Here is a 72,089-nt window from a genome sequence, read left to right on the forward strand (position 1 = left end):
CTTGTTCGAACCTTCAAAAATAAGTGCGGACTCGTGACTTAATTCATCTTCGAACTCGTCGTCTTGTTCTGACTCGCTTTCTGATTCCGATCCGATTGTTATCAGTGTGAGGTAGTAGTGATGCTTCTGATCTTCGACGTCTGATTCTTCTGAAGACAATTCGTCTCACGTCGCCTTGAGTGCCTTCTTCCTTCTGGTTATTTTGGGTTTGTCGTCTTTTATTTTTGGACACTCATGCTTGTAGTGTCCTTTCTTGTTGCACCCATAGCATGTAATCTTCGCCTTCACACCATTTGATTTGATTACCTTTTGTAGGTCCTTTTTTAGAGAAATTGTTCTTTCTTCTCTTGAACATTTTTCTGACCATGTTCACGAGTTGTTCTTCTTCGTCTTCTGTGTCAGATTCAGATTCTGAATCTGGTTTGCTCTTATGTTTGGCTTCTTTTGAGAGACTTGCAAAAAGTGCAATACTTTTCTTATCCTACTTTGAGTTAGTCTGTTCGTGGAGTTCAAGTTCACAAAATAACTCATCTAGTTTTAATTTGTTCATGTTCCTTGAAACTTTATAGGCATCCACTATAGATGCACATAGTACATTTTGAGGAAAATAGTTCAAGACATACCTAATTACATCTCTATTCTCCAGTTGGTGACCGATCAGGTGGAGCCCATTGAGAATGTCCTTAATTCTTGCGTGCAATTGAGTAGTTGTTTCTCTATCCTGCATTTTAATGTTAAAAGATTATTTAACAACAAGTCAAGCTTCGTTACCTTTGCATCACTTGTGCCTTTGTGTAGTTCGATCAGTTTGTCCCAAAGTTCCTTAGCGTTCTTGAATGGATTGACGCGGTTCAGTTCTTCCTTAGTAAGTCCGTACTGGATGGTATCCGTTGCCTTAAAGTCGATCTGGGCTTTTTTCTTGTTTTCTGGATTCCACCTTTTTAGTTCAATCAATACTTTTATTGCTTCATCCACCGGTGCCCAGTATCCTCGTCGAATTGTGAACCATTAATCGATGTGAGTCTTCAGGTACACCTCCATCTGCTTTTTTCAGTACAGGAAATCATCCCCGTTGAAGAGGAGAGGATGAACAGTGTTGTATCCCTCGTTTTGGGTCATTTAAGGAACCTTGCACATAAAGAGGAAAAGCAAAAAAGTCCCAAGACTAGGTCTTGGATTAATAATATGGGAGAAAATAGAGATATTAAAACTCGATTGGTGTTGCACCAATTCAGGGTAGTTTGTAATGGAAAAATTTATCCAAAAATCACGTCTAAAAACAAGTTACGCAACGGAAATAAGAAGGAAAGGAAACACAGAAATCAAGCGCTAACACAAGTCGATTTTTACTTGGTTCGAAGCCTTCGATGACTCCTACTCCAAGGTCCGCACTTGTCGAGTGCTTTCATTGGGCAATCACTATCAGTTCATAAAAGTATTACAAAAGTTGAGTACAAGAACTGAAAATAACAAAGTTACCAACAAACAAAAAGGAAAATGAAACCTCTCTTCCTCGAACTTCGGAGCAGTCTTTCAGTATTGTCGGAGTCTTTTCGGAGTAGCACTTGAATATGAAAGTCATAATAGTTGATATTCTGAAGCTACTGATCGAATGACTCTTTATATAGGCCCATTCTAAGCGCTTGGAATCCCTCCAGGCGCCTAGACCTTTGTTAACATGACGAGCTCTCGTCGAAACTTCATCCACGAAGTTTATCAACTTCCAAGCACTTGGATCCCTTTCAAGTGTCTGGACCGTTAACGTGGGTCCGACCAATCATCGCACTCCAACTCAGCTTGGGATAACTTTTCGGGTCTGGACGCCTGGACTGACTCCGGGCGCTCGAATCGCCCAAGTGCCCCACCCGCCCAGGCGAGTTGGTCCGGGGGCCTAGATTCCTTCCGGGCGCCCGGACTCCTCTTTTTCCAACCTTCTTCTCTATAAAAAAGAGTTAGTCTTGGGCAGCAAAAATAAGTATATCATGTAAAATAAAGTTAGCCCAATTCAATAAAATAGCAGTAATTAGATCATGCCTCCCTGAGACCAAGATCTAATCAAGGACTCTGCTTAGATTTCCCAAATTGACCTAAGTTGGACCGACGCCTATAGTTCCCTCACACGGGGAACGAGTCCTCACTGGATCTCTCCTCCAGTTGCTTACCTCCACTTATTAACTGTAATTGATTGACTTGCCTTTGACCCACCAGGTATTCCCGTCAATTATCAGGTTTGCAGACCCAATTGGACTTCGGTTGGCTATTAGGTCCCCCAGACCCAACCAAACTTCCCGCCAGATATCGGGCCCCCCTGACCTATCTGGATTTCCCACTAGCTATTGCGTCCCGCGGACCTAGTTGGATTTTAGCTTGATGTTAGGTCCTTCAAACCAGTTAACTCTTGCACACTTGGTAAAGCAATTAGACCACAAAATACTCTAACTTTAAACCCACTGTTATTCATCAAAATATGAGTTAGATCATTAATGCAAATTACACCACATGTAGTAGATGCGTGTATGAGCGAGCGTGTGCACGTGAGAGCGTACCTGGCCAATAAAGATGACCTCCCTTATTATATTGCCTTTGTAACCTCCATAATCATCAGATATCAAAGAATGTCGGGTGTTAGGATATGTCGGGTGATAGAAGATATACGGCGAATTTCCATTGGATGGAAGAAGGTTCTACTTTATGCACATGGCAGAGCCTCCAAAAATTCCTTGATGAACAGTCGTTATTCTGACAGGTGGTTGTGATTCCTTGACAACATTGTCTCATATCAATAGTCTGCCTAGTATTTGGGCCGGCCGGGAGTAAACGGGGAGTTGTACCCGAGCGAAGTGAGGGGACTAAGCCCTGGGAGTTCAATCGGCCTAGGGTCTGCTAGGAGTAGATGGGCAATTGGGCCCGAGAGGAGCGAGGGGACTGAGCTTTGGGGGTCTGGCCGGCCTAGGGCCGGCTGGGAGTAGATAGAGAGCTGGGTTTAATAATATTCTTATTAAAATTTATAATTTTATTCTAATAAATAAATTTAATATATTTGTTTATATTTTTCATAAGTAGATTGTGTTGGTGCGGTTTGCACTAACGATTTAACCCAGATTTTGATGAATGACAAATCAGGTTAAGTTAGCTTGTTGTTGTCTAACACTCTGATCGAGTGTGCAGGAGAAGCCCAGATAGGTCAACGGGCTGACCGGATGTCTGGCACGAAGCCCAGATAGGTCAACGGGCTGACCGGATAGCTGGCGAGAAGTCCAGATGGGTCGAAGGGCTGACCGGACGTCTGGCAGGTGAGTAAAGGTAAGTCACTGGAAGGGAGTGACTGTGAGGACGCGTTCCCGGGAAGGGAACATTAGGCGTCGATCCGGCTTAGATCCATTTCGGATATCTAAGTCGAGATCGTGACTAGATTCCGGTCTCGGAAAGACGGAATCTAAGTCATACTTTTCATGTCATACTTGCCTCGGACTAACCTTGTCTTGCAGGAGAAGGACCTGTTCTGGAGAAAGGTGGTCCGGACGCTCGGAGGGGATCCGGGCGCCCGGAGGGGATCCGGGCGCCCGGGAGGCAAGTTTTATCCCGATTGCGCGTCGCCACGTGGAGCTCACTGGTTGGACCTGTCACGTCTCACCAAGGCGCCTGGAAGGGATCCGGGGCGCCTTGAGCTTCAAATAAAAGAAGGGGCAAGGGTAGAGCTTTGATATGAACTAAGAATCCAAGATCTGCTGCTCTGTGCTCTTGTGACGCCACGAAAAGCTCTCCGACTCAGTGCTGGTTTTGTTTTAATTCTATTGTCGGTATTTTCTTTATCTGTCAATTCTTGTACTTAACTCTGTAATATTCGAATTGATAGTGATTGCCCAACGAAAGTACTCACGGAGTACGGGCCTTCGAGTAGGAGTCGTCACAGGCTCCGAACGAAGTAAAATTCATTGTGTCCAATTTTTATTCCGCTGCGTTTATACTCGTTATTTTTCGAATCGATATTCACCCCCCCCCTCTATCGACGTTTCACGATCCAACAAGTGGTATCAGAGCAGGTACCGCTCTGATTTGGTGCAACCACCAATCAGGCAAAGGGGGGACTTTTTGAAAGAAAAATTAGATATCGTTTGTCTTTAAAATGTACGCCTTTCGTACAGAATAATTACATCGTTGGTGCAACCACCAATCAGAGCAGGTACACCTTTCGTTTTTTCCCTCCAAAACTATTTTTGAAAATTACATCGCCATCTCTTCACCATTTCTTAGCATTGACAAGATATTACATTTTCAAAAATTTGAAATAATATTTTTTTTATTAATATTTTAATAATAATTTATTAGTTTTTTCATAGTGAAATATTATTTTTTTCAGCACTACTAATCCAAGACCAAGTCTTGGGATCTTTTGTTTGTTTCTCTGTGTGCAAGAAATTATGACTCTTCTAGAAGGACGGAACCCCTGCGAACCACCACCCTACGATCATGAAGACTTCAACTACTGGAAGCGATTAATGGAATGCTTCTTAGGAAGCGTAGACATCGATTATATGCTAATTTTGAGGAAACCTTCTCAAAACTCGGAACTGAACAAAAAGGTAAGTAACATTATTTGTAATGTTTTACCTAACAATATTTTATGCAGATTAGAAAAGTACAAGAATGCATATGAGCTGTGGACCCAGTTGATCAAGCTTCACGAGACGCCGATGGAGCTAGAAGATCAAGTTAAAGTCAAATATGGACTCGAGTCAAATCCAATGGAGAAGCCTACTGAATTAGGGGTTGCGCTCAAGGTTAGTAATATTTACCAAAATACCCCTGCTAATAATAGGTTAAATAATCAGCATGATGATAAGTATGAAATTAGTCCAAGTATGGTGCATGATAATCTAGATTTAATTGATTTAAATTCAAAATCACAAAATAATCTAGACTCTGATCAATTTGGCATCAACATTGTCTTGGTCAAACAGAACAATGACCAAATCAATTCAAATAATTTAATTAATTCAGAAAATTTGAAATTAGGTGAGCATTTAGACATAAATAAGTCAAACATTAAAATAAATTTGAATTTAAATGCTAAGAATGAGAAAATGGATAAAATCAATAAATACCTTGATAAAATATTTAATAATCAAGATAAAATCAGTTTAGAAAATGCTATCCAAAACTAAGATAATTTAATTAATAAAAAATTAAACTTTAAAGATAAAACTAATCTAATAAATTCAATTAACCATATCAATTTAAAAGGCAAAGAAAATATAAGGATAAAATCAAAACGGAATTTAACAAACTTAAAATTAAATGTTAAAGATAACATATTAAACAAAAATAATCTAGAAATTTCAAAATTAACAATTAATAAAAAGCTAAAAGATAAACCGTTAAGAAAATATAATTCAAACAGTTTAGTTAATTCAAATTTAAAAATAAATAAAAACTTAAACTTTAAAAATAAGCTATTAAAGAAAGATAATTCAATTAACCCAATAAAATTGAAATTGAAAGAAAATTCAAATATTAAATACACTCTCTTAAAGAAAGACAATTTGACCAATTTAATTAATTCAAAATTAAAAACTTAAATTTAAAATTAAACATTAAAACTTAACTAAAACCAACTCTAATTATACAAAAATCTTAAATTAAAGGCCAATAATTCAGGGGAGGCTACAGAATAGCTGGCACCTCCAAAATTAATCTACCCGACAAGGGTAAAATAAGAGTAGACTACCTGGCAAGGTAGTTAGGAATAGAATAAATAGAGACAAAAGTTTAACTTAACAAGTAGTACTGGTGAAGTTTTGGATGATAGTATGTTGGGGAAGCTTGGACATCGCATGTCTAGAAAGATATGGCTTCGATCTGGTGCATTTGGCCAAGTGGAACTGACTGAAGCTACCCCTTACGGATCCTAACTAGGTAGACCATGGTTTAGTACTAAGCTCCGTGGATAGGACTATTCGAAAAACCTCGAAGGGTTGGTTACTTCTAATGATGTCCAGGTGACTCACCAAGCTTAGAAATTTATTCGAAGAATGCCTATTTGTTGAGACCAAAGCAAAACCTGAATCTAACTCAAGTTAAATCAAACTCTGTAATTAAATCTAATTCATCTCACAAAATTATAGGATTCCCTAATTGATAATCTAGATTGGGTGAGATGAATAAGGATTAAATTAATTAATTTTCAAATTAAAATTAAATTTTGAATTTCAAATTAAATTTCGAATTTCAAATTAAAATTAAATTTCAAATTTCAAATTTCAAATTAAAATTAAATTTTGAATTTCAAATTAAAATTAAATCTTGAATTTCAACTTAAAATTAAATTTCAAATTTCAAATTAAAATTAAATTTCGAATTAAAACAAAATTATTTTAAAATTAAATTAACATTAAAAATTATTTTAAAAATTAAATTAACTTTAAAAAAAATTATTTTAAAAATTAAATTAACATTAAAAAAAATTATTTTAAAAATAAATTAAATTTAAAAATTATTTTAAAATTAAAAATTTTATATTTAACTTAAAATTTTTAACTTTTCATATTTAACTTTATAAATTTTATTCTAAACTTAAAAATTATTTTAAAATTATTTTAAAATTCTTCAAAAACTATTTTAAAATTCTTTAAAAACTACTTTAAAAATTCTTTAAAAACTATTTTAAAAATTCTTTAAAAACTACTTTAAAAATTATTTAAAAACTATTTTAAAAATTCTTTAAAAAACTATTTTAAACATTCTTTAAAAACATTTTTAAAAATTATTTAAAAACTATTTTAAAAATTATTTAAAAACTATTTTAAAAATTATTTAAAAAACGATTTTAAAAATTCTTTAAAAACTGTTTTAAAAATTATTTTAAAAATTCTTTAAAACTATTTAAAAATTCATTAAAAACTATTTTAAAAATTCTTTAAAAACTATTTTAAAAATTATTTAAAAACTATTTTAAAAATACTTTAAAAACTATTTTAAAAATTCTTTAAAAAACCATTTTAAAAATTCTTTAAAAATTATTTAAAAAACTATTTTAAAAATTCTTTAAAAACTTTTTTAAAAATTATTTAAAAATTATTTTAAAAATTATTTAAAAACTATTTTAAAAATTATTTAAAAACTATTTTAAAAATTATTTTAAAAACTATTTTAAAAATTCTTTAAAAACTAATTTAAAAATTATTTAAAAACTAATTTAAAAATTCTTTAAAAATCTATTTTTAAAATTTTTTAAAAACTGTTTTAAAAATTATTTAAAAACTATTTTAAAAATTCTTTAAAAAATTATTTTAAAAATTCTTTAAAAAACTATTTTAAAATTCTCCTAAAACTATTTTAAAAATTCTTTAAAAAACTATTTTAATTTTCTCTAAAAACTATTTTAAAAATTCTTTAAAAAAAGTATTTTAAAAATTCTTTAAAAACTATTTTAAAAATTCTTTAAATTTTTTTTAAAAACTACATTAAAAATTATTTAAAAACTATTTTAAAATTTTTTTAAAAAACTATTTTAAAAACTCTTTAAAAACTGTTTTAAAAATTATTTAAAAACTATTTTAAAAATTATTTAAAAACTATTTTAAAAATTATTTAAAAAACTATTTTAAAATTTCTTTAAAAACTATTTTAAAAATTCTTCAAAAAACTATTTTAAAAATTCTTTAAAAACTATTTTAAAAATTCTTTAAAAAATTATTTTAAAAATTATTTAAAAACTATTTTAAAAATTCTTTAAAAAAACTGTTTTAAAAATTCTTTAAAAACTATTTTAAAAATTATTTAAAAACTATTTTAAATTTTTTTAAAAAACTATTTTAATAATTCTTTAAAAAACTATTTTAAAAATTCTTTAAGAACTATTTTAAAAATTCTTTAAAAAAGTATTTTAAAAATTCTTTAAAAACTATTTTAAAAATTATTTAAAAGCTATTTTAAAAATTATTTAAAAACTATTTTAAAAAATTCTTTAAAAAACTATTTTAAAAATTCTTTAAAAACTATTTGAAAAATTCTTTAAAAAACTATTTTAAAAATTCTTTAAAAACTGTTTTAAAAATTATTTTAAAAATTATTTAAAAACTATTTTAAAAATTCTTTAAAAAACTATTTTCAAATTCTCTAAAAACTATTTTAAAAATTCATTAAAAAATATTTTAAAAATTATTTAAAAACTATTTTAAAAATTCTTTAAAAAATGTTTTTAAAATTCTTTAAAAACTATTTTAAAATTTTTTTAAAAACTATTTAGAAAATTCTTTAAAAACTGTTTTAAAAATTCTTTAAAAACTATTTTAAAAAATTCTTTACAAACTATTTTAAAAATTCTTTAAAAACTATTTTAAAATTATTTAAAAACTATTTTAAAAAATTATTTAAAAACTATTTAAAAAATTATTTAAAAACTATTTTAAAAAATTCTTTAAAAACTATTTTAAAAATTCTTTAAAAACTATTTTAAAAATTATTTAAAAACTATTTTAAAAATTCTTTAAAAAATATTTTAAAAATTCTTTAAAAACTATTTTAAAAATATTTTAAAAATTCTTTAAAAATTCATTAAAAATTCTTTAAGAACTACTTTAAAATTTATTTAAAAACTATTTTAAAAATTCTTTAAAAATCATTGTAAAAATTCTTTTAAAAACTTAAAAAATCATTTTAAAAAAATTATTTTTCTTTTAAAAATTATTTTAAAAACTTTAAAAAAAAATCATTTTAAAAATTCTTTTAGAAATTATTTTAAAAACTTTAAAAAAAACTTTAAAAAATAATTTTAGAAATTCTTTTAAAAATTTTTTTAAAAACTTTAAAAAATCATTTAAAAAATTCTTTTAAAAACTTAAAAAATCATTTTAAAAAATTCGAGGTTGTAAAAATTCTTTTAAAAATTATGTAATTTCTTTTAAAAATTCTTTTAAAAACTTTAAAAAAAAATCATTTAAAAATTCTTGTAAAAATTATTTTAAAAACTTTAAAAAAATATTTTTTAAAAATTCATTTAAAAACTCTTTTTAAAATTATTTTAAAAATAATTTAACATAAAATTATTTTAACTTTAAAATTATTTTTTTAACTGAAAAAATATTTTTAAAATCATTTTAACTTAGAAATTATTTTTTAAAAAAATTATTTTAAAAAGTTTTAAAAATCATTAAAAAAAACTATTTTAAAAATCATTTTAAAACTATTTTAAAAATTATGTTTCATTTTGAAAAATTCTTCTTATTTTTTCACTATAATAAAATTCTGTTATCTTAAAAAAAATGGTAATAATAATAAATTATTTCTATATATTATTTTCACTTTAAAAATTATTATTTTGACTTTAAACTCATTTTTAATCTTAAACATCATTTTAACCTCAAAATTATTTTTAATTTAACTTAACTAAAAATTAAATCTTAAATTAAAACTTAATATTGAAATTACAATTAAAATTAAAAATTTTAACTTAAACTTAAATTAATCACTAATAATAATTTAAATCTAATATCAAAACTGAATCAAAGTGTTACCAAATCCCCTAGAACACTTAGGTAGACAAGTGTGTTGGGGCTTGAAATTTAACACACCCAAACCTTAGCATTATATTAAGGGGGAGTAATAAATAACGAGGATTAATAAATCAAAGAAGTATCAAATTAAGGGGGAGGTTTATTTTTTAATTATCTCCTTAAGTGTTATTTTTTAATCTTCTCTTTAAAATCTCTCTAGAAAATTCTACCTCAATTTAAAAAAAAAAAATCTACTTTGATTATTTTTAGCAAATATTTTTAAAATTTAATGTCAGGTTCAGGGAGAGAAATAAAACTACTTCAGTTTTTCAAATTGAACCTTAAACTTATTTTTGAAAGTCTAAACTCAACTTGGTTAAAAATGTGCATATTTTTTTGTGAAAAGTTGATTCTGAAAAAGAACTTTACAAAATTATTTTGAAAACTCCTTTTTCTACTTTGAATATTTTTAGCAAATACTTTCAACATTTTATTTGAAAAATGTTTTCTTGACAAAATTCCTTAAAACTATATTTGCAAACTAACTCTTATACAACCAAGTTGTTTTGGGTTTTACTTTTTATTGAAAATTGATTTTGAAAATTAGATTTAACTTAGTTTTGAAAATTAAATTTAAAAATCTAGTTCTCAAAATTTGATTTTACTTAATTTGAAAGTTAAATTTTGCAAAATCTAGTTTTAAAAAAAAAATTGCTTTGTTATTGAAAATTGTGGAAATTAGATTTTTCAAACTCAATTTTGGATTTGTAATTTTGAAAACGTATTTGAAAAGCATTTCAAAATTGAAACTTGTTTAAACTCCCCCAAATTATCTTGACATTTTTTTAAAAAAAAGTCTATGCTTAGTTAATCCATGCTTTTTTGATGAATGTCAAAGGGGGAGGATTAGGTGGTTAAGTTAGCTGAACCAAACAACCAAACTGAAAATACAAACTAACTTAAAAACCACATTAAATGCATGTTGTTTTATGCATATATTTACACTAACTTAACCAGGTTGTCATTCCATCAAAAAGGGGGAAATTGTTGGTGCGGTTTGCACTAACGATTTAACCCAGGTTTTGATGAATGACAAATCAGGTTAAGTTAGCTTGTTGTTGTCTAACACTCTGATCGAGTGTGCAGGAGAAGCCCAGACAGGTCGACGGGTTGACCGGATGTCTGGCACGAAGCCCAGCTAGGTCGACGGGCTGACCGGATAGCTGGCGAGAAGTCCAAGCGGGTCGACGGGCTGACCGGACGCTTGGCGAGAAGTCCAGCTAGGTCGATGGGCTGACCGGATAGCTGGCGAGAAGTCCAGACGGGTCGAAGGGCTGACCGGACGTCTGGCAGGTGAGTAAAGGTAAGTCACTGGAAGGGAGTGACTGTGAGGACGCGTTCCCGGGAAGGGAACATTAGGCGTCGATCCGGCTTAGATCCATTTCGGATATCTAAGTCGAGATCGTGACTAGATTCCGGTCTCGGAAAGACGGAATCTAAGTCATACTTTTTCATGTCAAACTCATGAACTGTGCTAACACTTTGTTTTGCAGGAAATTTATTATACTTGCCTCGGACTAACCTTGTCTTGCAGGAGAATGACCTGTTCTGGAGAAAGGTGGTCCGGGCGCCCGGAGGGGATCCGGGCGCCCGGAGGGAATCCGGGCGCCCGGAGGGTATCCGGGCGCCCGGAAGGGATCCGGGCACCCGGGAGGCAAGTTTTATCCCGATTGCGCGTCGCCACGTGGAGCTCACTGGTTGGACCTGCCACGTCTCACCAGGGCGCCTGGAAGGGATCCGGGGCGCCTTGAGCTTCATATAAAAGAAGGGGCAAGGGTAGAGCTTTGATATGAACTAAGAATTCAAGATCTGCTGCTCTGTGCTCTTGCGACGCCACGAAAAGCTCTCCGACTCAGTGCTGGTTTTGTTTTAATTCTATTGTCGGTATTTTCTTTATCTGTCAATTCTTGTACTTAACTCTGTAATATTCGAATTGATAGTGATTGCCCAACGAAAGTACTCACGGAGTACGGGCCTTCGAGTAGGAGTCGTCACAGGCTCCGAACGAAGTAAAATTCATTGTGTCCAATTTTTATTCCGCTGCGTTTATACTCGTTATTTTTCGAATCGATATTCACCCCCCCTCTATCGACGTTTCACGATCCAACAGATTGTAAAATATATAAATTAATATCAAAACTATTATTTTTTTCATTTAAAAGTTAATTCATGAGCTTATTAACGAACATGTTCACGAGCTAACGAGCCGAGTATTGTGAAATTTGAGCTTGGTTGGTTTATCTTAATGAACCTCATTAAACGAGAGCTCAAAGAAGTTTTTATCGAATCGAGTTTCGAATAGCTCATAAACGGCTTGATTCATTTATAAGCCTAGGCCAAACTTAGCCCATAGGTCATGTAAATATATTCCATGTAGACCGAATATGGCTTAATTTGGACCTAGACTCGCTCAAGCCCTTGTACTACAACCCTATAGCCCAAGCCCATGAGCTACAACCCTATGGCCCAAGCCCATGGGCTACAACCCTATTGTCCAGATCGAATTAGTTGTGTTAGGCACACGACACAATGTAAGTTAAACCTAGGTAATGCCAACTGAGTCATGAGCAATCTAACCCGTTTTACAGCTCTACGATGACATGATTCAAAAGCGTAGAGCTTCAACAATGGGATTCAACCTTCTCGAGACATGATTTAATGGCCTTTCACACGCCATGAGATGTGATCCGGATGTAGTTGGGTCACCTAAGGGAAGTAGGAAGAAAGGAGAGGACATTCTGGTCATTCTATTGGGGGGCTTTGATGAGGAACAGGGGCTGGATTTTAAGGGTGTCAATTCGGGGGAATTGGGTCGGGTTAGGTCAAGTTGAGTTTTTTTTTAACCCGACCCGAATCTGAGTTTAACCCAAAACTCCTAAACTCGAATCCAAATTTGACCAACCCGACCAACTTGAACCCGACCAGAATAACCTAAAAATCTGATTCAAAACAAACTTTTTTTTACTATTTTCCCTATAATTCTTCACTTTTATCGCAATCCTCCATCATTATCATACAAACATGATATTAATATACATCAAAACATCTTAATTTTTAAAATAAAATTCGACTTAATAAAAAAAACCCATTAAACCCTATATTTAGGTCAACCCGAACCCGACCCGATCCAACCCGAAAATTTTTAACCCTCCAACCCGAACCCAATCCGAACCCGAAAATGCCCAACCCAAACCTGATTTTTTCGGGTTGACTTGAGTTGGGTTGTCGAATTGGGTTCATTTTTGACACCCCTACTAGGTTTTTTCTTTCACTGCAGAAGGCAGATTTTCCTTCATGTTTTCTGTTGCAACCACCGCACGCTAGTAGCCGCCCGCGCTACCTTCGACGTCACCCCTTGCAGTCACCACCTCTCACACAGGCCTACTCCCCTCACACCGGCAAACCTCTGACGCCTCATTTCTCTCGTTGCCACGCTCTCACGCCGACACTGACGCCTCTTCTTCCCTGATGTGGCCTCTCCCAAATGAGCTTCTCCCCACCTTCCTCATAGTGCCATCGCCTCTAGGAAAAAGGGAGCCATAGTCTCCTCCTTCAACGCATGCAGCCAAATCGCCAGCATCGTCGGCAACCTCCACAACCTAGGCACCGGCTCCGCCCCCTTCCGGCTGCCTCCTCCAGCAGCAGCCACTGGTCGACCCACGGCCTCCACCGACCTCACAGTGCCACCACCGCTGCCGACACCCTTGCCGCCATATTTGACCATCCAACGCCATTGCCATACATTTTCGGCGCCTATTCGGCCACCGATATGTGTTACCACACATTTTCAGCACCTGTCCGGCCACCGATCCGTGCTGCTATACGATTTCGGCATCGATCCAACCCCTGATCCATATTGGCATGTGCTTTTGATGCGATCCAAATTCCTCTGAGTCACCGCAACCGTGCACCTCTATTGTGTTCTAGCCTTCGAGCTAAGGCTATATTCCGATCTTTGTATCATCTGACTTGTGTGCCATGTTCCGACTTGTGTGTCATTGTCATATCCCGGCATGCGTACCGTTATCATATTTCGGTCTGTGTGTCACCTTCCAGATTTGTGCCGCATCAGGCTCTGTGTCGTCGTCACACCCAGATCCAGCTCCTCATCCGGCTCACACTTATCTACTCTTCTAGGTCACGATGACTTGATCAGCGTTACAACCAGCTCATCGATCAACCAAAGGACGCCCTCCTGGGCCAGGGTATATTCCCCATGCTTATTCTTCACGTATTTCATTACTCTACTATTTATCGAGATCCTTACATATTTTTGGGACCTGCCTCGAGCATCGAGGTACCAGGGATCGGGACAACCTTATCACTATTTGCAGGTAGCATTGACCAGAAGCTTTATGATGACTTAGTCAACATAGAAGACAATTCATCATACCCTTCCCCTCCGGGTCATGACAATTCGGTCAACATTTCAACCATATGACCCGACGGTTCACCCTTCTCAGCTTTCAAAAGAGATCATATTTAGCACCGTCTATGAGAACTTCGCCTGATCTGGAATGTGAAGATGGACAACATTGAAAATTTCTCTATCGTCACCATGATCCTAGAGGATTTCAACAAACACATTGCTGCCACATTACAAAATGAAAAATGAAATTTCTTGGGCATCCTTCTCGGTCAACCGGGGCACTCGAAGCTTACTAGTCTTCATCCTAACGATACCTTTATTCTCCAGATCCTTAGGCGTCATAAGCATTGGATTCTTATTATATTATATTTCCTCTTACTCTATGGGTATTCGGGAGTTGAGGGGCCTGTAAGATCTTAGCGCACGTGAGAGGGGTGGTTTTAAAACTCTATTTTTGAGGTTTTGAAAACAAGCACGCAGCGGAAAAACTAAGTATGAAGGCGAAATAGAAAACTTAGTCAGTTACTGGGTTCGAAGCTTTCGACAATTCTTATTTCAAGATCCACGATTTCTCGGACTGTAAGATGAAATTAGCCTTTTGCCTTATTCGACTGAAGGTGCCTTCAAACCTCTCCAAGGTGCTTTCCATCACCCAGCTCAAGACGCCTTCCTTCACATGGAAAGCACCTCGGGTACTGTTCACCGGAGGTATTTTGTGCTCCTTTCGTCCGACAAAATATGTTAGTCCAACAAAATAAAGTATAACATGCAAGTCAAAGTTAGTACAGTAAAATTAAGCCGTATTAATTAGATTCTGTCTATCTGAAATCAGGATCTAGTCAGGGTCTCAATTTAGATTTCTAAAATGGACATAAATTGGGCTTGCGCCTAATGCCCCCAAATAGGACTCGTCCTCACTAGAATACTCTCATCCAATAACTTACCTTACTTATCATGCAAAATTGATTAACTCCCTCATGGTCCACCAGGTCTTCTCGTCAGTTGTCAGGTCCGCAGACACAATTGGACTTCGGCCAGCTGTCAGGTCCCGCCGACCCAGCTGGACTTCTCGCCAGATATTGGGTCACTCCTTGATCTATTTGGACTTCTACACTAGCTATCAGATCCTCCATACCTAGCTGGATTTTAGTCTGGTGTTAGACCAATCAAGTCCGACAAACTTGGTAGAAAATGTTAGTTCACACAACTCATCTAACTTGAATACATTTGTCATTCATCAAAATCATCAACAGGACTAACTCAAATCCTCAGCCGATCAACAGGTTATTTTTCTATAATATTCCCCCTCACTCCACGGGTTTTCGAGAGTTGAGGGACCGAGTCAAATCCTCAGTCGATCAGCAGGTTATTTTTCTATTATATTCCCCCCTCAATTCATGGGTATTCGAGAGTCAAGGGACTGACTCAGATCCTCAGCCGATCAGTACGTTAGTTTTTCTATTATATTTCCTCTTCCGATCAGGATCTGTTATAGCTCCCCGATTAGAGACTAGGGACCTTTCTATTCAATCAAGCATTAGGGACTTAGCTCCCCGATCAGATGTGCTACGGGATTTGCTCCCTCACATTGCTACGGGCACCATTCCCATTGACATCAGGGATTCACCTCCCCCGTTCGGGGTTGAGCTATATATTCTAGACTCCCGAGTCGTTCGACCGGGTTATAAGAGAGCTTGCCCTCGCACTTATATTCCAGACCCTCGAGTCGTTCAGCCGGATTATAAGCGAGCTTGCCCTCGCGCTTATATTCCCGACTCCCGAGCCGTTCTGTCGGGTTATAAGTGATCTTGCTCTCGTGCTTATATTCACGACTCCCAAGCCGTTCGACCGATTTATAAGAGAGCTTACCCTCGCGCTTATATTCTAGACTACCGAGTCGTTCGACCGGGTTATAAACGAGCTTACCCTCGCACTTAAATTCCAGACTCCCAGCAGTCAACTAGGCTATAAGCGACCATTCTCTCGCGCTAAGTCTCAGACTCTCGAGCAGTCAACCAGATTATAAGTGAGTATGCTCTCGCGTCATGTCCTAGACTCTCGAGCAATCAACCGGGTTATAAGCGAGTATGCTCTCGCGCCATATCCCAGACTCTTGAGTAGACAACCAGGTTATAAGCAAGCATGCTTTCACGCCATGTCCAAGACTCCCGAATAGTTAACGGGGTTATAAACGAGCATGCTCTCGTGCCATGTCCCAGACTCCCGAACAACCAACTGGGTTATAAGTGAGCATGCTCTCACGTCATGTCCCAAATTCTCGAGCAGCCAACAGTGTTATAAGTGAGCATGCTCTTGCGCCATATCCCAAACTCCTGAGCAGCCAACCGGACTATAAGAAAGCATGCTCTCGCACCATGTCCCAGACTCCCGAGCCATTTAGTCGAGTTATAAGCGATTCTGCCCTTGCGTTTATATTTCAGACTCCCGAGGTTCGGTCGGGTTATAAGCGAGCTTACTCTCACGTCATTTCCCAGATTTTCGAGACGTTCAGCCGGATTATAAGTAAGTCCACTCTCGAACAAGTGTATCTCTACCTATTTTGGACCAGAGTTTCGCCACCGATCTTGGACTGGAGCATTATCCCTACTCTCATACAGAGTATCCCATGGGATCCGCACCCTTCGATTTCATGGGCTATGCTCTCGCTTAGCTCTCGAGTTACACACCCGCTCAGCTCATGGATTTCACTCTCGTTCGCCTTCGATTTCACGGGCTATGCTCTCACTCAGTTCTCGGGCTCTATGCCCACTTGGCTCAGGGGTTTTGCTCTCATTCACCTTTGATTTCACAAGTTATGCTCCCGCTCAGTTCTCGAGCTCCACATCTGCTTATCTAATGGATTTCACTCCCGTTGGCCTTCGATTTCACAGGTTATGCTCCCGCTCAATTCTTGGGTTCCATGCCTACTCGGCTCATAGGTTTTGCTCCCGTTCACGTTCGATTTCATGGGCTATGCTCCCACTCAGTTCTCGGGCTCCACGTCTGCTCAGCTCAAGGGTTTCGCTCCCGTCAACCTTCGATTTTACGGGCTATCCTCCCCACTCAGTTCTCGGGCTCCACGCCTGCTCAACTCATGGGTTTTGCTCTTGTTCGCCTTTGATTTCATGGGTTATGCTCCCACTTAGTTCTCGAGCTCTATGCCCACTTGGCTAACGGGTTTCGCTCCAGTTTGCCTTCGATTTCACGAGCTATGCTCCTGCTCAATTCTCGGGCTCCATGTCTACTCAGCTCACGGGTTTCACTCCCGTCTGCCATCAATTTCACAGGTTATGGTCTTGCTCATTTCTCAGGCTCCACGCCTGCTCAGCTCATGTGTTTCACTCCCATTCGCCTTCAAGTTCATGGATTATACTCCCGCTCAGTTCTCGGGCTCCACGTATGCTTAGCTCATGGGTTTCACTCTCGTCCACCTTTAATTTCAGGGGCTATGCTTTCGCTCAGTTCTCGGGTTACACACCCGCTCGGATCAAAGGTTTCACTCCTGTTCGCCTTCGATTTCATGGGTTATGCTCCCGCTCAATTCTCAAGCTCCACGTCTGCTCAGCTTACGAGTTTTGTTCTCGTCGGCCTTCGATTTCATGGGCTATGCTCTCACTCAATTCTCAGGTTACACACTCGCTCAACTCACGGGTTTTGCTCCCAGTCACATTCGATTTCATGAGCTATGCTTCCACTCAATTCTCGGGCTCCACACCTGTTCAGCTCATGGGTTTCGCTCCAATTCACCTTCAATTTCACATATTATGCTCTCACTCAGTTCTCGAGCTCCATGTCTGCTCAGCTCACGGGCTTCGCTCCCATTTGCCTTCGATTACAAAGCCTCCATGCCCTTCAATCTCTCGGGATCCACTCACATTCGACATTTGCCCGCTTGGCATCACTCAGCATTCGCTCGATCACTTTCTCGGCATCCGCTCGGCACTGCTTTCGCTACTCACTCGACATCACTACCACCGTTCGATCGACACAACTTCCATCGCTCACTCGACATTATTTTTTGTCTTTTTCTAGATACCATTTTTCGACACTTGTGTGACACCCTTACTATCGCGATCACGCACTTGACATTATACAATGGGCCCAATGATTTGACTTTGTGGCCAAGAGCGATTCAACCTTCACGATAGGTTGTCTAGTCAGTCGGACTCATGCCTCCTTCGACTAGAGTTGAAGAAGAGCTTTATGATATAGATGTATTTGGGGGCCTAAGGGAATTAGGGAGAAAGGAGAGGGTATTTTGGTCATTCTATTGTAGTAGGGCTTTGTAAAAGAGGGGGAGGCTTCGATGAGGACAGGAGAGCTAGGTTTTTTCTTCCGCCACATAAGGTGGTTTTTCCTACGTGTTTTCCCCCTTGTAGCCGCCGCCTCTCACTGACAAACCTCTGACGCCTCATTCCTCTTGTCGCCATGCTCTCACGTCGACGTCGACGCCTCTTTTCCCTTCATGTGGCCTCTCCCAAATGAGCTTCTCCCCTGCTTCCTCACAGCGCCGCCACCTCTGGGAAAAAGGGAGCCACAACCTCCTCCTTCAATGCGTGCAGCCAAATTGCCGACGTCATTGGCATCCTCCGATACCACAGCCCAAGCACTGCCTCCACCCCCTTCCTGTCGCCCCCTCCAGTGGCAGCCACCGGCTGACCCACGGCCTCCGCCGACCTCATAGCACCACCGCCGTTGTCGACACCCCCGCCGTTGTTGGCACCCCCGTCGCCAAATCCAACCATCCAACATCGTTGCCACACGTTTTTGGAGCCTATCTGGCCATCGATCCGTGTTGCCACACATTTCCAGCACCTGTCCAGCCACCAATCCATGTTGCCATACAATTTCGATGTCGATCCAACCCCCGATCTACATTGGCATGCGCTTTTGATGTGATCCAACCTCCTCCGCGTCATCGCAACCATGCACCTTGCTATTGTGTTCTGGCCTTCGAGCCGAGGCTATGTTCCAGTCTTTGCGTTGTTCGACCTATGTGCCATGTTCCGACCTGTGTGTTGTGTGTTGTTGTTATATCCTGACCTGCGTGCTGCTATCATATTTCAGCCTGCGTGCCGCCTTCCTGATTCATGTTGTGTCAGGCTTTGTGTCATCACACTCAGATCCAGCTTCTCATCCGGCTCACGCTTATCTACTCTTCCAAGTCACGATGACTTGATCAGCGTTACAACTAGCTCACCAGTCTACCAGAAGGCGCTCTCCTGGGCCAAGGTACATTCTCAATGCTTATTCTTCACACATTTCATTACTCTACTATTTATCTAGTTCTTTACATATTTTTTGGGCATGCCTCGAACATTGGGGTATCGGGGATCAGGCTAATCCGATCGCTATCTGCAGATAGCGTTGATCAAAGATCTTATGATGACTTGATCAACTTAGAAGAGAACTCATTATACTCCTTCCCCTCTGATCATGATAATTCGATCAATATTCTAACCACATCACCTGATAATCTATCCTTCTCAATTTTCAAATAGGATCAAGATGTAAGTGCTAAACTTGCACGTCGAGATGATTCATCACGAGGCAAATGATATGGTTTACGAATGCCCAAAAGAGTATCTGAAATCTCCGAATGCTCAAAAAGCTCAACAAGATTTCACTCTTTCTAAAATGTTCACCTCATTCTCATTTTATCCTTCTTTGACTCTTTCTGTTTTTCCTCTCTTCTTCTCTTGCACCTAAACATCTTTCTTCTTTTTCTTTTAGTTTTTTCTTTCCTATTATCTCTCTTCTTTTTGTCACTTATTTTTTTATGATGCTGATTTTTAACAGCAACATCACTATAATACTAAGTTTTAAAAATTAATACCATTAAACACAACACCATCCGTACCTTTTTAAAAACCAACACCACCACATTTTTGAAAGTTTTAAAACCTTTTAATTGTGAAAGCCTTGAAATAATTAAAAAAAAAAAAAAAGGATACATTTGGACTGGGATGCATCTAATAAGCTCGATTGAGTTCAATTTAAACTTAATAAGTTATCAATAAATTTTAAATTTTGATTAAAATCTATTGATAAATCTAGAAATTTTTTATCATATTATAAGTTTCTAAAGTGCCACGAAACCTATATGTGTCTAGATATATCAGCTTGAAATCATTAATAGTAACAATAAAATTTTTTTCAAAGTTTATGATTTAAGATAATAAACACATACAAATATTTATCGTATGGATGTCAAAATCGTATATGGACACCATAAGTATTCAATATACTACTCTCTTCTATTATATGTTAACTTTTTAGAAATATAAATCCTCTAATTTTATCAATAAATTTCGATCAAAATCTATTAATAAATCAAGAGATCAAATTTAACTCATTTGAGAAGTTATAAATATTTTTATTACTATTTTTAATATTTTTTATCAATTTCTCTATGTTTATGGATGTCTTATATTTTTCTCATAAACTACTTTTATCAATTTCTCTTATTATATCCGGAGTTATAACCATGTTAAGAGTGGTTGATGTGTTAAATTGTGTGGTTGATTTTTAAAGATTAATATCTTAAAAGGATAAAAAGGGAAGATAAGAAAACATAAGAGATGAGATGGAAAATATTTATGCACTATTTGGACGGAGGCGAGGGAAGGGAAGAGAAAGAGAAACTTAAAATCTTGTTTAAAAGGAAGTAAGTTATGGAGAGAAAAGATCAGTTTTAATCTTCATAAAACAAAAAAAGTTTCTTACACCCTGATTTGGGGTGTAAGGAAAGGTAAAGGGAACTAAAAAAATTATATTCTAATTTTATCTCTATTTTATTATATTAATTCTAAAAATTATTATTTTAAGTATTCTTTGTGTCATGATGAAAAACACTTGCACCGTCCGACGCTCGCACTCCGTCCAAGCTGATGCCAACTTTGACGCTAACTTCAATGCCGACTTTGACACCGACATCGACTTCGACGCCAACTTCGACGTCGATGTCAACTTTAACAAATGAGCTACAATTACTTGAATGTATAAGTCTTAACCAATAAATATATAGAAGATGCACTAGGTTCTTGAACGTGTAAGATTTTAATAAAAGTGATGATAATTTTATAACTTTATATATATATTTAACTTTCATCATCTTCACTTTTCTCCCAAACACAATAATACATGTTATGTTAATGAATCTTTCCTTCATCCCAATAAACCTCAAATTTTCTCCATTAACTTTTCGTTAATGAATCTTTGTTCATCCGTCCAAACAGAAGGTTATATGCAAAAGATGAGAAAAAAAAAGAAAAAGTGATCGAGAGATAAAATGAGAATGAAGTGTATTTTTTTTTTTTTTTTGGAAGAATGAAATTTAGATGTGCTTTGGACACTCAGAAACTTCAAATACGCCCTTTGAGAATTTGCCGTGTAATTTATTTTGACAATGTCAGTGTTCGACGAGATAAACCATCTCAGTTCCTCCTCTCCTCTTAGTATTATCCTCTGTTACATATTGTATATGTTACAGTCAAAATCTGTCGGCGTACTAGATCTGGTTGACGAAATTTTCCTCCATGGATAAACACATGTCAGATTGCTTGTCAACGATCATCCAACGAGACTCTTTTGATATCTAAGTCATCGCGGAATCAAAAAGAATAAAATAGAATAGAGAAGAGAATTTATATGCATATCTCTTTTATCATTATCTATATTTACTCAGATATAAATATAGAATATAAATAGAAAATATATATAAAAATATGATTTTACCTTTCTCAATCTTTTCACTGTAGTATCAATTTAATATTTAATATAAAAAATAAAATTAATTTGTTTATAAAAGAGAGTCCATTATATGTAATGCGTGTGCACAGTAACAGTATGAATTAATTATAGGGATAAATTTTATTGGAAAATGGCATAAATTTTATTAGGAAAAAACAGGATGAAGTACATAATAATAATAATAATAATAATAATAATAATAATAATAATAATAATAGTTATTATTGTCCCAAAAAACCGGTCTAAGTTTTCTGAAACGGCCGGCCTAACCGTTCTTGGGCCAAACCAACACTTCTCAACTTGGCTATATTCGTCGCCATGACGTCCGGTTCGACCGGCGGAACGACGCGAACCGGGTTGGGCCCGACGCTGACGGCTTTCTCGCACCGGCAACTCAAGAGTCCGTTGGCCTTCCGCCGCTCTCCGGCCATCGCCGTCGCGAACCGGTCGTGCTCCTCCTCTATAAACCGGAACTCGTCGTAATTGGAGGCGGCGCTTGAGAAGTTCGTGGCGAAGCCTTCTGCGGTAGCGACGCTCCAAACGACACTGGCCTCGCTTGGTGCGTAGCCCTCGCTCGGGGCGACGGACTGCGCGGTCACCGCCTCGAGGCTCCTCCGATGCTGCAGGATTTCCGCAGCGGCGCTGCTCCCGACGAAGCGCCGTCCCTCGAGCTCGTCAAGGGAGTCGCGGCGGCGGTTTGTCGTCGGGGCCGTCGACAGGGTGGTCTCGATCTCGAAAAGGTCGGAGCTTGTGTCGCTCGCCGCGTCCTCCTCCGGCCGCGCCTTGGGGCTCGCCGGGTATAAGAACCTCGAGCGGTCCCTCTCGCAGAGATGAGGAAGCGCCACCTCCGGCGGTTTCATCATAGTCCTCGCGGCCTCCTCGGATGGACGGAAGACCTCGAGAGACTCGCGTGGAGGACTCAATACGGGGAAGGAGAAACCAGCAGTCTCGGTGAAGAGTTTACCGGAGCTCACTATCCGGTGGCCGAATTCCGCCGGAAAGGTCTTTTCCGGCGAGAAACGAGTTGCGACATTGAAAAAGCTCCGATCTTTACCCCAATTTCCTGGAGATATCTTCGTCACTTCCCCGGCGTCCAATTCGCCGGGAGCCAACTCCGGGATGCTACTGAGCCCCACCTCCCCTGTTCGAAAACTCAGCCTTTTCGCACTAAGCGGAGCGTTCAACTCCATCGGGCGGCGCGCCTCCACGTCGACGGACTTCTTCCCGGAGCAAGGGCAGCTCCGGCGGAAGAACCTGCGGACACCAGACGACCGGGGGCTCCTTCCGGCTAGGAAAGGCCCCGGCCTGGGGACCAGCAAGCCGGACTTGCTATTCCAACTAGCCTCCGAGGACGCGGTCGGAGTCTCCGAGCTCCGAATCCTCCGCAACCCGTCGAGGGAGGAGACGGAGGACGCCCGGGTATCGGAGGAAAGATCGCACCTTTCGAGCACCTCATCGTCGGCGAGGGTGCCCTTGGCGGCGCCGGCGCTGCCTTCGCTGAAGTAGCGCTCCGCGTCGAAGATGTTGAGCTCGGTGTCGTTGCCGCCACGGCCGGCGAATGTGCAGCGAGAGGTGTGGAAGGTGGTCGAGGTTTGGTAGAGGCCGCCATTGAAGCTTGCTTTTACAGTGAGCTTTTCCATCTGAATTTCTCCCTCCCTGTCTTCGTAAGATCGAGTCGAGCTCAGCCTCAGCGCAGCAGAACTGGAGCAGCTGTCCCGTGGGTTTTAACGAAGACTTGTTTAAACCCGCCGTGAGAGAAAACAGACCTGGGCCCACTGAAATTATCTTGTCCCCAAATTCATCAAAGGTAAAAATCAGTATCATAACACCTCTAGAATTTCTATTTTGTTTTAAAATACTTTCTCTATACGATCTTCCCGATCTTTAAAATATTCATTTATACTATCTTTAATTAAGAAAAAAGGTAATATAAATGCTTGTTCATGATTCATGAATCTATATAAGAACCATGTATTTAGAAGAGTTTATCACTAATATAAATTTAATTTAGGGTTAAGTCAATCATAGAAGATACAAATTCAATCTCAATACTAAATACTATAGAATCTAGTTATAGGCAAAATAAAGTAGTTAAAATGGGTTTGTCTAGACTTGAGCTTATCATGACTTGGTGCTTTAATGCCAAAGAAGGTATTGTTTAATACAAAGGTGTTTATTTTTATTTATTTATTTATTTATTTATTTTGTGAGGGAGAAGGATACCGCGCAACAAGATTTTAATGAAAACGAAAGCATAAGCCTAATTCCAATAATGGAGCCTCTCGTGTAGCGATATGATCGCGAGAGGAGGAGAGAGAACAACTCTTCACTAGTGACCAAACCTTGAGGAAATACAAGGCCATTGTTGCCCATAATTTCCAAAGAATGAGTCACATGGGTGGCGAGGGTAAACAGGGGAGAGAAAAGGAATTATAAAGAGAAAATAATTGGTTAAAAAATAAACGAGGCCCTAATTATTAGAAATCATTAAAAGGATGTCGTTTGAAAAGAAATAAATAAATCAATCAAATGAACACTATCGTAATTTCGTACCCAAAGTATCCTTATTTCAACACTATTATAACAGGCAATAAGTTAAAAACATTTTTTTAAAAAAAAAAAACTTGATAAAAATTCTATGCCAGAATTTTTATAACAAGTTCAAAATTACTTTAAAATTATTATAACAATTATTAAATAACCACTACAATTGTTTGTGAACTTGTTATAACATTATTATACAACTACTAAATAATGTGCTCTATTTATAATATCTGTGATAAGTTGAATCTGTATTTATTTTAACAAATAGTATGTTTTATGTATAGTAAATTTGATGAATCGGTTTATTTTAACACGATATAATATCTACTAATTAACTAATACATAATTACTAAAATAAGGATATCTTTGGTGCCCTTTTGACAATTCAACAGGTTTAGAGATGGAAAGATTGAGTTTAGTGTTTAACAGGAATAACACAACAAAGTTTTCAATTCGAATGGAGTAAAGAAAATTTTAAAAAAAAAAAAGAAATAGTAACACAAATGATTTTCTTTAGAATAATCAACCTAAAGCTGCGTCTTTTCATAACCCATAAGATTGAATGTGGACCTCTAATCCCATTGCCACTCTGTCACCTACAACTCGGTCCTGGTCCTGCTCCTAAAGCCTAATCGAAGATCTCCCATACTTGTCAATTCCCTAGAGTAAACTTTGTTTTTAACAAAGGGATGAATCCACAACACTTGTGAAAATATAATGGCCAGGTATTTATAGAGGATGGTTATTAAAGAGGCATTTTATTATGTTTTTTATATCTAAAATACTCTTATTCATACATATATAGAGTGTTTTTATTTTAAATGTGTTAAAGTAAAGCATTTTTATTTTGTATTTGACCTGTTAAAAATACTATATATAGAGTGTTTTTATATAAAAAAAATCTTTATCAACATGTTTTAAATTGATTAAACTTAATCACAATCAATTCCTAATGGTCAAAATCACTGTAAAACTATTATAGCATCTATTGAATGGTTACTACATTGTATAGTGATTTGATCCTATTGAAGCAATTTTAATAAAGTTGTTAAAGAATTTTTTTTATATATATAAAAATATTTTCGGTAAACCGTTGTGGCAACTACTCCATAAATGTTGTAGTAGTGCTAAAATAAAGGTATTTTCGGTAGGAGAAATATGATATATAAGACCCCTTTTCATGATTCTAAGAATTAGGGAGTGAGACATGGAGGAGGTAAAATAGCAATATTGAAACTATAATGTGCATTTTTCAGATATAAAAGTCCAGGGCTAAAATGAATGAAATCTTCTCCTATTTGATTAGATTACCATAGTAATTATAAGAGTATGATTAACAGATTTACCTTCATTGACATGGCAATCATATTCTTTAACATTCCTCAGGAGTGTCCCCCAACACTGTACCACTCAATATTTAAGTCCCCTGCAATCCAGGAAGAACAGATCACATGCATGCATCGATACAAAGCAACAACAACCACGACGACAGCAACAGCAATAATAACAAAAGAAATACAATGTAAGCATGAACACCTCCTTAAACTATGCATCAACCTGTGGACATCAACCTTCCACATGGGAACTTGACACCCTTCGAATGCTCTGAGCCACCAAACTGATTTGCCATGCACTTCTTTATGCACAAAAATGGAGTTGCCCACGTTTCAGTAACCTTATCGGATATCTCAATCCAACCTCAATGATCTAGAAAAGAATGGCTGCTCCTTCTTGTGGCATTGGAGAGAAAGCCACAGCTTAACCTGTCAATTCTTCCAGACATCATCTAATTGCGTGATCTTTTCAAAGTTCTTAATAGTCTCTTCTTACCTTTGTAGGGCCGTGTTGTAGTTTTCAGATAGGTTCTGAGTTGATAAATACAGCAAGCCATGTGGTGGCATGAGAAGTTACAGTTACTTCTATTGGATTCTCCTGCCTGTAGGCAAAACAACTTTTGGGAAGATGCATGAACATGTATCTCTATTGCCATTAAACTTTAGAAAGTGGATCCCAAGTAAGCGATAAAAAGGAAATCAGTTTGCAACTTTTTGCGAGTGACTGTAAGGATCAAACATATGATGCTACTTTAAGTGAGTGTTCTGAGATAGAGGAACTTGACCTTTACATGATCAACTAATAACAAAGATATTTGGTATATAAAGTTAGGCTCGAACACCACCTTATGGCCATTCAATTTGAGCTGAAATCTTCCTTTCGAGATCTACTTCACTATAGACATTCAAATCCATGGATACTAAACCAGCAAAGCATCTGGAGATTTTATGGCACTTTAAGAATATCATCATCGTCAATTATATGTATCAACAAGTGCCTCATTAATCAATAGTGTTCACTCCATTTCATCCCATAGTAAAAGAAATTAGATTGTTTTGCAACCATATAAGTTTGCTATCTGTCAATATCCTCACATCCAGCTCTTATTTAACCTGCCATTTGTTCTCAAAAAACTCCTTGTGGAACTCACACCAAACCTCGAACTGCATGACTTATATGTTGAACACCAAAAACCAGGAATCCATTCTGATAAACTATTGATCATTAAAATGAGAAATATATGCATGCCAAAGTATACTCGCTTCTTTTGTGTAGTAGATACAGAAAGAAGCAAGCTATTGCTCAACATTTTGTGTTTGGAAGTTTCTCCAATTTTTAGGGAAAGATTTTAGTGTAGCAACTTAAGGCTTCTGCCAGAATAGCTGCCCTAGCAGTTATCGAAACATCTAAACTGCTAAGTTGTTCCAAAACTGAGGTTAGGATATGGAATGGCATCTATAAGTATACTATTACTTCATGCAAGCACACAATTCTAAATTAAAAAAAAAAATCCTAGCTTAAGTAATGAAAATTGTACCCCCTCACTTTCCTTGCATTTTCTTTTCTTACTGGTGTTGAGATCTGTGAACTTCGAATTCCCAAACTTCAGCCTTTAAAAAGAAAGAAGTACAATGAAATAAACACACAGAAAATTCGATGATAACAATGATGATAATTAAAATAAGTAAAATATTTTGAAGAACTTTATATTCAAACTTTGATGTTTGAGCATAGGTACTCAAAGGAGGATTCAATTTTTTCATGTGCCAATCATATAACACCAGAAAATGGCAATGGTTTAATATAGCCCTGCCATGAGCATGCATAAATCATCTCAAATATTACAGTGTTTAAATGCTAATTCATTACATTTGAATGGAAATGTGAGATGAAGGTACAGGGAGAAGGTATACTTTGTTGATTAAACTAGAGGATGATGCCAATGGGAATTCATTGCACACAAATATCAGAAAATAAATAAGTCGAAGACATGGAAATTTAATTGAAGCACAAATCAGACAGTGAATAACTGCATAATACCGACTTCACCTATTAGAAGAAAAGCACATGATATTAAAAAGAGAAAACAAAAATCAAAATTCCATCCCTGAGAGGAATATCAGCAAATCCCATAATATCAAAACTCCACCCCATAAACAAGTCAAAGATATGCAAATTGCATTGAAGCACATATCTGACAGTGAATAACTGTATCACACCAACTTCACCTATTAGAAGAAAGATGCATGACATAGAAAAGAGAAAAAGAAACAAAATCCTCTCTGAGAGGACTATCAGCAAAAAATCCCATAATATCAAGTTTTATCCCGTGGAATTAAGCACATATCAAAGTTCAAGCAACTATGTCGCTTTCAAAATTATTTTAGTAAGCAAGCCTTTAAAAAGGAAAAGACTTGCAACCAAAATAGGGACTGAGGTACTGATTAGCAAAATTGCCCCAAACAAAGGACTGGGGTTTAGGGTAAAAAACTGGTCAAAATGAGAGAAATTTCAAGGTAATTGTTAGGAGATCATTTAACAGTCATGATCTTGATCATTGATGCAACTCCAACACGGTGTAGAGCCACAATAGATTCTCCAGGTTTGCATAACCCTGTAGCTTTCGCATGATGAAGAGCAAACTCGATGGCTTCATCAGTAGACTCACTGTCCGAAGACTTTGCAGATGCACAGCTCAAAACTGGGATCAATCCTCTAAATATAAGGCTGTGCCTTGCAGGAGCTTCATCACTGCAGAACCATTCGAAGGAATCTGTCCTCAATTCTGGAACCACTACAGACAGAATAGGCATAGCAGGCCTGTATTTCGCTACTAGTTTTGCTGTGCTTCCCCCTCTGGTCAGGACCAAGATGAGCGATGCTTTAGCAGAGTTGGCAGTTCTAACAGCAGATGACGCAAGACTCTCCAGCGGGCTCATAGGCATTGGTGCTGTAGCCATAATTCCTTTAAAAATAGCACCATAATCCAAATAAGACTCTGCTTCCAAGCAAATCTTAGCCATGGTTTGAACTGCTACCTCTGGATAAGCACCTGCAGCTGTTTCACCACTCAACATCACACAGTCAGTGCCATCTAGAACAGCATTAGCAACATCAGTTGCTTCTGCTCGAGTTGGTCGTGGTGATTTGGTCATAGACTCCAACATCTGAGTTGCAGTTACAACAGGTTTTCCTTGTATATTGCACTTGAAAATCATCACCTTCTGAGCATAGAATATCTTTTCAATAGGAATTTCCATGCCCAAATCACCACGTGCAACCATGAAAGCATCTGAATTTGCAAGAATGTCATCGAAGTTGGCCACCCCTTCTTGATTCTCAACCTGCAAGTATAATCAAAGATCATGTATCTTTGTGATCCATACAGAAATAACAGGAAGTTGAGAAACATCAACAGACCTTGGACATCAGCATAATTGATTTGGCATGTTCGCCAAGAAGTTTTCTGACCTCTACAAGATCAGAACCTTTGCGTACAAAGGACAGAGCAATCATATCAATTTTGTTTGGAACACCCCATTTGAGGATATCTTCCTTATCCTTCTCAGTTAGAGTTGGAAGATCCACAATAACTCCTGGAAGATTAACATTTTTCCTCTCACCAAGGAGTGCAGAGTTCTCACAGCGGCAGCGAACGAGTCCTGTATCCTTATCACAAGAAAGAACTGTCAGAGTGATAGTTCCATCAGCACACAAAATGACACTGTCTGGCTTCACGTCCACTGCTAGCTTTTTGTAGCTCATAGATATCATTGTCTCATCTCCCTTTATGCTGTAATCTGTAGTTATAGTGATTTCTTGACCCTGTTTTAGTTGGATAGGCTTGCTATCTTTCAAAAACCCAGTCCGTATCTCTGGACCCTGCCAATTGTAATGGAAATTGTAAGGGAAACACCAACAGTGGTGTTTGCATATCAAATTAACTTCAAAACTTCCTGTTTTCTTCTATTGTTGTGTTAGTAAAATTAACATATTAAGTGCTGTTCTGTTTTCCTGCTGTCTTTTTCTTTATTTATTTAACATCGGCCAATATCAAAGCATCCAAACTTATCTGACCCAGGATTATAGACAGTCTAAATATTAGCTAATAGACATCAAAAGACAGTAAGAACGATGGTATATGAACATGTTTTCTTGCACATCAAATTAACAGAGTAGTAAACAAGTATGCCCGTGTATCATGAAAAGAAAAAAATAAATATTTTTCCAAAATTCATGTCTTCCTTCTAAATCAATCTATTTAGTAAGTATTGTTATTTTCTCCTATTGCTGCCATTTTCTATCTAAAATACAAATATATCTGACACAGGTTTATAAGTAATCTAATTTTTATACCAAAGGTATAAAACAACAGTATGGATGACAAGTAGACAAACAATGGTAGAATCTTGTGAGGTGTGCATTTAGCATTGGTTAAGATACATGTACAAAATCAATAGAACCTTTTTCATAAAATGTCCTTCCCTTCATCTAAGTGCAAAACATGAGGTAGGAAGTTCAAATCAACCTAACTAAGATAAGCTTTTATAGTTTAGAGTATTTAGACTATAATTGTAGATAAAATCAACGAAACAAATGGAGAGACTATTAGTATTGAGTATTGACCATCTTTGGACAAACTATCTAGATTCCTAAATTTATATGTATAGTGAGTAAACGTCCAACATAGACAAATAGGTTATCCCATTTACAATTGCTCTGTTGGATTCGACATTTATAGATGCACTCAAAATACATTTCTTACAAGATATTTTATTGATATACAAAGTCCAAAAGAATTGTTAGTATTTATTCAGAACCTTACTTCTTTACAACAAAAGATGAACAAATGTGAGCCCAACTATTTGGGATAAATAACACAAATCTTATCCTCCCACCATGGAACAATGTTTTCCTTCTAAAGATGACCAAATTTCTTTTGCTCCACACAATGCTAGACAGCTAAGAAATAGAAAGACCGAGATACACCACATTGAGATATCACATATTTGGGACACTCCTGCACGATTTGAGTCCTTTTTTCATACAATGCCTCGTGAATTTTCTCTATGCCATGTTTGTGTGATCTTATCCCCCCATTGAATTTATCTAGGTCTATTTTGATTTAAGCACTTGTCATGCAACAACACAAATATCCCTTTAAACACCAGATAGATCCAGATAATGCAAATACTAGTCCACCAACGCCAGTCTGATCTAATTTAATACGATATGGTTCATCAAAGAATCGTTTTTGCTAAGCTCTCAAACGTATATCTTATCATACAGTATAAATAATCACCAAGTAACAAGCAAGAGTAAATCAAGTAGACAGCCATCGAATAAACGAGAGCTCAACAAGGACGGACCATAGAAAAACAGAGTGAAAGTCACATTAAAAAAACCAAAGACAATACTTTAATCAGTAAACAACGACAAAATCTTTTAAAAACAGTAGATCCTTAGATCTATTCATCTCAGTCGTATTTTAATTACAAAACAACAAAAAAAAACAATAATCTCAGAAAAAGGCAATCTAAAGGGACGCGAAGATTCGTTCGAGAGAAGAGTAAAACCGAGGGCAAGGAGAAACCTTTGTGTCAAGCATGACGGCGCAGAGGATTCCGGTGTTCTCCATCGCGGTGTGGACGTTGTTTAGGGTTTCCTGGTGGTACTCGTGGGATCCGTGGGAGAAGTTGAACCTCGCTACATTCATTCCCGCCCTCAGGAGCTTCTCGACCATCTCAACGGACCTCGACGCCGGACCTAGGGTGCACACAATCTTGGTCTTCGGCCTCCTCTGCGTTTCCTCCATTTCCGACGCCGCACCTAGTGATCGGATCGAGAAAGGACCGAAGGGGAAGAGGTCGGCAAAGGATCCGCAAGCTAAGCGACGGCAACGGAGACGGCGACGTTGACGGCGACGGAACCTGGAGGAGACAGCATGAACGAGTGAGCTTTATAGGGATAGAAACTCTGCAGTGTGCTTCTCCGCACGAAGAATGAGATCGTGATGCTTCGCCCTCGACGGTCAAACCCAAATAGATCGGAACGCGAAACCTACCCATGTTACATTACCCACTTAATAACTTTCTATTATTGGTCTCGTAAAACCGAAGGGAAGAGCGTCACCGCGAGTATGGATGAACTTTACCTAGTGCGTGGACATATTCTTCGCGACCCTAGTTTTTAGAAATTAAATCAGAATTATTTTGGGAGCTAAATTAGATCGTGTTTACTAGAGTGGAATGTTAGGTAATGAGAATGATTCATTCCTCGAGATTTTTTTAAATTTTTTATTTGTTTATAGTTGGCATCACTAATATGGGACGTGACAGGTGACTAATGGTGTTTACATCTGTCGTCAGGATAAATAGGGTTGTAAATGAGTGGAGTATGAGTTTTAAATTTTTCAAATTTATTTGATAAAGTAATTAAGGTAAGCTAAATTCATCTTAAAATGAATCAACTCTTTAAATTAATTATTTAAATTTGACTTGATTTATATTTTCTGAATTTAATTGAGTTTGTTTGAATCTTGGTTTAAACTTAATTTGTTTAGATGTTATCAAATTCTTAATTTAAAATTGATTTGAATTTGGTTCGTTTAAATATTATCAAACTCTCAATTCAAGTCTGTTTGAATATTTCAAACTTTTAATTGTTTGATTGATTATTTAGCTTGATATTTTAAACTTATTTATTTATTTTATTTTATTTATTAATATATTGATATGAGTTTTATTAATGAACATGATTCATGAATATTGTTCACGAATATTATTTATAAATATTGTTTAAACTTATTTATTTAGTTTAACTATCTATTCAAGTTTGTTTATTTAATTATTCTTGTGTATATTAAATGAACATAAATAAATTCATACCAAGTCGAACACTAAATTTATTTATGAATATTTGATTCATTTATAAATCTATAGATAAATCGAAAAATACTGTGGACGACCTAGGTTAACCATTCATTAAAAATTTATTAGTTAATTCATTAGAACTCAATTTTTTTTTTAGATGTCTGAAAAACACAAGACACTTTGCTGCTAGTTCCGGTGTAGAATTTTTCTATTCTACTATTTTGGTAGATGATTCTGAATGGTTATTTGAGAGAATAATTAACTAAACTCTACAGTTTACTTAAATAAGTAAATTGAACTAAATATGTGAGGGTGGATTGGACAAAGCCTTCCACGGGACATTTTATTTTTTTGAATTTGTCCGTATTTTTAACGTTATTATAATAATCATAAGATGTAACGGCTATAATTGTGTATATTAATCAAAGATGAAACATCTATATTAATGAACTATAATTGCTATGATATATGTCCCAGGGTTATAATTTTATTGTAGGATATTTAGATTATCATTCAAGTCGATTCAACCCCTAGATTCTTGTGTATTTGTAGAAATTTTTCCTTTAAATGGAAGACGTAATCAAAGGATATTGGACTTTTGGACTAATCGCCATGTGTATTTTTTGATTTATCCTAATAATCGGTGGAAAAATTCAGTAGGGCCAGAGTTAATGAAGCTAATTAGATTTATAATTTTTTTACAATACATTATTATTAGTGTTGATTAGAGTTAATTGCTATTATTTTAATATTTTATTAAGAATATGCTTCATTTACTAATTAACTTTGGCAAAGTTCAAAATAAAATTATGTTAATGTTTTTTTATTCACATTGAAAATAATTCTAAGGTTTATTAGTAATTTCCACAAACACATCAATCATTGATTTAGAGTTTGAGAGTCAGCTACGACATATTATTAGAAAATTTTCTCATTAACCAATCAAGGATATAAAGTTCAAGACTCTACTATGAGGTATTATTGAGAATTTTTCTTATTAATCAATTAGAAATCTAGAATTGTCTTTGGTCTCACATCTTAAAATTGGTAATATTGTGAGTAAAAAAGTTTCTATAAATACCTTAGTACGACGATATTAGAAAGTATACTTTTCTCAGCCACGTATAATTTTGATGGGAAAGTTACTCCATCTCAATTTTTCTATAAGTACCCTAGAGGTATATAAAATAATAAAAATATTAGAATTAATAGAAAAATATGTTCTTTTAATTTTTAGCCCCAGACTCAAATGCCCTAGTGGGCTTACTAGATTGAAATTAAAAGGCATTACTTGAATATTATTATAGGTGCATGCAAAGAAATGATGAAAAATATCGTATTTGATAAATAATTAGGAGTTTCTATAGTAATCTAACTATCTAACTATTTTTATTAAGAATTTGGATATTTGACTAACTAATTTTGATGAAGTCCAAAATAAAATTATATTAATGTTCTTTCTTATATTAAAAAATATACATTATCATAATTCTCTTTAGTTCCATATCTTAAGAGTAATAACACCGCGAGTGTAAAATACCTTGGGTCAACGACGTTAGAAAGCATATTTTTCTTGACCTTTTGGTTAAGATCAAGTGTTGTATTTGTTTTTATCAATTTAATATTTGATATAAAAAATTAAATTAATTTTTATTAGGGAGAGTCTGCTACAGTAGCTTATTGCTGGGGTTCTTGAGCGTTCTCTTGTGTTGTATTACTGCATGGACCTAGCACACCCTTATACGTATTCATGTATTATATTATTCATGTACTACTGTGTTGTTCTTTTTCCTATTCACACTGAAAATAATTCTAAGGTTTATTAGTAATTTCCACAAACACATCAATCAGTGATCTAAAGTTCGAGACTCAGCTACGACATATTATTGGGAATTTTCTCATTAATCAATCAAGGATCTAAAGTTCAACACTCTGTTTCGTGGTATTATTGAGAATTTTTCTTATTAATCAATTAGAAATCTAGAGTTGTTTTTAGTTCACATCTTATAATTGACAATACTGTGAGTAGAGAAGTTTCTATAAATATCTTGAGGCAGCAATATTATAAAGCATACTTTTCTTGGCTTTTTGGCTAAGATCAAGTAGAGCCACATATAATTTTGATGGGGCAATTGTTCCGCCTCAATTTTTTTTATAAGTACCTTAGAGGTGTATAAAAATATTAGAGTTAATAGAAAGGGGTGTTCTTTTAACTTTTAGCCCTGAACCCAAATGCCCTAGTGAACTTACTAGATTGAAATTAAAGGGCATTACTTGAATACTATTATATGTGCATGCATAGAAATGACTAAAAATATCATATTTGCTAAATAATTAGGAGTTTATATAGTAATATTACTATTTTATTAAGAATTTGGATCTTTTACTAACTAATTTTGATGAAGCCCAAAATAAAATTACGTTAATGTCCTTTTTTATATTAAAAAATATACGTTGTCATAATTCTCTTTAGTTCCATATCTTAAGAGTAGTAGCACTGCGAGTGGAGAAGTTTTTCTATAAATTTCTTAAGTCGACAATATTAGAAAGTATATTTTTCTCGACTTTTTGGTTAAGATCAAGTGCTGCATTTTTTTTTATCAGTTTAATATCTTATATAAAAAATTAAATTAATTTTTTACGAGGGAGAGATCATTACAATAGCTTACTGCTAGGGTTCTTATGTTCTCTTATGTTGTATTAGTGCATAGACCTTACGCATCTTTATATGTATTTATGTATTATATTATATTATATATATATAGAGAGAGATTTGATATGCTGAGCGATACTTTGTGCGCGATCGTGAGCGAAATCCGACATGGGCAATCTGACGCGGTCAAAACCTAATTTTTTTAATCTCTCTCTCATCTGCATGCAACAACTTTTCTCTCTCATCTGCATGCAATAACTTTTCTCTCTCATCTGCATGCAACAACTTTTCTCTCTTTCTTTTTAAATTAAAATAATATTTTATCTTCTCTCTCCTATTATTACATGTAAAAAAATATTGTGGTAGTGATGATACAACATTGTAGCAGCTACTATGCAATAGCTGCTACAACTTATAGTAATTACTATGCATTAGCTGTTACAACTTGTAGCAGTTTCTATGCAATAGCTACTACAATGGTGCAGTAGCTGTTACAACGGTGCAGTAGCTGCTACAACGGTGCAGAAGCTGCTACAATTGTGCAATAGCTGCTATAATGGTGTAGAAGCTGCTACAACAGTGCAATAGCTGCTATAACGGTGCAGAAGTTGCTACAACGGTGCAGTAGCTTCAACAACGGTGCATAAATTACTACAACGGTGCAGTAGTTGCTACAACAGTGCAATAGCTGCTACAACATAGTAGTTACACAATAACACTACTACACGTTATAGCAGCTACTATACAGAAGCTGCTACAACGTGTAGCAGCTATTGTGCAGTAGCTGCTATAACGTTGTAGCAGCTACATCACTTTTAAAAATTAGCGGCATGGTGATTGTTGCATGCAATCAGATGAGAGAGAGATTAAAACATTTTATAGTTGCATGCAGATGAGAGAGAGATAAGTTGTTGCATGTAGATGAGAGAGAAATTAAAAAAAATGGATTTTGGTCGCGTCAGATAGCTCATGTCGGACTTCGCTCACGGTCGTGCACAAAGTGTCGCTTAGTATATCAAATCTATATATATATATATTATACATATGACACATGATGATTAATGTATAATTATTTAACGGGTGGATTCATTACAAATACTAATTTGGTTGATTGTTGTGACAATGGCCTACATCTTCACATTGATCGTTTTCGTTTTAGTGTACTAGTTAAAGTATTGCGAGTTTGATAGATTATAAAAGATTGAACAAATTAATAAGTTTTGAATATCCTGACAGTGCAAATGAGAAGATTGGTTGAATATCCCCTTTTTATTCTATTTAATTTTATTTTGATTGTAATTATTTTTCTAATTCAAGGAGAATTAATAATTTGAAAGTCTTGAAATTCATTTCTAAAATTCAAAGTGAAGAAAAAAAGTGATAGTATTTTTTTTAAAAATCTAGATGTTCGGGTTAGGACTTACGAAAATTTGAGTAATGATTCATAGAGAAAAAAAAAATTTAGAAAAAAGTTCATAGATACATAAATTAATGACCTATTATTTTCATTTTTATAGATTTCATCATTTTATATATGTATATCCCTGAGATTTTTTCTAAAATTTTTCCTTATGAGTATATTTTTTTAAAAAAAATATTCATAGCCATTGGTATAAAATATAAAATATAGATGAGTCTAGTTGGACGGCCCAATGTCACAAGTAAATCACTCCATATATGTAAGGTGCCCTTTATAAAATTTAAACTCTTATTATTTAAGAATTCTGTCAGACGATTTATCATTAGCACGGTAACTCGAGGTAAAATGTAAAATTTTTTGACTTTAATTGAATTTGAAAAAAAATAAAATAAAAAAAAACTATTTATATTTGGAGAAATGAAAATAATAGCATTTAATTAATAAATCTGAATAATTAAAGTCACATTTTTAGTAATTAACTTCCACAAATAAGATTAACTCATAAACATTTTAATATTTTTAATGTCATATAAAATTTATTTGAAGATTACAAGTGATTATATATATGCACATATCTTAGAAATAATTTTATACTTTTGTACAACAATATTTATTAAAAAAATACCAAAAGAAATTTTTTGGTATAATATAATTATCGTGGTTAAGTGCATTTGATATAACTAAATGAAAATGCTTTATAACTAAATAAAGGTATATATTTTGTTAAAGAAAATATACATATTATTTATTAAAACAAAAGATATGTACATAAATAACATTAAAGATCATATGTTATCTTATAAATCTTTCTAAATTATTTTTTTCTTCCTTAATCATTGATTTATTCATCAAATATGTATGATAACTAAGTGAAAATGTGTTAGAACATAGGATGAGACCACTCCTTGATATGCTAGTAGTTGAGTTTCTATGACAAATCGAATGCCAATCAGGTCAGTTTCTATTGGATTTCTATCAGGTCGAGTTATGCAAAGGCTCTAAGACATCTAATGAGAAAAGGTTTGATTCAGACGAGGATTTTCAGTGATGACGATGACTTTGGGAAAGTTAGAGACACCATAAAGAGTTAGAAGGATGTCAAAAAGGATCTCAGTGAAATCTCCTCCGAAGCACAAGTCAAATCTAGAAAAAATAAGAGAAAAGAGAAAAGAAGTGGAATAACATGAAATAATCTCGTAACCCTATTACCTTATATAAGGAGTGAAAAGTGATAAAGATTCTCAAATGACATATCTCTTTAATCTTCTTCAAAGGGCTCACCCCTCATCAATTTGCATCATTATAATCGTCGTGTCATATTTAAACTCAAGAGCGGTTTGAGCTGAGCCCTACTTAACTATGTCTGGTTGAACTCAAGCTCGACTGTGAGTCGGGCTAGCTTGAGTTGAGCTCGACCGTGAGTCGGATTGACTTTGTCCGACCTATGAAGGATCGGTCTGGTTTGACTTGAGCTCATTGTGAGTTAGGCTGATTTGACCCGAACTCAACCTTGAGTCAGGTCGAGTTGATTTTGAGTTGACTGAGTCATGAGCTTACCACACGCCCGTGTCATCTCCGCCACTTGGCTTGGGATGTTTGAACATTAGTTTTATAGATAAGCGCATAGTAGTATTGCGATTGTGCGTAAAGAATTGTCTTCGCATAAGTTTTATCTCTCGATGAATCGAATAATGAATAGCATAGGCAGTTGCGTTGAAGCAAAGGTGAAGATAAAGTGAAAGGGGATTTGAGTGATGGAAATTAAAAGCAGAAGTGTGATCATGAATATGCCCTAATCACAATCACAGCATAATTAAGCATAATAATGTCTGGTCTCTAGTGGTGTGTGTATAAAGCCAAAGTATATGCCTCAATAAAGCAGGCCAAAACCATCTTTATTTCTCCAAAAGAAAGTGCCATGATTTGAATGGAAATAGTCAAAAAAAAAAAAAAAACTTTAGTTTTGATATAAATTAGGGCAATTTCTCTTGGAGGTAATATATGTGTTTGCCCATTGGGTACGATTACCAGCTATGCACATTTTCTTTTAGTAGGATGCTAATTTGACTATCTGTTGGAGGATTTTCAGATTTATTAGGAAACTTTTGTAGGATTGAACAGTTCATCTCGAGATTTAGTCGGCTCGAGGGTTAGACATATGGTAATAATAATAATAATAATAATAATAATAATAATAAATAAATAAATAAATAAATAAATTAGAGCAATTTTGATTAACAGAAATTGAAAAATCAGGATCAATAAAATTCTTATCCAAATTATAAATAAAAAAACTCTCTAAATATATATAAAATTAAACTCACTAGCATGCTAAAGAAGTTTTAAAATATAAAAATTTCAAACAAGCAAAGAAACATAAATTGAGAGTTATACAATATCTAAACAAATCAAAATCAAGCTCCTTAAAAAAAAATATTTTAACTGTTTCGTTGAAACAAACTCAAATTCAAATTAAGAACTCAATAATATTTAAATAAACTAAACTCAAGTTCTTTAAAAAAAAAAAAAATTATTTCAACCTTAGATGATCTTCCCTAATTCGCTATCAGATAAATTCAAAACACTAACATACACACATTTAAAAGTCGATCTTTAGAATATTTATCATTTATGACCCTATTGAAATTTAAATTTTGATCTTCTTACGAATGGTCAAAGTAGTGCAAAAAAGGCATCCTCAAGCATGTTTTATGCTTTAGCATGATCTTAATGTGATGCTTGAGGAATTGAGGATGCTTAAAGTAAGATTTATTAAATTTTAAGCTTCTAATTACATCCTTATGCAATGCCATGAATCTATAAACAATCTTGTCTATAAAGTAGGAAAATATTTCTCCTTCCAATTGAACACAACATTAATTTTGTTCTTCCTTTACCTGTCTTTATCTCCAAAAAATGACAACTGGAAGAATAAACAAATTCATTACTGAAGAGCAGTTGATAAACACACAGAAATCCAACAGAAAACACTCATGATGATACAGATTTACAAACCAGTGGCCTGTTTATTGAGACCGGACTGGTGAAATTACAGGTTGAGGAACTGCATTTGTAGAACATCAATGTTCTACCTGTTCTATTTTTAAAAAATAATAATAAAATAAATAAAAAATAAAAACTGCATTAGCAGCAAGGAGAGAAGCACAAATCTAATCCAGGGTACAAGTGACAAGGTAATCTCTTGTTCTATCAAAGATCTCTCCAACTAGACAATTTCAATTTCGATTTACTTGATTCACTTCCATCAAGCAAATGAAATTGCCTTCCACGTTGCCAAGTAATATCTCGGCAAAGATCCAGTTGTAAACACAAACTCTCAAGCATTCTGTGTGATTTGTTCTACTTGATTCGCTGAGCATATGGAATATCCAAATCAGGTGGCAAATTGCATCGACTGATTCATTCAGCTATAGATTCACCTTGCATTCAACCATGAACTTGTCATCCTGTGTAAGAAATTTCTTCCAGTACTTTTTGTATTTTGGAATGCCGAGGTCAAGCCAAGGTTTCATATTGCCATTGTAATGCAAGGACAAACCACTGTTTATAGCCTCTCTAGTGATACCATGATTGTGACCAAGCCCTGCCAAAGACCAGCTCTCATTTAAGGGTTGGATCAGATTCTGGAATGCAATTAAGCTTGCGGGCAGTGCTGCAGCTCTAAGCGATGTTTCATCTTTCGTTTGAAACTGTAATGGGTCAAAGCATATTATGAGATTTCATTCAAGCAGAATGGAGACTCAATAAGAACAAGTCGAACAGAAAACTCTTCAAGGAAAAAAAACAAACAAACTTCCAATTAGGTGGGAAACTGATGGCAAAGAGATCCAAACAGAAAAAGATGGCGAATGTACATTCACTATTTAGGTGAAGAGATGTAATCAGGAAATTTGTTGGATTAATCATGTGTTAAGCACATTAAAAGTTTAGAAAACCAAGTTTATGCAACAAAAAAGTCTCCTTTTATTCCAAGTGGACATTTGGCTATAGAATACAGTTCAGTGTTGAGAACATGCTAAGTGCTATATCACTTACGCCTTGAAGAAGTTGCAAATATATCGCCGTCACATTATGCTCCCTCCATTTATCCAAATCAACAATATTCAATCCAGAAATCCAAGTGCATGAATTCGCATCATAGATGTTTCTGCCCAGAAATTTTTTCAGTTGGCTTAGTGTCATCCCACAAAGCTCAACAGCTCCAATCACCTTTCCACCCAGGTCATAGCTCCATAGGGATGATAAATCCTGCTGAACAACCACATCATCATCCAAAACCACTACTCTTTTTAGGTTCTTAAAGAGTTCGGGAAGAAGAAAGTGAGAATGGCCAAACACACTAATGTATGCAGCACTCGTTTCTGCAGCAGGTTGATCAGGTCTATGAATAGATATACGAAATTCCTCAGATAGTAACAGTGCTGATAGGCTGGTATTGTGAAGGACGTGCTTCGTCTTAAGTTCTTCAATGTTTATCACATGAACAGTTGCTTCTCTGTAAGAGTTTTTTTGAAACCATACCTTCATAGCATAAAAATTTTGTGCGTCTGTTACAACATGGAATGCCATATTTTGATTGACCTATAAAAATTAACAGAAAATTCATTAAACACCAAAAATAGCATCCATAATTTCACTCAGCTATGAGAAAAGGTATAAGTACCTCAGAGCTCATTACTGTTGAATTTATTGTAACTGAAGCTGCGAGAACATTTTTGGAGAAAATCGCATAATGCATAAGATTTCGACCGTCAAATGGGTTAGGGTGGGACTCCTGGTAGCTAGTTGACGGAGATTTAAAAAACTCCAATGTCAATCTCATTAACAAGCAATGAAGACTTTTAGGCATTGTCTGAACAGCAAGGTGATAGAGGAATGCGCTTTGCCTCATATGAAAATTAGATTCATCCTCGGTGAGATCTAGTATCTGTCTGAGTTTCTTCTGAACGTTATTGCAATCCACAGCGCACGCTTTAGCTCTTGCAATTGTCTCTTCCATCTTCTGCGTCTTCTTTTCTGCACTGAAAGAGAAAAGAAATAACCATGTTAGTTTCTATCTGCAGATCTATATATTATTATCCTCAGACCTAGAAGTGCCAGCCAGTTCCATGAGATCAACAGCAGTTTGCCAATCTATTATTCACAAATCCACATGTTCATTTCAAAGATTTCTAAACCAACAAAAAACTAGAAGCAAATACCATAGTTTCTATTAATTCAAACAGAGATACTTTATCATTTCACTGTTTCCGTCTAAAACACCAACAAGATGCAATGAACAAGCATAATTTGGGGATGCAACAAAAAGAACAGGTTTGCATGTCCAAAACACTAAAGGGAAGAAATGTTTGAAGTTTTGTTTGATATCCTTTTCTCTTTCAGAGCTCCACCTAATTGTTCAATGACAACCTTTTCTCTGCCTTTATAAGTAAACTTACAAATTCATGAATACATACTTACCTTCTAATGCTGGCTACACTACACCCGTAAATTATTGATGGTCTTACAACAGTTTAATCATCTATATGGAGTATATTTCAAGAAACCTAGGCAAGCAAAAGATAAAATACTTTAACAACACATTCAACGATATATGAACAACAATAAGTACAAAGATTCATCCATGGATATAGAACAGGATAATGTCTTTCATATATTCCTTAACACAAATGCTTCAGATGACAAAAATGATTAAGAAGAAATCCTAAAATATTGAAATTTGTAAGACGCGCGCACACACACACATAATTATTAGAAAATAAAAACAAAAAGTAGAAAGAAAAAAAAACAGCATGTAGAGTTAAGATTTACAATTTTGGAAGATCATCATCTGTAATTGCTTCACTGAGTATCCGTTCATGTTCTTGTATATTTTGTTTCAAATCACGAGATAGCTTCATTTGTCCATGAAGTTTTGCTATGCTTGGATAGTAAGCTCTAGCAACGTAAAGCTGGTCTTTGAATGTCTTAATCATGGAATCCTTCATTGCTGTTTTATGTTCTACAGACCATAAGCAATAGCTCCCAAATTCACGCTGACAATCTTTCCTTATTTCATCACCATTTTCTCCACCAGCATTTATTTTCATGCCATCACTGCTCCCATGCTGACAGAAGAGAATACATCCAAAGTTTGCATGGATGTGAAATTCAAACACGAGTAAATTTTTATTAGGGTTGTTATTGAACTTGAAGTTTTAAGTTATATAACATGAAACGGAATTCAATTATAGGAAGCATAAATAAGAGCCTTGACGAAAAGAGAGATCAGATCTCTAATCATGTCATCATCTCAAATCTATTACAGTTTCCCAGGAAGGTGCCATTCCTCAAGTAAAGACAACAATTTGTAGTGAAATATCACAGCTAACCTTACTCAAATATGGAAGTGATGTTGGAACTTTTTGTGCTACATGGGGACCTGTAGAAATAAACAAGATGGATAAGCAAAAGCCATAAAAATCTCTACAAAAGTTACAAGATAAATCAACATTGGAAAAAACAACCACCAAGAACTCTCCCACCAGCTGCTACACTGCAAAGATATGTGAAAATGTAAAGATATTTGAGATAAAAATGAACTAGGAATACCCCGATTCCATCTCAGGTATAGTAGTGTTCTCAAAATATGAATAAACAACAGCATTCAATATCAGGAGGTAAGTTATCAGAAATCAGTAGCTTTTTAACGCATGCACATTGGCATTCTTAGGGCATATCCAATGCAAGGTTTATGAGAGGTTTGTAAAATCTAAAAAACTGAATAAAAAGTTTTGAACCATTGTAGAGGTGAGGTTTGTAGTTTAAGAGTAGTAGTGAAAACTCAAACGTACTATGTTGTCTCGAAATTGATGTAATATGCATGAAACCATGCAACTCATCCTATGAATTGGATCACAAAAAATCTTATTTAAAAAAAAGTAGATCCGCTACCTTAGTAGCCCCCCTAGTGCCGGCTCCCCAAACAAAAAAGCTTATTTAAAGCTTTAACCATTGAAGATGTTTCAATAAGCTTTCATATTGTTGATGTGACAAATTGGGATCATAAAAAAAGCTCATTTAGAATTCTAACTATTGGGGATGCCCTGAAGCTATTCTAATGTGTTATGATAAAAAGGCTCACCAAATAGCTGACAAATCTCATCAAATTATACTTCTGAAAACTAAAATTCAGTGCATAAATAGAATTCAGGTTTTGTGCTGATTAAATTAGCAAATTTACAACTTACCGTGGGTGTCATGAATGACCGTTTCTGGTTTATGATAGGCACTGTTATTATTTGGATCAGAGTGTGAAGTCATAATCACAGTCAATGGTTTGGAAATTGGACCCTTCCCCTCCTCAATCAGTGGCGTGGAATTCTTGGCAGGTTTCTTATTCAGAAAGGTACCAGTTTTTTGCATGTGATTCCAGCTAAGATCCTGACAAATACACAAACACAGTAAAAAAAGGAATTTATGAACTGAACGTGAGTCATATCAGAACTCAAGAAAGAAATAAAATTTGCATAACAATCTAAAAAAAATCAGTTTTTTTTCTTCAAATTGGAAGGAAAAAAGACTTGTAGATGGTGAAAAATACAACAGCAAACCAAAGGCAACCTTTGAGAACGCAGGCTCAAATTTTTTGACGAGATTCTTGATCCTTAGACTGTCACCTTCATATGAACCGAACTAAGTGCAGAGGATATGAAAAAAAATTATTAGTAACCCACATAACCATCTGTAACTAAAATATGTTGGGAGAAAAAACCTTTGAAGAAGTACCAACGCCATACAGAGTACTTTCCTGTGCCACGACAGCATTCATGAACATTACAATTGTCAAATAAAACGTTTAAATTAATGATCTTTCGATCTATAACAATCCGGAGGTAACCTTACCCAAGGCACGAGATCATCGTCTGTGACGTATCCTGCGCCGGAAGACAAGAAACAAGAGGAATAATAAGACTAAGATGATGTCACACAATAGTTCAGTTTTGACTTAGACGAAGACCAGAAAATTAAATCCCCAAATTGGATCCAAATCCAAGTGAGAAAGAGCGCAACCGCAAACCAAATTACAGGCAATGCCACCAACTTCGAGGTGACACCAGTAGATGGCAGATCAGCAAAGAGGAATAGAGAGGAGGGGGCGAAATGTGCGACTTACCGGAGGGGAAGCGGTTGAGGAGGCCGAGAAGGAAGAAGAGGGGCACGAGCAGGGAAAATATGACGAGGACGAGTACCGCCACCGAAGAGGAGCGACAGCGCCGCTTCGACGCTGGAGGTGTCGAGATCACCACGAAACCCTTCATTGCGTCATCCACCGACACCGCCGCTTCAAATTTCTTCTTCTTCTTCTTCTTCTAGCACTAGCGCACTGCTCTTCCGCGCTGCCACTGCTACTCCATACTTCTCCGCTAAGCTTGCTGCTCTGTAATGCGCTTCGATTTGGCGAACAAAAGTGAAAGCGAAAAAGGAGGAAGAAGGAAAAGAAACCGGCGAGTGTGAGAACAGAGTGAAGAGGATTCGGTGGCAGCCTTTTGCTATATTTATCTATTTTTCCTAATTTTTTTCAGGTTAAATTTATTTAGCATTTTACTCCATGGCAGTTTCAGTATTGCACATTTTACTTCCTTAATTTTCATAATTTCAAAAACATATAATATATTTCCATTATTCCCCTCCTCTATCTTTTCATGAAATAATTATTTCATGTGGATTTACATGCGCACGTCTGCGAGTCTTTGCGCAAGTGTTTAAATTTTTTTAAAAAATTATTACTCATAATTTATACTATCAAATTAAGATGTGAGAACTAGATATATTAAAAAGGATTCTAAGAGTGTATTGATTTTAATTTAAAGTAATTTAAAATTTTTTAGTTCCATTAGTTATTTGGGCCCATTGTCTTAGGGGGCGTTTGATTCTTTCCTAGGAATAGGAATCGGAATGGGAATCATTGTATTGTGCAATGAGAATGAGAATCATTGTATTGTGGAATGGGAATGAGAATCATTGTATTGTGGAATGAGAATGGGTATGAGCATGAATATCACTCTTAAAAGCAATGTTTGGTTAGTTGTATATCTTCTATCGGAATAAATCAAAGTTTCCTTTTTTACCCTTAAAGGAAAATAAGAGAAAAAATTATATGGGAGAGAAAGATGAATGTGAGAGAAAAATATGATGAAAGAGAATGATAAGAGAGAAGATATTATGAGAGAGAAAGTGTGATAAGAAAGAATGAAGAGAGAGAAAGTGTGATGAGAGAAAATGAAAAAAGAGAGTGTGATTGGAGAGAGCATGATGAGAGAAAATATGATGTGAGAGAAAGTATGATAGGAGAGGATGAAGAGAGAGAAAATATAGTGAGAAAAAAATGAGGAGAGAGTGTGTCATGAGAGAGATTGAGGAGAGAGAAAGTATGGTGAGAGAAAAAGAGAACAGTAAATATGATGGGAGAGATTGAGGAGAGAGAAAGTATGATGAGAGAGAAAGTATAATGAGAGAGAAAGTGTGTTAAGGAAAAAAGAAGTAAGTGTGATAAGAGAGATTGAGGAGAGAGAAAGTATGATGAGAGAGACAGTGTGTTGAGGAAAAAAGGAGGAAGTGTGATAAGAGAGATTGAGGAGAGAGAAAGTATGATGAGAGAGAAAGTGTGATGAGAAAAAAAGAGTGTGATGGGAGAGATTGAGGAGAGAGAAAGCATGATGAGAGAGAAAGTGTGATGAGGAAAAAAAGAAGAAAGAGAATGCGATGGAAGAGATTGAGGAGAGAGAAAGTATGATGAGAGAGAAAGTGTGTGATAAAATGATGAGAGAGAAACAATGATGAGAGAGAAAATATAATGAGAGAGAATAAGGAGAGATATGTGATATGAAAGAAAAAATAAATAAATATATTTTGATATTTGATATTAATGGAGAAAATTTTAGTTTTAAGTCAAGGATATTTTTGGAATAAGGGAATATTTTGATTGATGAAAATAGGATAATGACTCATTGAAAGGGGGGTACATGGGAATGAGTTATTACCCAATTTCAAGGATTCATTCCCTTATTTGTATTCATATTCCTATAATCCAAACATTAACAATGGGAATCAATGATTCTCATTCCCATTCCCCACTCCTATTACCCTAAACTAAACGCCCCCTTAGATTTTATAATGAGTTTATACCAAATTTTCTCAAGTCTTTGTACGTTTAAAATTTTACTGATTTATACTATCGATTTGAATAAGGTCGAATCTTCTATGAGGCTCAGGGCTTGACTTAGGGAGGGGTCTATTTTTTTTTTAATTGTACTTGTATGGTTGGCGGTCCATGATGAAAAAGATGATTCAAAACTCACACCGGCTTAAGAATAGGTCATTAAATTTATTATTATTTAAAAATATTATCAATATAGGATATTAGAATAATTCAAAGAAATTAATTAAATTTTATATGGCTAAATGAAGAGATCATATAGCCTTAATCATTTCTTCTTCGACTTCTTGCCTCCCCGACTCATCATCGTCGGTTGCTGGAGACCATGCTTGGTTTAGAGGATCCTCCAAAAATATTTCAATTTCTCTTGAGAAGTAGGTTCTCGAACCATCGACAAAAATCTCCTCTTCTGTTCTCCTATCTCCATTCTTTCAGTCATAACTATACGTTTTTGTCATCTGGGTGCTCTCGTAATTTATTTTGTACTCGAGATTTTGAATTATTCACAATGTCAGTGCAATCGATTTCATATTTGTAGTGGTTCGGCAATATTTTTGTGTTTATATTTGGCTAATGCAGGTCATTTTTGCCCTTTTTTCATCGTTTGAAATTTCGAATTAATTTTCAAATCAGATGCTAATAAATTTTATAAACTTTGTGTAGAAGCTGGAGTTTCAAGAATTTGAGGTATAAATTCGAAAATCCTTAAATTTGGATACAAGCCCTAATTTACGGAAATTAGGAGTGAAGATGAAAATTAGGATTTGAATTAATTTCATTATGAATTATTGAGTTATATATTCATTTTTAATAACTTGTAGGTATAATAAAAATATATTTAAAATGCCTCTGTAATACATGTCAGGAGCTCAAAAGAGAAATATGGAATAAAAGGAGAAGACATTAGCCCAAGGTCAAACGGGTGATATTAACAGATATTTATTAGAAATAACAGAATAGAAAGAGAAGAATTAATGATCATTTAGTGATTGAAGAACAAAGTTACTATGAAAATGAAGAATTGGTTAAGATTGTCAATTTAGTTGAGTCGTAGGAGAACTTAGAAGAAGACTCAACATGAAAAATTAAATTTGATTCTGAATTTGAAGGATCCTGAAAATTGAAATAACATCCATAAAAAATTAAGAGATTACTTAGTAAAAATTGGTCCAAAAATAGTGAATGGTTTTTGTTTCCAAAGGATAGTAATAATAGATATTTTGATTCATTGTATTACACACGGATAATGGTAATGGCCAAACATTAGATATAAAATGACTCGTTTACTCTATTTCATTAGACAAAATATTTTGCTTTGATTGTAAGTTGTTCAAGACTGAACAAATGATGAATAGAATGGAGAATTTTTGTAATGATGGATACAAAGACTGACGTAATATGTATAGAAGTCTTAAGCATCATGAAGCTAGGAGAGACCATTGTTGGTCCCTTGGAGGCCGGCAAGAGGGAGTAAATTACCCTGCAAATAAAAATAAACCTTCCTCAAACTTTATAGCTTTTTTAACATCGACAATTGTAAAAAAATAAATAATAAGTAAACTAAAGACAGAGACACAAAAGGAATTATTTGGTTTGTAATCAGAGGATTGCTAATCCAAGGTAATTAGAGTTCACTATCAAAGTCTCTTTCAGGTGGAGAAGTCTCTTACAGTATTGACAGCTCAAATAGTAGTAGAACAGACAAAAAAATTATTTACAAGTGTTGTTTTTTAACTACTAGGATAAGAGTTGTATTTATAGACCTGATCGGGGCTCCTAGAAGGATTCCAAGCTCCTGAAAGGGGATAAAAGTTTATCTCTGTCGTACCGGATGACGACAGCACGCGTTTGGATAAACTTTCAGGTCTGGGCGCCTGGAAGGGTTCCGGGCGCCCGGATCGGGTTGACACAGCCCTCGCTAGGCGAGGTGCCGAGGGGCGCCCAGGTGATCTGGGTGCCTAGACCTGGTCCAGGCACCTGGACCAGGAGTCAACATCCTGTTGACTTTTCAGTCCGGGCTCTTGCTCCCGTTCCTTTCGCTTGGGTGATTTTGACTATTCGGAATAGGACTCACCTGAACCCATCTTCTAGCCTTCTCGAGCAACCTTCCACTCCGGCTTCTCGTCCCCCAAAAACGTTGCGTGCTTCCTTCTCGTCCGCCAATGTACTCTTCCGCAGCGCCTTGTCCCTCGGACGCACAAAGCCTTTTGATTCTCTCCCGTGTCATCCTTCTCGCTAGCTGTGTCTTTCGCTCGACTTCCTATGCTCTTAAGTTCCTACACACTTAGACACAAGGATATCAAAACATAACAGGACATAATTTGACTTAGTTTGATCACATCAAAACTATCATGGAGAACTTACAATCTTCCCCTTTTTTATGTGAGCAACCCCAAATTAAGTTAGAGTAAACCAAAAAACAAATAGTAATAAAATTGGCAAGTACATATTTTGCATACAAGAAAAATTATGCAAAAATCAAGACAACGTACCCTCCCACTAGACTTAACCTTTAATTATCTCTCTTTAATCACATTAAAAATAAGGGGGTAAAGTAAGAATATAACTTTGAAAAAATAGAGTTGAAGGGATAATAATGAAAAAACGTGGATTAATATCTAGAAAAAAAAATGAACTTTTAAATTCGGGATAAATTCAAAATTTTATAAATTATTTTTTTTTAAAAAGTAAACAGTCAGTTTAAGACTTGAAAAAATTCTAAAATTTTATAACGGTACAACAAATCTATTTAAAGCATATATAAATTTTGTCATAAAAGATTGAAATTATTTTAAGTGGAAATAAATTCTTTTCTATATAAAGATATATTTTCTAAAAAAAATAATTAAAAATAGTTATTAACTTCAAAAAATCATGAAATATTTTTTGAAAATGTATAATAGTAAGTAATTTTTTAGAAAAAATAAATTTTAAAGAATTGAATTTTAAAAAAATTTTAATGTTAAAAATTTGTATTTGGATAAATAATTCATATAAAATTCACCAATGGTAAAAATATTTCAGGAAAATTTTCTTAAATAGAGAAAAGTATAAAGTTTTACAAAAAAAATTTATAAAAAATAGCACTACAAGATATTTTTAAATCGAATAATACAAATTTGTTAAAAAATCATAGAAAAATAATACAATGGTAAAAAAATTCAAAATTTTTTCTATAGATGAGTAAATAAATTTCCTTTCTCAAAAAAAAAAAAAATAAATTTTAATTAATTTCTAACATAAATTATGCAAAACATTTATTTGATAATTCTAAGTAAGAATATGAAATCAAATTAAAAATAAAATATGCATAATGATTTTTCATTTAAGCATGATTTTGGAACCCAATATAGGTTCCCTCAACTGGGTTAATAAAAAATTTCTTAAGAATATATTTTGTTGATAATTTTTTGATTTAACCCTTATGATATCTAAAATGGCAGTTTAGTCCTTGATAATTTTTGAAGTTAGAAATATTTATATTTTAACATGCAGAATTCTTTAGATTCTCTATTTCTATTTTTAATTTTTTATTTTCAATTTTTATCTCGCTGAAATTCTCTAGTCAACAAGATGTTACTAAGATTAATTTTAACTCTTCATTTTCTTTTTCTAATTTACAAGCATTTTTTTGATAATATTTTATAAACTAAAATAACTTATCAGGAGGTAGAAACTGTGCCTGACTTACCTTGTCGATCCCGTAATCTGAAGCTCCCCATAAAGTGTTACTTCCTTCTGATGTTGCTCCCCCTTCATCGATGCTCTCGATACTCATTTTGGATGAGCTTGCTCCATCTTCATCTTCTTGATGACTTGCCACTAACGCAAGTCCGACGATTACTTCAATCTTTGACTCGGACGACGTTTCGTCCCACGTCACCTTTAGATTTCAATACTTTGTTTGGACAGATCTTTTGTCCTTGCTCTTATCCTTGTCCTTGCTTTTTAATTTAGAGCAATTATCTTTCATGTACCCTTCTTCATTGCAGTAGTAGCATCTTACCTTTCTTCTTCTTCTTTTATCCTGCACTTGATTAAATTTATTAGTTTTAAATAACTTTTTAAATTTCCTTACCATGAATGTCTTTTTGTCATTATTGAGAGAAGTTTCGAATTCTGGTTCCTCCATTTTTGCCTTTAAGGTAATGTTGTGCTTGGGCTCCTTCTTCATATATGTATATCTAGTTTCATGAACTTCAAATATAAAAAATAACTCTTCTAAAGTACTTACCTCTAAATCCTTAGAGATGTAATATACATCTACTAAGGATACCTATTCAGAAGTCCTAGGAAATGTGTTAAGCACGTACCTGAACGAATCTCGATTGGTTACCTTTTTTCCGAGATTCATGAGTCCGGTGATGAGTTCCTTGATCTTTGAGTAAAGGTGTGCGACGATTTTTCCATCTTCTAATCGGAGGTTGCCGATATGGTTCCGGAGCAGATCCCATCTCACTAGTTTTGCCTCCAAGGTCCCTTCATGTAGTTTTAGAAATTTCTCCCAGAGCTCCTTGGCTAACTCGTAGGCTCCGATCCAGTTGACTTCTTGAGGTGGTAAAATGCTAAGCAGATGAAACTCCGCTTTGTCGTTAGCCATGAAGTCGAGTTGTTCCTTTTTCGTCTATTGGTATTCTTCTTTTCCCTTTGATGCTACAAAATCAAATTTCATAATTAGTAATAAATCAAAATCTTTCTTAAAGAATACCTCCATATTTTTATTTCAGTTTGCTAACTCCCCCTCGAACTTCGATGGATAGATGCTTGATCTGACCATCTCTTGTGCTTTGATCGACCAGGTCAGATCCTCTGGACCGCTTTTGCGGTACAGAGAATGCTCCAGAGGATGCTCCCTTTACATGTATTGGTGGGGATGCATGACCCCCACTTATAAAATAGGTGGGGACCATGCATTCCCACTAATGCATGATAAAAGCGGTCCAGAGGATCTCCTGTGTCGATCGACGGTTAGTCCTCTTGAAGCGTCGTTACTCTAATATCAATTGTTAGTCCCTTGGAGGTCGACAAGAAGGGGTGAATTTCCCTGCAAATAAAAACGAACCTTCCTCGAACTTTACAACTTTATTAACACCGACACTTGCATAAAAAGAAATAGTAAGTAAACTAAAGACAGAGGCACAAAAGAAATTACTTGGTTTGCAATTAGAGGATTGCTAATCCAAAATAATTAGAGTTCACTATCAAAGTCTCTTTTAGGCGGAGAACCCTCTTACAGTATTGACAGCTTAGATAGTAGTTGAACAGATAAAGGAATTGTTTACAAGTGTTGTTTTTCAACTACTGGAATCAGGGCTATATTTATAGCCCTGATCGGGGCGCCTAGAAGGGTTCCAAGCGTTCGAACTGGATCGACACAACCCCTGCAGGGCGAGCTGCCCAGGTGATCCGGGCGCTCGGACCTGGTCCGGGCGCCTAGACCTAGTCCAGGCGCCCAAACCACGAGTCAACATCATGCTGATTTTTTGGTCCGAGCTCTTGATCTGGTTCCACTCTCTTGGGTGATTTAAGCCATCCGGAATAGGGTTCACCCGAACTCATCTTTCAACCTTCTCGAGCAACCTTCTGCACCTACGTCTCGTCCCTCGGAAATGTCACACACCTCCTTCTCGTCCGCTAGCATACTCTTCCGCAGCGCCTCATCGCTCGGACGCACCGAACCCGTCTACTTTCTCCCGTGCTATCTTTTTCATTAGCTGCGTCTTTCGTTCGACTTCCTATGCTCTTAAATTTCTGCACGCTTAGACACACGATATCAAAGATAACAGGATCTAACTTGACTTGGTTTGTTCACATCAAAACTACCATGAGGTACTTACAACCATGGATTACATGATTGCTTTGGTTGAATTAGAAAAGAGGTTGAAAAAAATCAAGCAATTGATTACAATATGTAACTTCAAATCAACAAAGAAAGACAACATTGAAGACAAGTGTTAACAAGAATAATCTCCATTGTGAAAACACTTATCAAAGATACTTTGGCCTTTTGAACAAATGATGAAAAATTTTATGTTAAGAACAATGGGCTATTTTTTGCAAATGATAGAAATGGTTACTGAGTTTGATCCAATGATGGAAGAGATGTCGTGAAATAAGGGAATCTCAGTATACATATTTTACTCCCAAAAAATTCAAAATGAATTGATAGAGACTTTAGCAAACGAAGTGAAAAGTAAAATCATTGTAAAAGTTAAACATGCAAAATATTTTTTAGTAATACTTGATTGTACTCCGAATATGAGTCATCAAGAACAAATGTCTCTAGTGTTACGATGCTTAGATAATTTGATAGACACACTAAAAGTAGAAGAATATTGGGTTGAGTTTTTTAAGGTGGATGATACATCAAGTCTTGGATCATCAGGTGAATTTATGAATGTGTTAACTAGAGTTGGGCTTAACATTAATGGCATAAGAGGACAGGGGTACGACAACGGGTCTAACTGTTGGTTACTACTCGGAAAACCTAATGGCTCCACTGTACAAAAATTTTGTACAAAGGTCTGAACCTTTTCCTAGCTACCATGTGTTCTTTTAAATTAAACTCGGATCGCCTGCGGAACTTAACACGTTTGATCCTAAGTTTAATTTATTTATTCTTTTAGGTTTAGACTTGGATCTCCTGCGGAACTTAACACGTTCGATCCAAATCACCTAGGTTATTAATTCCATTAAATATTAATTTCTAAAATTGGCTTCCAGGACTGCATGGCGAGGCACATGACCTTCTTGGATATGGGAACAACCACCACCGCCTAGACAAAGCCTTTTAAGGAAAGCTAATATTTAATTTCCTTAAATAACTTTAGGTCAACCAAAAGGAACAATCAAATCACAAGGAAAAGAAAAACAAAAGAACACAACATCGAAACCTAATTCGAAATACTAGAATCGCATGCCTCTTGTATTTGGTATTTTTACAAAGAAATAAAACTAGTATGATGCGGAAATTAAATACTAGTGTACCTTTTCTTTTGCAAGCAAAAACCTCTAGGTCTTCTACCGTATTCCTCTTCTAACCTCGGACGTTGTGTGGACAACGATCTTCCGAGATGAGAAACCACCAAAGCACCTTCTTCTCCTCCTTGCAAGGTTCGGCCACAACAAGAGCACCTCCAAGGATGAAGAGATTCAACCACCACCAATGCTCCAAGGGATGCTAGAAAAGAGACTTCTTTTCTCTTCTTCTTCTCCTTCTTAGATCCGGCCACCAAAGCTATCTCCACCAAGAGAAGGTTTCGGCCACACAAAGGAGAGGAGAGGAAAAGGAGAGGCCGGCCACACCCAAGGAGAAAAGAGAGGAAAAATAGAATAGAGTCGTTCACCATGAAGTCTCCTCTACCCCCTCTTTTATAATCCTTGGTCTTGGCAAATAAGGAAATTTTAATAAAAACTTCCTTAATTCTTTTGCCATGAAAAAGAAAATTTAATTAATTAAAAATCAATTTTATTTTCTCAATTCATATGGCCGGCCACCACAAGCTATAAACAATGAGAGTTTTAATTAATTAAAACTTTCTAATTTATCTCCAGAAATTTATAAAAATTTCTCCAATAATTTTAATCCCTTCATGGTTAGTAAAAAGGAAATTTTATAAATTAAAATCTTTCTTTTAAACATTTGGATAAAAAGAAAATTATCTCTAAAAATTAAAATCTCTTTTAATCTACAAATAAGGAAAGATATCAAATCTTTTCTTAATCTTTTGTAGAAACTTATAAAAGAAAATATTTAATTTTTAAACTCTCTTTTAAATCATGAACATGGTTAAAAGGAAAGTTTTCTTAAAATTTAAAATCCACCTTTTAATCAACAAATAAGGAAAGATTTTAAATTTTAAACTCTCTTTTAAACATGTGGATGATTTACAAATAAGGAAAGTTTTTACCAAAAATTGAAACCATCCTTTTAATCTACAAACAAGGAAAGAGATTAATCTCTTCTCTTAATCTTGTGTAGAAAGCTATAAAAGGAAATTTTTAATTTTTTAAACTCTCTTTTAAAACCATGATATCACATAAGAAATAATTTTAATAAAAAAACCTTTTTAATATTCTAGTGGCCGGCCACCTAAGCTTGGGACCCAAGCTTTGGCCGGCCATCAACTTGGCTCATCCACTTGGTCTTGGCCGGCCCTAGCTTGGGTTCCAAGCTAGCTTGGCCGGCCCCATTGGATGGATAAGAAGATGGGTATGTGGTGGGTATAAATCTCTATATACAAGAGACTACGATAGGGACCGAGAGAAGGAATTGATTTTGGTCTCCCGATGAAATTAAGCATCCCGTGTTCGCCCCGAACACATAACTTAATTTCATCAATAATAATTCATTCCACTAAAGAACTATTATTGAACTACCGCACCAATCCCAAATTACATTTTGGGCTCCTTCTTATTATGAGTGTGTTAGTCTCCTTGTGTTTAAGATGTCGAATGTCCACTAATTAAATGAGTTACTGACAACTCACTTAATTAATATCTTAGTCCAAGAGTAGTACCACTCAACCTTATCGTCATGTCGGACTAAGTTCACCTGCAGGGTTTAACATGACAATCCTTTTGAGCTCTTCTTGGGGACCTTATCAACCTAGATTACTAGGACACAGTTTCCTTCTATAATCAACAACACACACTATAAGTGATATCATTTCCTAACTTATCGGGTAATTGATTTATCAAACTAAATCTCACCCATTGATAAATTAAAGAAATAAATATCAAATATATGTGTTTGTTATTATATTAGGATTAAGAGCATACACTTCCATAATAACTAAGGTTTTTGTCCCTTTATAAAGTCAGTATAAAAGAGACGACCTCTAATGGTCCTACTCAATACACTCTAAGTGTACTAGTGTAATTATATAGTTAAGACAAACTAATACCTAATTACACTACGATCTTCCAATGATTTGTTCCTTTCCATCTTGATCGCGAGCTACTGTTTATAATTTATAAGGTACTGATAACATGATCCTCTGTGTGTGATACCACACACCATGTTATGTATAATATAAATTAATTGAACAACTACATTTATCATAAATATAGACATTTGACCAATGTGATTCTTATTTCTAGATAAATATTTATACCAAAAGCTAGGCTTTTAGTATACATCCTAACACTAACATGAGTGGAAGACACAAAGGTGTACAAAAAAAGATTACTTGAAATAAATCCTAAAGCTTTTTGCACACCATGTGGTTTTCATAGTCTTAATTTGACCGTAGTTGATATAGTGAAATGTCATCCTGAAGCCAAGTCCTTTGGTGTGGTGCAATGTATCTACATATTGTCTTCTTTCTCTACAAAGAGATGAAAATTTTTTAAAGATAAGGTGATTGATTTGACCATTAAGTCATTGTCACATATTTGTTGGCAAAGTCATGTTGAAAGTGTAAAAGTCGTAAAAGAGTAAATTGTACATATAAGAGATGTTTTACTTAGCTTGATGGAAGTTACTAAAGAGTTTAAAATAAAGAATGATGTTGAGACCTTAGCAATATATGATCTTAAGAGTTTTGAGTTTTTGCTTAGAATGATAATTTGATATAACTTGTTATGAGTAATAAATACTGAGTAAATTTATTCAATCTGAATATATAGATATTGATATTGCGATCAATCTCTTATAAAGATTTGATCAATTTCTTAATAAGTTTAGAGAAGAGGAGTTTGCTAGTACCATGAATTGAGTTATACAAAATGACAAGTGAAATGAGAATTGAACAATTTTATAAACACATCATTCAAAGAAAGAAACAATTTGATAAAAGTGACAATGGTGATGTGGGACAATGAGGTGGAGAATCTTTTAGAGTTGAATATTTTCTATTTATAATTAATCAAGTTTGATCTTCTCTTCAAGTTCGGTTTGAACAATTTAAACAATATCAAGAGACTTTGGGTTTTTATTGAATTTGGAGAAGTTAAAGAGTGAGCTTTTAACTAACTTGATAAAGTCTTGTATGAAGCTTCAATAATTTGAGCCACGATGAATGTTCAGACATTAATGGTGATGAGTTGTGTTCAGAGTTGATAGTTGTGAGATGCTATTTAACAAAAGAAAAAAGAACAATTGATATGCTACAATATTCAATAAAACTGAATGGTTTATTCCTAAATACTTACATTGCCTATAAAATTTTATTAACTATACCAGTAACAATTGCATTAACAGAAAGAAATTTTTCGAAGTTGAAGTTAATCAAGAATTATCTTCAATGAACAATGTCACAGGAAAGACTAAATGAGCTAGCAATATTATTGATTGAGAAAGAAATAATCCAACAATTGGATTATGCAAATTTGATAAATATTATACCTTTAAAATAGCTAGACAGTAGTGTTTATGTAATTATTTCAAATATTTGTTGACTTTTTATTGATGTAATATATTGTTCTTATTTATTTATGTATTTAGTGTATTTGTTATTTGAAAATTGAACTTTCAAGTTATTTACGACAATAAAAGGGTCACTTTTTATTATTCGCTTTAGACCCCATCGACACATGGACAATTCTGGATATGAGGGCATAAATACATTAAAGAGATTTTCAGGAGTATCTTGATTTTGATTTAAAGTTATTCGAGTGCTACATGTCTATTATCAAATAATTTCAAAAGAAATTGGTTGATGGATCTACATCATTCGAAAATTAAAATGTTTGATATTTTTTTGAATTAGAGGAGTCTTAGGAATATGTTTATTAATGGGTATCATTGTTCTTGGCCTTATAATGAGTTGCTCATGATAATTTTTTTTCAAATTTTTGTAAGTTTTTCATTGATGGGCGAATTAAAAAATTCATAATCACTTTAAACTAAAATCAATGTACTTCTAAAATCCTCCTTATGAATTTAATAGTATAAATTGAAAACGATCCGTTTTTAAAAATTTACAAATGATTGTGCAAAGACTTGAAGTAAGAGGAGTATAACATGAATGTGCCATGTAATTTTAAAATTAAAAAACTTAAATATGTGAAATGCATAAATACATATTTGAAGGAAAGTTTACCATTCGTTGTCCCTAGAATTAACCATTTCTCAAAAAAAAGGCCTAAAATTATTAAAATGTCCCCCCCTCTTTTATCATAATTTTTATAAAAAATTATTAATCAGATAACATTGAATTTGACACAATAAATTCGACTCTATAAAAATTTTCTATCGATCAACATGATAAATTAAAAATATACACATAGAAACACATCCTAATAGCTAATATTTTAATAACTAATATTTTTAGATCCACTGTCCATTAAAAAAAATTCCTAATAATATTCAGCAACTTAAGTCTCGAACCCATAATAATTTTTATACCAGACCAAATAGTTAATGAAACTAAATGATAATTCTAATAAACCCTACCTAATTATTTAAAGGTTATTCAAATTTATTTAATAATTTTTTTTAGCAAAAATTAAAATAATACTACATTTTTTTATTGTCGAAAGGGGCACCTTAATTTTTAAAATATTAAAACAATGTTTAATTCCATTTTTTATTTAAAAATATCTTCCTCACTATACTTCTCCTTGGATTGCTGTTACCTATTCAGCTCCGATTAAACAAAATTATTATATATATGTATTATTAAATAAAGAAATTTATTTAATCAAAAATATTTAAATTATAAAATACATTTTAAGTTAATCAAATTTATTTTAATATTATTGTAGTAGTTTTGTTTAAGATTGCTATAGATCCGGTCACAGTTTAGAATTGTCAGTATCCTTAGTTTTAATTATCTAACATGATTACGGTTCAAAGTTCAAAACCGTCAATACACGGAATACACGGTTTGATTCACAATTTAAAATTATTATATTAAAAAAATTAAAATTATGAATTTATAAAAAAAATAAAAATAAAAAAAGATTTACATCTATTTAAGTTGTCTATGTATCCTTAAGATATAGGAGAATCAAAATCCACATAATTATTTTACTTTTCTACCCTTTTACCTTAAGAAGTTGTATTACTACTTATTTCCTTTCCCAGTCTCATAGTATTCATTCCTTCAACATCAAAAATTTCAACTTTGTCATTTAAAAATTATATTCCTTGGATTTTTTTTTAGCTCTAGTTAAATCGTCGATTAATACTTTAGCTTCTAATGAGTTGGGAGATAATGTCGATTATCATTCATCCAATATGTTATCATCGATACTAAACATTTATTCCACAAGTTAAAATTTATTTGGTGATCATGGAGAGGAAGGGAAAACTTTGAGGATGTGTTTGGTTCAAGTTATCATATATAATCTTGGTTATGTGATTACCCGTTAATCACATAACCAAAGTTATGAGAAATAAAACATAATCAAATGTTGTTTAGTTCAATATAGGTAATGCAACAAAAACTTATTTGTTTGAAAGTTTTAATAATAACCTAATTTAATATTTTAATATATTATCCTCAATTACAAAACCAACTATACTTAACTTTAAGTTTTTTACTTTTTCTTTTTCACTTTTTTTCTTTATTTATATATATATTTTTTATTTTTTATTTTGTTTGTTTTTTATTTTTTAAAGTTTTTTTTTACTTTTTAAAGTTTTTTTTTATTTTTTACGTTTTTTTTTTTTTTTTAAAATTTTTATGGGTTTTACAAATTTTTTTATTTTTAAAGGTTTATTTATTTATTTTTTACGTTTCTTTTGTTTTTTTAATTTTTTTTGTTTTTTTACATTTTTTCTATTTTTTTTTATGTTTTTAACGTTTTTTTAAAATTTTTTTTACTTTTTAATTTTTTACGTTTTTAATTTTTTTAAAAGTTTTTCTCATTTTTTATTTTTTCTATTTTTTAAAATATTTTCCTATTTTTTAAGTTTGTTTACAATTTTTTATTTTTTTAATTATTTTTTATGTTTTTTTTTTATTTTTTTTTTTAAAATTTTTCTGTTTTTTCTTTATACTTTCCTTTTTTTGTCACATTCTTCTCTTATTCGAGAGTATTTTTGATAAAAAAATTCGTTAACCCCGGAATAAAAAAAATCTCAATTTTCCGAGATTTTTCGATTCCTGGTTATATGCCCCTTTTACTGACGTGTCGGGCATGAAACATTACTTGGGAATCATCAATTACCTAAACCAAATAGGATTTTTGTTGATAACCATGGATGAATAACCCAAACAAACGCACCCTGAGTCTTTTGTAACCACCAATTTAAGATATTGAAATCCTCTTTGCTCTACTTCATTAAAATCAAAAGAAGTCGTAAGATAATTCTTAAGTTTATGCGTAGAATTTGAGAATCTTTATAGATTTTTCGTCCATTCTTTTATTAAAAATTATATTCAGCAATTTACCAAAGGGTGCACGTAGAAATTTAAATTTATCAAAAGACGTAAGCTACTTTGGTATTTACCAAAGAACGCACTTTTTAAAATACATTTTCTATTTTACCCTCTTGACAATTTGACTTTTTCTACCGTTTTCTTTTCTTCACTATATTTCTCTCTCTTCTCTTTTTTTATGAACAGAACATATGAATAACATTAGTCAATTTTTTAACAATATTTAATACATTTGAAGAAACAAAAATAAACAATGAACAACATATTTGAACTCCTTGCAATTTCAGAAATCCACTAGAACTAAAATGAGTGTAATCGGAGCTCTCTAGGTCAATTAGTGGATTTCGGTTAAAACCCACTAATGGACCTATAGAGCTCCGATTGAATCCATTTCAGTTCCTATGGATTTCTGATATTGCAAGGAGTTCAAATATAGTGTTCATTATTTATTTCGACTTTTCATAGATATTAACATGCAAAATCAAAGAATCAGCAAAAACACCCACGTTGGGCCTGATATCATTCCATATCAGGCCACGTTGGGCTTGATATGAGTCCATATCAGGCCCAACGTGAGGTTTTTTTTACCGATTCTTTGATTTTGCATGTTAACATCTATGAAAAACCGAAATAAATAATGAATATCATATTTGAACTCCTTGCAACATCAGAAATCTATAGGAACTGAAATGGGTTCAATCGAAGCTCTCTAGGTCCATCAATGGGTTTTGACCGAAACACACTGATGGACCTAGGGAGCTCCGATTGCATCCATTTCAGTTCATATGGATTTCTGATGTTGCAAGGAGTTCAAATATGGTGTTCATTATTTATTTCAGTTTTTCATAGATGTTAACATATAAAAATAAATGATCTTAAATATTTAAAGCTCTCACTTCTAGGCAACTCTCCATCTCCTATCTTAATAATTGTTTCATTACGTCTAATATGTTGGTGGTAGAAATACCAGCTAAACAAACCTAATTTTAATAATGGAAAAGAGTTCAAAATTAAACTGTGTTATGATCTAACAAGCTCACTTGAGTGTACAGGCAAGACCTAGTTGAGGCTAGGCAACAAAGTCCTGGTCAAGGGATTGAGCACGAAGTCCTAGTCAAGGGATTGGGTATAAAGTCCTGGTCGAGAGGATTTGGCATGAAGTCATGGTCGGGTGAACTAGACAAAAGACTTAGTAGATCGAGAACATCAGGCAAAGTCCTAGGGTTGCGAATACTAGGTCGAAGTCTAGGCGGGTTGAGGATCGGACGTCTAGCGAAAGTTCCAGAGGTTAGGGTTGGTGCTAAGCAAAAGATGAAATAGGTGTTTGGCAAAGGTAATCTCTCTTGAGAGGAGTAGGTGAGGACGTGTTCCCTATTGAGGGGACAGTAGGTGTCGATTCGACCTAGGATTTCAGCGAAATCCAAAGTCAAACCAGATAGTCTCGAGACTGTCCTAATCATTATGATTATATTATGCTTGCCTTGCTAACCCTGTGATGTAGGAAATTGAATGCCAGAAGTTGGTCGAAAAAGTGCTTTCAAGCACCTGAAACTGTCCATGCGCTTAGAGGTCCAGGCGTCCGAAGTGGGTCCAAGTGCCTAAATGAGTCCGAACCCAACCACTTGTGCATATGAGGTGGCGTGCTCTGATTGGCTAACACACGTCAGCATCAGGCACTCGGGAGTGGTCCAGGTGCCTGGATCAGGATAAACTTTGGCGAATAGACCTTGGCTGAGGTCACACCATGTCAGCTTGATGAGGGCGCCAGGGACCAATCCAAGCACCTGAACAAGATTCAACTAGCACCTTAAACACATCATTCTATACAACTTTCGTGCTTACGCGCTACTCTGAAGCCTTCGTTACGATGCCTAAACATTGATCCGATGACCAACGCCAAAGCTACTATTCTTTTTGAGTTGTCAACAAAATTGTTTATTTACTATTAATTGCATTTCATTATTTGTAATCAAAGTTTATTATACTTGACGAATCTTTTGTGAATTTTCCAATGAAAGCTATCAATGATCGTGAACTTTGAAGGTGAAGTTGTCACATGCTTCGAACCAAGTAAAAAATAACTTGTTAGTATTGCCTTATTTGTTCTTCTCTTAATTCTTTCTTTCCGCTACGTTTCCTCAATTTATTTATGAAAAAAGTGAAAAAGTGACTCGCTCTATTCACCTCCCCTCTAGCAAACTTTTCGATTATATATAATATTATTAAACTTAAATTTCATATATTCTATTTTTATTTTACTAAGTCTAAAATCATTCCCTTCTAGCGTTTTTCGCCAAGATTTTAGTTTAGCATTTACTCCTTCACGTGTTTCATCTATCAAAATAATATTATTTCCAAATAACATTTACCATGGTATTGTTTCTTGAATATATACAGTGAGTTTGTTCATAATTAGTGTAAAAAGATAGCGACTTTGAGTTGATTTTTGATGTAACCTTATCTTTATTAGAAATACTTCAGTTACTCCACCTGAATTTTTTACTCTGGTTGTTACATCTTCATATATATTCTTAATTAGTTTAATATATGTTACGCTAACACCTCTCTTTTCTAGAATTCTCTATATAATTTTTCTTGAGACTCTACCATAAGCTTTTCTAAGTCAATAAATATCATATGTAGATCTTGGTTTTGCTCTCGATATTTTTTTAATTAATTGTCTAAGAAGATGTATGACTTCTATTATCGACCTTCCAGACATGAAATCAAATTGATTTTTGGTCACCAAGGTCTCCTTCCTTAATATTTTTTCTATTACATTTCTCAAAGTTTCATGGTAGGACTCATTAGTTTAATACTCTTATAGTTTGCACAATTTTATACGTTTCCCTTGTTCTTATATAAAAGAACTAGAGTACTTACCCTCCATTGATCAAATATTTTTTTTCATTTTAAATATCATGTTAAATAATTTTGTAAGTTATTTCATACTTTGTTTCCCTAAGCACTTCCACACCTTTCTCAGAATATTTTTCAAAACTTATGTTTTTTCAAAACTTAACTTATGTTTATCAAAGCCTATTTTTGTTAAGTCATGTTTTCAAAGTTAAAGTTTTTTATGGACTTAGCCAAGGTTTTCCCTTAGAAAGTATGAACCTATAACTCTAGGCAGTCAACATCTTGCAAGTACATTAGTATTACCTTGCTTGTGTATTGAAAATACTTAGAATGGTGTGAGATGCTTAGGGTTGTGTCTGAACTTTAGATGATTATATTAGTGCATTAATATAAGTTTAGGTGAAAAGTACCACATCATATTGATCAAGTTAAGTAATCCTTGATAGTAAATAACTAGTTGGATAATTTTACTTAACTTGACTAATCAAGTAAAAACTATTATATTTTGATGGCTAGGCTAAGCATGAGCACATTCTAAAAAAAACTCACCCGAGTTCGATGCCTCAACCACTAATCCATTGCTGGAGAAAACCACTACCGAAATTGATGGTCGGAACTACAATGATCGGTCAATAGCTAATCACATATCCCAAAATTGAAAAGGAAATCAGACCTCTACAAATCTAAAACCAAGCATGCCTTACCCCTAAACTAGGTCCATAGATTCCTCTTGGCTGGAATTTGAATGTCACTGTGGTGGCGAGCTAAGGCAGAGAAAAGGACGGCGATAATGTGGTGTCGGCACAATCAAGCGGTGACCCCAAGCAGGGATCTAGTGGATCGTGCAGCAGCACCGAGTAGGGATCCGACGCAATCGAGCGATGATGGGCAGTGGAGGAGGAAGAGGTTGGCCGAAGTAGTGCAACTCAAATATCAAAGATACGATGCGTAGAGATGCAGCGAGGGAAGATTGACACTAGGGCTCGGCCTTTCCCTCTCTTAGCCGATGATTTGCTCATGCGGATGGCAACTCGGGGAGAAGGACAACCGTTGGAATGAGTTAGGTGATCTGTGGAGGAGATGGAAAGCTCAGCCAGCGGTGGGCAGATAAATGTCAATGCGATTGGTATTGTGGCATCAGAGAGATGGGCGACGTCGGGGAAGAGAAAGGGGGGTTCAGATGAAGATGAAGAGAGGAGGAGAGCTTTTATACTAGGTATACTTAGGTCTAATTTAATTAAACCTTAAGTTGATTTCTCAATCAACTCCCAACTTAATGAGGATATCCAAACAGATTTTCTCTAAGCCTAATCGACTTATCCACTTAAACGTGTCATACTGACTCCGTTTAAATCCTAATTTTTAAAAAAAAATTCTAAAAAATCCAATGAGATTATTTCTCCAATAACACTTATTATTTAATTTATCATATCATACATTCGTCCTCATTAATAAAAATTTGGTCCCTAAATTTACTACTTAAACTCAGAGATTCTCATCTAAAGGTAACAACTAAACAACATACACATATACTATCCTATCCCAATATCATAAACCAATCTCCAACCATGAGGGATTAAGGTTCCCTTATAAAATTACAAGATGATCTACTTCCAAGTAGATAGTAATGACTCTATGGGTTACGAGCCCACCCAACTTCCGCTACTTTGATATTTCTATTTGCTGTAGTAAGCAAATTCCACCAGAAGCAGATGATCATCCCAACAACCTCCAAAATTCATAGCACACGATTTTAGTAGATCCTCTAACATCTATATAGTTCGCTCAGACTATCCATCTGTATGAGGATGAAAAGTTGTACTAAAATGGAGCTCTATACTCATGGTTTGCTATAAATTCTGCCCAAACCATGATGTGATTACGGATCTCTATCCGATATGATACTCATAGGTATACCATGAACTCTAGTGGTCCCTCTTCAAAATAACTCTACTAATTGATCCAAAGAATTCATCCTACGAACCAATACAAAGTGATCAGATTTAGTTAACTGATCAACGATTACCCAAATCGTATCATATTCTCTTCGTGTCCTAGGTAGCCTGACAATAAAATTTATAGTGACATGCTCCCATTTTCATTCCGGTATACGTATCTACTAAAACAATCTTGTTGGTCTATGATGTTTAGCATCCACTTGCTGGCATACTAGACTACAAATTATAAAATCCACGATGTCTTTCTTCAAGCTATTCCACTAATAGGAACGCTTCAAATCCCTATACATTTAGGTACCACCCAAATATATCGTAAGTATGACATACACGTGACGGTATTAGAAATGGAACATTTATAACATCAAAAAAGGATAAAATGATAGCAAGGCACTCCATCCCGAGATCTTTTCTTGTATTTATGGCGCCTGCAGTATGCCTTGTGCAACCAACTTCAGTCTATCAATATTCCACAAGGGCAACCTTCCCCGTCTAAATCCACTCTATTATAGTTGAGTGGATCTTCATAAGGGCAGAATGCCTTATCTTAGCCACCCGATTATAGCTGATTAGATATCACTAGTGGCCCAACACCCTGTTCGAACGAGTCTTCTAACATGCAATCTCGATCAAGTTCGTAGCAAGATAGTTCACTTTGCCCTGCAACCTTACCACTTCCCTGGGAAGACCACTCAATAACAAGACTGGTGAGTACTCATTAGCTGATCAACTATACACCAACTGACTCTTAGTGCAATCTGATTAATACGTTGATATTTTGTGTGACTTACTTCTCGATCGACAGTAATAGTCTAGGGTCCTACATTCGAACTACCAATCACTGATCCTTTAGAGAAATAGCTACCTAGGCAGCGCCTAACATCATTCATGAAGATAAGCCGAGTCTTACTACCTGACTAGCATCTAGAAGGACAAGGCATTAACCCTACCCTTGCGGACAGGGCAATTTTCACAAACACGTGAGAATAAAAAGCACAAACACAAGTATAAAGGATAAGCGAACAGAAGCAATGATTAATTACAAGTCATGAAAAGTTGTACGCCCGATTAGGGGCCTAGAATGTTGGACAGTTGAAAAATTACTTAAAGGTCGGGAAGGCTTTGTCAAGAAGCTTGCCCAGCAGCCTCTCGCGGTCTAAGAAGTTCTTGGGAGGCTCGGATACTAGAAGACCAGCTTCCTGTAGTTGTACAACGGCTCCTTCAGTGCCATAAATAAACAACTAGTTGATAGTGGTGCCGACCTACAAGTTAAAATCGTGGGAGTTGAAGTAGGCAGTCTTTCTAATTTCAAAGCATTCATCTTCCCCTATTTGATAGGTCACCAGCTCATCTTGGGACTTTGTCAGTTGAAATTTTACCCCAGCTAGCTTTGACTTGGAAGTTGCCAACTCAAACTTTGCAGCCTCCAACTTGGCGCACAAGGACTCCAAGGTGATCTGTTGAGCATCCATTTTCCCCTGCTGGTCGGATACTAGTAGAGCATTGGCAGCCAGCACGGTATCCTTTGCCACCAATGTTGAAGTGTGGGCGGTTTCCAACCCCTTCAGTTTATTGGAAAGGTTTTGAGCTTCAAGGGTTTTCTCGTCCAGGTCAGCCACCGCTTGAACTTTCCTTGCGCTTTTCGATCGGAGCCTGTTGTCACTTGTCCGTAGAGTGACCTCTAGTTTTTATGACTTTTTTGCCTCAATACAGGCTAGCTCCCAAGCTTCTTGGGCTTTCTTTTCCAGTGCGCTTAGCAAGTTGGCTTGTGTCTGAGCCTCAACCAACGCGGTCAATTTAAAAATCCGGCCTATAGCTATAGAAGGCTCTAGCTCCATTGTTTGCTTGCAGGACTTCATTCTCATGCTACAACCCCGCAACGGCTTGGGACACACTCATCCCAGTCACCCAAAGCTGAGGGAGGAAGAGCATTATTAGCAGCATTCTATATATAAGGATGGAACAACTAAAGCTCACCGTAATTAGCTCTTAGGAGAACCTATCCGCCAACTCCATAAGTGGGCAGTCCACCACTTTGACTGCCGCTCCTTTCTAGGCCTCCGCTAGCAAGCCTCTCAATCGTACCTATCTGCAAGCAAGAGAGGGATCTGAAGATGAGGCTGGGGCCAACACCTGGAGGGACAGGACGCTGAAGGCGGACATGAATTGGAAGAGGCCTTTGGGTTGGCTAGATGGCTGGAAGGGGGTGCCTATGGGTTGGACAGTCAGAGACGAGGAAGGTACCTGAGGTAAGGAGGTGACGAGGGATCCACTCACCACTGAATCCACTTTCCCTTGAATTGGGCTATAGGGGTGCAGAAGTGAAACAACCTATCCAGAAGAAGCCAGAGTGCTTTCCTGGGCCAAGATAGATCCTTGGGCAAGTAGACAAGTTGAAGGCATCCGTTCGGGGAACGACTACACAACTAGAGTAGCATGACGCCTCTTGTATTTAAGCTGTAGGGCGACTTAGGATCTAGTGCGGGAGTTTCTTCAGGAATGATGATAGGATTAGCGGCTAACACTCCCTCCTCACTGGTGAGATCGAAAGAGCTAAGTTACCTTGGCTTACCAAAGGGAGAAGAAAGCGTTGTTCGAATGAGACTTATTTCAAACATGTAGAGGAGGCTTTCTCGCAGCAGGGAGGGCATATGGAACTACACACCCATTAGCTTCTCTAAAGTAGTAGTGCATAACTCAGAAGGGGAGGGGATATCCGTCCACCACTCGTCGGCCAAAGCATGGGGTCAGGTACTTGGATAAAAACTAAATGAGATTTCCATCTCTTATTGGAGAAAGACATTTTCTTAAAGAAAACTGCCTTGGGTTAAGATTGGATCATGAAAACCTCAGGCTTAGATTTCTTGAGGTAATAGAAATGGTGAAAAGTACGAGGGGACAGGGGGATATTGTAGGACCATTGGGCCGGCTAGGAGAGGGTTGTTGGATAGTCCTGTAAACACAAAAAGCAAACAACAACCTTCCTCGAACTCTTTAAGCTAACACTTGTATATATAAAGTAAGCCGATAAATTAAAAGCATAAAGAAAAAGCGAGGCACAAGGATTTACTTGGTTACAACCGATGTGATTGTTAATCCAAGGAAGATTAAGCTCACTAAAAACTCCTTCAGGCGGAGAAGCCTCGTACAACGTTGAAGCGCAGAAAACAGAAGCTCAACTCTAGACTAAAGCTTACAAGCATTGGAATTACAATTCAGAGTTCGTTGAAAAGCTTTTAGACCAAGGCTATATTTATAGCCTTAGTCGGGGCGCCCTGGGGAGATAAACTTTATCCCCCAACGATCAGATCGAGTCAAATCTCGATCCTGGTCAAAAGTCTGGTTCGGGCGCCCGGAAGGGTTCCGTGCGCCCCGGAGGGGTCCGAGCGCCCTGGTCAGCTCCGGGCGCCCTGGACCCCGAAAGTCAACTCTGGTTGACTTTTTCATCTGAGACCTCTGCTCCGTTTCAGTCTCGCCTCGGTCCGGGTCTTCCGCTCCGGATTCACTTACTTGGGTGATCTCTGCCATCCGGATTCCGGAATAGGGCTCACTCGAACCCAACTTCCGGTCTTCTCGAGCGGGCTTCCCTCCGGCTTCTTGTCCCTCGGAATCGCCGCGTGTTTCCTTCTCGTCCACCGGCGTATTCATCCGCAGTCTTCGTCCCTCGGACGCACCGCGTGCCGTCCTTCTCGCTAGCTGCGTCCGCTCCGACTTTCGTCCCTCGGAGCCACCGCACGCTTCCTTCTCATCCGCCGGTGTACTCTTCCGCAGCACCTCGTCCCTCGGACTGTCGTCCTTCTCGGTAGCTGCGTCTTCCGCTCGACTACTTGTGTTCCTAAGCTCCTGCACACTTAGACACAAGGTTAAAACAACACAGGGCCTAACTTAACTTGTTGATCACACCAAAACAACCTTGGGGTTCCAACAATCTCCCCCTTTTTGATGTGATCAACCCAAGTTAAGCTAGGGTCAATAATAGATATGAAAATTAAACAGTTTATTTTGCACTAACGTGCAACAAGATAAAAATGTTTAAATTTCAGGATAGAAACATTAAATTTCAAAATTTTTAATTTCTACCTCCCCCTAGACTTATACTTTTTCTTCTCCCCCTTTGTTCACATAAAAAACCCCTTTGTTCACATAAAAAAATGGGGTACAAAAAAGAATCTAAGAGTTGACATTTAGAAAAATTATGAAAATATATTTCAATGATTTTCAGGGAAAAGATTTCCAAGTCAAGAAAATTTTTTAAGTCAAAAATAACTTTTGAAAAATTTCTAAGCATTCGACATCAAGATTAAGAAGTTTCTAAACAGAAAGCTTTATGCAAGAAAATTTAAGAGAATTAATAACATAAAGAGACATTTTTTATACATTTATTTATTTATATATTTTATTCTTTATGCTTTAATCAGAAAGTTTTAAATTTTCATTTTAATATATCATGACTTCTTAAATCACACTTTTTCAGATTTAGAGTGACAAATATTAAACATGCAATAAATTGTATCATGTTAATTTCTATTAATAGTTTGTTGAGATACTTTAATTGACAAACTATTCTTTTAATTTTATAGACTTTACTTTACAAAATTCTTTCGATAACATAATTTGTAATCCAAAAGAATATTCGAAGAAAATTTTCGGCAATATTTCTAACTTGCAAAGTTCTTTCAGAAGAATATTTTATAATTCACAGAAGTATTTTGTCATAAATTCTAATTTGCAAAAATCTGTGGATAAAATATTTTGTAATTCACAAGAATTTTTCGTCAAAACTTTTTGCAATTCGAGAAATTTTTTCGATGATTCAATTTTTAATTTACAAAAATCTTCGAGTAATTTTTCAATTGATTGAACCAGTTGTTCAGAGGGTTGAGGCCATACCTGACTTACCTTGTCAGCTGTTGATTCTCCCCCTGTCGAGTTGCTTTCTTCCGAAGTCTCTCCCCCTTCATCGATGCTCATCTGGGATGAGCTTTCTGTGGCTTCGGGATGGAATTCGACTATTGAGGTTGTTGCGGCACTTATCTCGGTTTCTGACTCTTCAGATGACGGATCAGTGTTGGATTCAGCCTCGAGTTGTTCTTCGTAGAGTTTCAAGAACCTTTCCCAAAGTTCTTTTGCGCTTTTGTATGTTCCGACTCTGTCGAGATCGCTAGCAGGTAACACTTTCAAAAGATTGGATTCAGCCTTACCGTTTGCCATGAATTTGTCACGCTGCTCGTCAGTCCATTGATGCTCCTTTAGTTCTTCTCCTTCTTTGCTTTTGGGCATTACAAAATCATACTTCATTATTAATAACATATTGAAATCAGTTTTAAATTAAACCTCCATTCGTCGCTTCCAGAATGCGAACTCCCCCTCGAATGTTGGTGGAGAGATGTTAGCTCCGGCCATCTCGTTGCTTTGATCGGCGGTTAGTCCTCCTGAAGCGCCTTGCTCTGATACCACTTGTAGGATCGTTGGGCCAGCTAGGAGAGGGTTGTTGGATAGTCCTGTAAACACAAAAAGCAAACAACAACCTTCCTCGAACTCTTTAAGCTAACACTTATATATATAAAGTAAGCCGATAAATTAAAAGCATAAAGAAAAAGCGAGGCACAAGGATTTACTTGGTTACAACCGATGTGGTTGTTAATCCAAGGAAGATTAAGCTCACTAAAAACTCCTTCAGGCGGAGAAGCCTCGTACAGCGTTGAAGTGCAGAAAATAGAAGCTCAACTCTAGACTAAAGCTTACAAGAGTTGGAATTACAATTCAGAGTTCATTGAAAAGCTTCTGGACCAAGGCTATATTTATAGCCTTGATCGGGGCACCTTGAAGGGTTCCGGGCGCCTTGGGAGGGGAATAAACTTTATCCCCCAATGATCAGATCGAGTCAAATCTCGATCCTGGTCAAAAGTCTGGTCCGGGCGCCTGGAAGGGTTCCGGGCGCCCTAGAGGGGTCCGGGCGCCCCGGTCAGCTCCGGGCATCCCAGACCTCGAAAGTCAACTCTGGTTGACTTTTTTGTCCGGGACCTCTGCTCCGTTTCAGTCCCATCTCGGTCCGGGTCTTCTGCTCCGGATCCGCTTACTTGGGTGATCTTTGCCATCCAGATTCCGGAATAGGGCTCACCCGAACCCAACTTCCGGTCTTCTCGAGCGGGCTTCCCTCCGGCTTCTTGTCCCTCGGAATCACCGCGTGTTTTCTTCTCGTCCACCGGCGTAGTCATCCGCAGTCTTCGTCCCTCGGACGCACCGCGTGCTGTCCTTCTCGCTAGCTGCGTCTCTTGCTCCCCGAGCAATCTTTCGCTCCAGCTTTCGTCCCTCGGAGCCACCGCACGCTTACTTCTCGTCAGTCAGTGTACTCTTCCGCAGCACCTCGTCCCTCGGATTACCGTCCTTCTCACTAGCTGCGTCTTCCGCTCGACTACCTGTGTTCCTAAGCTCCTGCACACTTAGACACAAGGTTAAAACAACACAGGACCTAAATTAACTTGTTGATCATACCAAAACAACCTTGGGGTTCCAACAGATATCGTATAAACGAAATAAGATGGTAATTTCGCACATTGTGCGGAAGGCATTGGGAGCAAATTGAGAGAGTGAAATGTGGAAATACTGGCATATTTCAAAAAAGAAGTGGGGGATGGGAAATCACAAATCGGTGTGAAGTTGATCTTTGAAAAAGGTGACAAAGACAAGAGGAGAGAGATGAGGGTGATCTTGGGGCCAGGAATGTGAATACAGAAGGTCTTAGGAATCTCTAGGTTTAACCGAGCCAACTTGAGGTCACAACTATCAAAATCAGAATGGAAGGTAGCATACCAAGGGAAAAAGGTTTCTTGAGCCATCGAAGAGCGACAGAGAGGGGGAGAAAGGTCAAGAAAGAACACTTACTGAGGAGATTACAGGAGAGGATCGTAGACAGTAAGAATCGTTGGAGTCGAAAGTTGAAGAAGATGAAGCACAAATGAATCATTTCATGCAACACTTAGGGTTTTTAATGAGAGCCCTGAGGATGCTTTGAAGCTTGAACTGTCCGATTGAAACAGTACTATTAAGGGTAATCGTCGAGTTAAAGAAGATGAATCACAGTCAAAATTTGTACGAAAAGGTGTGTGCCAACCATCACATCAGAATGAAATTAGTAAGACACGTGGTGTTTGCCCATAGAATAACATTTATGATAGATGAGACAATCAAATCGTTACACTGATATGCTATCGCCAGAACCCTAT

At 35.7% G+C, this 72,089-nt stretch overlaps 3 protein-coding genes and 2 pseudogenes across 4 annotated transcripts; 2 read left to right on the forward strand and 3 right to left on the reverse strand.

The window, feature by feature from the left end:
* Window positions 1-21,793: 21,793 nt before the first annotated feature.
* LOC121976218 (protein PHYTOCHROME KINASE SUBSTRATE 4-like) lies at window positions 21,794-23,398 on the reverse strand. The gene has a single exon (XM_042528300.1). It carries the CDS (start codon window positions 23,313-23,315, stop codon window positions 21,918-21,920), a length of 1,398 nt encoding a protein of 465 aa, XP_042384234.1. The 5' UTR covers window positions 23,316-23,398; the 3' UTR covers window positions 21,794-21,917.
* A 4,416-nt stretch (window positions 23,399-27,814) lies between these two features.
* LOC121976220 (pyruvate kinase, cytosolic isozyme) lies at window positions 27,815-31,635 on the reverse strand. 2 transcript variants are annotated; one of them, XM_042528303.1, is made up of 4 exons: window positions 31,619-31,635; window positions 31,148-31,484; window positions 28,975-29,436; window positions 27,815-28,898 (listed from the first exon to the last, which is right to left on the reverse strand). In XM_042528303.1, the coding sequence occupies exons 2-4, from the start codon at window positions 31,367-31,369 to the stop codon at window positions 28,086-28,088; spliced, it is 1,497 nt and encodes a 498-aa protein (XP_042384237.1). In that variant the 5' UTR covers window positions 31,370-31,484; window positions 31,619-31,635; the 3' UTR covers window positions 27,815-28,085. The 2 variants fall into 2 exon arrangements, with proteins under 2 accessions (XP_042384237.1, XP_042384236.1); XM_042528302.1 differs by lacking the exon at window positions 31,619-31,635 and having other exon boundaries at window positions 31,148-31,603.
* A 2,355-nt stretch (window positions 31,636-33,990) lies between these two features.
* Window positions 33,991-34,167, forward strand: LOC121978888 (annotated as a pseudogene).
* An 810-nt stretch (window positions 34,168-34,977) lies between these two features.
* LOC121979020 lies at window positions 34,978-35,149 on the forward strand (annotated as a pseudogene).
* A 4,267-nt stretch (window positions 35,150-39,416) lies between these two features.
* On the reverse strand, window positions 39,417-45,034 carry LOC121976219 (probable galacturonosyltransferase 7). Its single transcript, XM_042528301.1, has 10 exons — window positions 44,676-45,034; window positions 44,405-44,436; window positions 44,274-44,309; window positions 44,123-44,194; window positions 43,750-43,942; window positions 42,892-42,941; window positions 42,332-42,627; window positions 41,184-41,541; window positions 40,556-41,101; window positions 39,417-40,209 (listed from the first exon to the last, which is right to left on the reverse strand). The coding sequence occupies exons 1-10, from the start codon at window positions 44,818-44,820 to the stop codon at window positions 39,928-39,930; spliced, it is 2,010 nt and encodes a 669-aa protein (XP_042384235.1). The 5' UTR covers window positions 44,821-45,034; the 3' UTR covers window positions 39,417-39,927.
* Window positions 45,035-72,089: the final 27,055 nt, after the last annotated feature.

This window comes from Zingiber officinale, chromosome 4B (genome assembly GCF_018446385.1).
Source record: "Zingiber officinale cultivar Zhangliang chromosome 4B, Zo_v1.1, whole genome shotgun sequence".
Classification (NCBI taxonomy): Eukaryota; Viridiplantae; Streptophyta; class Magnoliopsida; order Zingiberales; family Zingiberaceae; genus Zingiber; species Zingiber officinale.

What these genes read in the sequence shown, in the direction of transcription:
- LOC121976218 (XM_042528300.1), bottom strand. Translation starts at nt 23,315, where the DNA reads ATGGAAAAGCTCACTGTAAAAGCAAGCTTCAATGGCGGCCTCTACCAA.
- LOC121976220 (XM_042528303.1), bottom strand. Translation starts at nt 31,369, where the DNA reads ATGGAGGAAACGCAGAGGAGGCCGAAGACCAAGATTGTGTGCACCCTA. An exon ending in CCGTCATGCTTGACACAAAG is followed by an intron (nt 29,437 to 31,147) that starts GTTTCTCCTTGC and finishes TACAATTGGCAG; the next exon opens with GGTCCAGAGATACGGACTGG. An exon ending in CAATTATGCTGATGTCCAAG is followed by an intron (nt 28,899 to 28,974) that starts GTCTGTTGATGT and finishes TTATACTTGCAG; the next exon opens with GTTGAGAATCAAGAAGGGGT.
- LOC121976219 (XM_042528301.1), bottom strand. Translation starts at nt 44,820, where the DNA reads ATGAAGGGTTTCGTGGTGATCTCGACACCTCCAGCGTCGAAGCGGCGC. An exon ending in GGTCATTCATGACACCCACG is followed by an intron (nt 42,942 to 43,749) that starts GTAAGTTGTAAA and finishes TTATTTCTACAG; the next exon opens with GTCCCCATGTAGCACAAAAA. An exon ending in CAACAGTAATGAGCTCTGAG is followed by an intron (nt 41,102 to 41,183) that starts GTACTTATACCT and finishes TAATTTTTATAG; the next exon opens with GTCAATCAAAATATGGCATT.